Raw genomic sequence first — 70,113 nt, 5'->3', positions numbered from 1 at the left:
TGACACTATAGTGTTCATAGACCTTTTTGATGGATATTAGGAGCACGTTTACTTATTTGCATACATATTACAATAAAATTTGCCCAATTGCTAATAAATTGTATGGGGTTGGCAGGGCATTAGTAAAGAAATTGCAAATAACGAAATTACAAATAACGAAATTACAGTAGTTCGTTCCATTTTTCGCAAAAGGAACTGTTATTGCATTACAATTTAAAATTGTGTAATTGTAACGACCCAAAATCTAAAAGAATCTCTCGTTACTCGTTCCTTTTTCAGCTTCCAGAATGGAGTCTAATTTTTCGTTTGTCTCGTGACAACTAAAGAACCTTAAAGCTCAACAAAAATTGCCATTTTTACTAATTTCATCTAGCATATTTTAATCATAGAAAGTCAGGGTTGAAAATTGCGCTTGCCCCAGCTACTTTGAGGGTGTTCTAGGCCTTTTTGCTTTTTTATTGTTTACATCTTCTCGATCGAATTCCGTTGGACTGAAGATCAGATTCGGTGCTTGAATATGATGCATCAAATTACCAAAACCTCCTCACTTCCACGACTTAAAGGATACATACACTTCTTTCAGAGAAGCTTTACCAATTTCATATAGGGTGTCCACGATGAAATTGCCACACTATGAAATTGCTCTAACTTTTTAACCGTTGGGTAGAATTTAATGAAAATTTGGGTGGATTTTGATCATGGTGCATTGTTTACATCCTGCAAGTTCTAAAGTTCCATCAAAACTTGCGGAAATGGAGTCGAAAGAACAGTTCGAGCGTGATAAAAACTTGCGCATTCAACACGTGAACAAGGATCTCTCACATCGTTCCATTGTCATCGCTAAAACGTTGGGAATCGCGAATTCCACGGTGTCGCGAGTAATTAAGCAGTTCGAGGAACGATTGACTACCAATCGGAAGCCCAGAAGAGAAGGAAAAAGTATTCCGTACTACAGCAAAAATCAAAACCGCGCAGTTGGGGCCTTCAACCAAAACCCAAACGAAATGCCCCCGTTCGGGATGTGGCTAAGAAGCTGCACCTAAGCCTTAGTTTTTTCAGAAGGCCAAAAATAAGGCTGGGCCTCCAACGTTTAAGGTACAAAAGGCCCCTAATAGCGACGAAAAGCAGAACAAGTCCGCCAAAACCCATGCAAGGAAGTTGTACCTAAACATGCTGAAAATTGTTGAATGCTGCATCATGGACGACAAAACGCATGTGAAGGCAGACTTCAAAGAGATCCCTGGCAAGCTGTTTTTCACGGCCAAGGAATAGTTCAGCGTTCCGGAGCATGTCTGCACTCAGAATATGTCCAAATTTGCAAAGAAATTCCTGGTTTGGCAAGCCATCTGCACGTGCGGGAAGCAAAGTGCACCTTCCGTGACCCAGGACACAATGAACGGACAGGTGTACATAGGTGTGGTATCCCGGTGTTGAGCATGCTGCTCATGCTCATACGAATGTATTCTAGTCATGTATAAATACCATACTAGTCAGAAATACAATCAGTTATCAAGTCCATCCAACTCCTTGTGGGTGATGCTCACCCACAAGTATAGAACATGGCGCAGTCGGTTAACCGGCTGTGGCCCTCTGTTCTCCCGTGAAGCTCTCCCCAGTGTGAGGGGATGGAGCGTATGGATCTCCTCAATTACAAAGATTGAGATTGTGACTCGCCCTGTTGGGATCAAACGTGGAGGCAGTGGGCCAAGCTGGGACGACCTCCGTGAAACCCGTGGGACGGCCTCGTAACCCCGTGGGACGGCCTCGTAACACCCGTGGGACGGCCTCGTAACCCCGTGGGACGGCCTTGTACCCCGTGGACGGCCTTGTAACCCATGGGACGGCCTTGTAACCCATGGGACGGCCTTGTAACCCCATGGGACGGCCTTGTAACCCCGTGGGACGGCCTTGTAGCCTTTGGGATGGACCCGTGAGTCCCTTGGGATGGACCCGTGAGTCCCTTGGGATGGACCGGATGAACATGGACCGGAGCAACATGGACCGGAGCAACATGGACCGGAAGCAACATGGACTGGAGCAACATGGACCGCAGCAACATGGACCGGATGGACCCGCAACCCGACGACTCCCCCCTGTGTGAGGGAGATGTGGATCCCGGTGTTGAGCATGCTGCTCATGCTCATACGAATGTATTCTAGTCATGTATAAATACCGTACTAGTCAGAAATACAGTCAGTTATCAAGTCCATCCAACTCCTTGTGGGTGATTCTCACCCACAAGTATAGAACAGCCCATAACCCAACAATCAACTGGCCGGATTTGGCCTCATGCCATTACTCTTCAGCGATACCTCTGCGTGCCCCAATATGCCAACAATGCATGGACACATTTTCTATGTGAAACCGAGCCCCTTACCATCGGGCTGGCAAGGTTAGTGTCCAACAGTGTTGGGAACCTGACCTTTCCGGAGGTGATGTCCGGACACAAGTTATCATTTCCGGTCAAGGACTTGTTAACACCTTATTGTCCTTGGCCCGACATCCCTTCGGAGTATTGGCAGTCACGCACCTTTGTCCGGCTCCCAGCCAAATACCATCAGCGACGGGAGTTGACAAAGGATCTGTTCAATCTGGCCCATCCACTCTACTGCAATAACCAAGATTTTCATCACTTACCTCTACCTACCTGCCTTTGTACTATCTGTAACTCACCTCTTACCTTTTTTCATGTGCATTGAACCAATTCTAGTCATTCTCATTGTGATATCACTTTCTAGTCAACTATTTTATTGCCTTTACCATCCTGACATTTTTCTTGTTTTATTTCTTTGTATGATGTTTATACATCAGATTTTATTTTATAGTTACTTTTATGCCATGACATGACCAAGAGTCGCAATAAAGATTATTATTATTATCATTACTCCAAGGACCTGCTGAAGTGGTATGCGGACAATAAGGTCAATTTTGTGCCAAAAATGTTCAACCTTCTAAACACTCCGGAGGTTCCCCCCATCAAGAAGTCCTGGGCAATTATCAAGCAGCACCTTCTTAAATGACCTAAGGTAGTGAAGACAGTGAAGGAACTGAAGAAAGTATGGGTTTACATGCAAAAAACGATTGATTCACAGGGTGTGCAGAATCTTATGGCAGGATTAAGGCCAAAGTGCGGATATTTGCGTATGGATTGTAAATAAAATTCGAGTAAAATCGTAAAATAAAGTTTAATAGTTATTTTTCAATCTCTGAAAATTTGATGACAATCGGATGAAAATTCAAATTTTGCGAATCAATTTTGTGTGTAGCAATTTCACCGTGGACACCCTTACTGTTTTTCCACCATGACTTTTGTGACATTGTTTCAAACCTTTAACAATCATTATCCCATCCAGGGTCCCAATGTTGACTTCTCAAAGCATTATGATGCAATGTATTTTGAACAATTATACCAAGATTAAATGCCAAGGCTCATTATTGAAAAATGTTGATACGAAATCTTCAAATGTTACGCATTTGCACTGCTTGAGTCAAAAACCTCAATTCTTTGGAGAAGAATGGTCGTGACGGGGTAAACCATAAAATATTGGTAATCTAAATTTTAGTAAAAGGAAGTGCAACGAGTAACGCCATTAAATTTTTTTCGAGTAAAGTTTGTGTAACGAATTAATATTTTTGACCAGAGTAACTGTAACTGTTATTCGTTCCTTTTATTGAGGAACGACTAATGCCCTGGGGGTTGGATAGGTCCATTTCATCAGTTTGAGCTCCGCAATGCACACACAATCATGCACGATTTTCAAAATAGCACAACATATAAATTTCTTAAATTTTCTCATAAGAGCTCAAAATATGGTGCAGTAGAATTCCGATAAAGCTAACCCCGTTTTAATGAGAAAAGCTTATGAAACCAAATCTTCACCATACAAATGTTTTTGAGAGCGACCCCGTTATAAAAAATATTTATGCAAATCTCAGAACCCCATTTTTAAGAAATCTGGTTACCCTGGGGGCAACAAACCGGAGGTTTTACTGCATTGCTTTCATCAAAACATGAGCTAAATATTTCCTGAAACAGACGTTGTCAAGTTGGTGTCCAAGCCTTTCATTTCCGAAGATTTCCTCATCTACCGTTCAAAGGCCGGTTGGTTGAAAAACAGCTTGCTGAAAAAAAAATCTAAAACATTGATGCATTTATCAAGTAACAGTAAAATTAACACATTTTTACGCCTTGAATTGCTCCGCAGTTCCCAGTGGCGGTAAGGAGGTCAGCAAAACAATGCATTCCTTCTTTGATTTATGTACTGGGTTAATCACGAGGGTCCTCGTTAATGCTCTTGTTTTTTAAAGCAAAGTGGCTTGCCAATTTTCGATCTTATTATTCACCTATGCACCTTTCTTCAGACTTAGAAAGTGGAATTTCGTTATAGTGAAAACCTTGCTATAATGAAAACATTGCTGTTTCCCAAAAATTACACTATAAGTGGGTGTTACTGTCCATCATTACTAAGTAAAACTCCTAAATCTGTCTGGTTTTGAAAAGTATGATAATAAGGTCTCAAAGACTTAAAAAATGTCAAACTTGAAATCGTCATTTTTCTATTCATCATTTAAGTGAGACTGACTTGGAACAGCCTTGACATCATTTCAAACTAAACTTTGTGGCTGAATTTTGATACAGATAACTTTCAAAGTGTAGTTGGTTCTCCTTCTCTTGCGTCTCTCTTTCTCATTTAACAATATTGTCTTGGGTTTGTTGATTGGCCATATTTTTTAGTTTTGGTGTAAACAATCAAATCCCTTCCTTTTTCTTATGAATAAGCAATCAAAATCCATCAACTATAGCGGTTGAAGCGAAGACCATGACGCACTAAAATAAAGAAACCATGTATTCACTGTATGATGCACTTTCTAGAGTTCCACTTTGATATGTTGCCTGCAATACATTCAATTCTCTTGGTTTGGAAAAGTGCCTCCATATCTTTTTTTTACTTTTGTTTAAAGAAATTTCTAAATACAAAGAGAATTTTATATTAGCCGGACAATAAGGTGCAAAATACCAACCAAGTTTTACTCTGTTTTTGCCCTGAAGCAATCTTGAAGCAATCTTAATCACATCAAACACGACGCAACCTCCATAAAAGTGAAATAACTGCTTTTTGAAATATCATTTGCACAACATTAGTCAAAAGAGATCTCCGAGCTCTTCAAGTTCAAATTTTTACTTTGATTTCCATTTCAACCTATCAATGATAAATGTATTGTCAAATGGTTGACTAATTTTTTGGATACTTTTTCAATTTTATGTTTCTCTGTGTATGTGGGTGATGAAATCTTTTTTTTTTCAAGTCATTCTACCCGTATACCTGTAACAACTTCAAATACTTACATATGTACATTTTCATTATTTCAATCCAACTAAAGCCATGTTCCCAGTTTGGCAACGTTATAAGCTGCAGGGTACGTAATTGAACCACAATCATGTGACGTCTGCAATAAAAAATAGTTAGCACTCAAAACTGCCAATTTAAAAACTTACTCATGCATGTCACCGACCTTCTTTCCCAATGTGCGACATGTCAGACATCCAAGTGTTGTTCGTCATCACAAAGATTTTTCTCCATATCTCTTGATTTAAGTGGATGCCATTCATTGCTATGACGGTCGAGGAAACGCCTACCGAGAAGTAACATGCAATACAACCGTGAAATGGTGTTCCAAGGTCACAAAGGGTGAGTGAAATCATCAAGTCTCCTGACTCTGTTGTAGGTATACATGATATCTTGAATTATTCATTCCTGTAATTACACAATTTCCCTACGAATTTTCAAATCGAGGGTTACATGTGTTCCAGAGACGGAAGGAGAAAAACCAACCACTGTCCGAGGATGTTATTACTCCATTCCAGAAAACGCAGAGGATTCATGTGAAGAAAAAGATGAGAGCCAAAATTCGAAGGTGGTTTCTTGTTGGTGTCAAGGCAATATTTGTAATAACGCCGATTGTTCAAAACCACTGTTAATTGGGATTTCGTTTCTCGTTGTGAGATTGTTGGTGAGAAATCGTTATGAATGGGGATGTTGCTAAAATGGCCATAGTTGTGATCGGAATCGCTTTTTACATCATGAAATAAACTTGAAAAATAATCATAGTATATTTTTCTTTGTACACTAAACTGCGGCTAGAATACTTTGTAATGTTTGTACACTAAACTACCGTTAGAATATTTTCTAAGGTTTGTACACTAAACTGAGGCTAGACTACTTTTGTAAATGTTTGTAAACTATAGAGGCCTAATTTATTAAAATACATTTGCCCTCTCCCACATTTCTTAATGAAGAACCTACAGTATGTCGGTTTATCAATCAATTTAGCATTTCTAGCACAAGGGCAATGGGCATAAAAAAGAAGCGTGTAAGGAGAAAAACCATAATATGTCGTTGAAAGGGCCTTCTAATGGAGCAAACATTGCAGACGAATAAAAAGTTATGACTTGTTGGTTGGTGCATGAACATTTATCATGCCATCAGTATCCAGCCTTTAAACGCCGCAATGTTTAGTTCATACGTTACAAAACATATCAATTGCTTCTTTCTCCAAAGTTTTTGATCCTGGCTAGAGACCCTGGATGTAGCTATCATATGAATTCAACCTCAAATTCTTTGCAACAAATTGAAAGTCAAACCTTGAGGCACGAGCATTATTGATTTCGGCCTTTACAATGAGCTTCAACGGTCGGTCGAGTTTGTTGCCATTACTACAGAATTTTAGATTTAATAGACGATTACAAAAACCGCACAATTGAGCTCAATTTTCATACATTATCAACCTCAAACCCTTTCTTTAGTTGCTTGCCAGCATTGATATACTCAAAAATGAATTCCAACCTCCTTTTGTTCTGGGCAACCTCTTGGATCACTTTTGGTAAGAGTTTTGTATACCAGTAGCTGAAGAATTACATTGTACGGAACTTAAGATTCGCACTTCTTCAACCTCCAAGGAACTTGTTTGGAATGTTACGTTGGAAACACAAAATCTGTCCGAGAAATTGTGGATTGTGCTCCTGAAGTCTTACAATGTGCCTCAACGAGCACTGGTGAGGGAAAAAACAAAAGGGTTGTAATTTATTTTTATTAATCCTAAAACGTAACACTTTTTTTAAATGCCGATCCTTATTTGTCCCACCAATTCGAAACTTGGGGATGCGGAGGAAATGGAACCGAGGAGGGGTGCCAATTTCTCACCAGAGAAGCCTCTCTGAAAGGCACGGAAATTTGCCATTGTTTTGGTAACCTTTGTAATAAGGCCACATATTTTAAGCATGAGGCCCAAGCCCATGTGTTTGTGACCTTCATGTATTCTCTGTCAAAAATGAATAGTTGATAAATGGCGAATAATGAATCAGAAACTTTATTGAGCACGAATAGGAACTACACTGATGCATTTGATCCCTCTGAGGAGGCGACCGACAAAGGTGATTGTGATGGATGGGTGGGAACACTCAAATCCAGGGATGATCCAAAAGCTTTTCGCAAAGTGAAAAGTAGATCGGGATAATCCGCCAGGTCAAATTGATCGGCTGTGGGATCCTGCTCATCTTCCAGTGGATCCCCGTGGATCAACAAGGGACAAGGTAGGAGTTCTGACATCACGGAGTGGTGAATGATCAAGGTACTGAGTGAGGAAAAGGCCTTGGTGGAGCCCTTGAAGAAAGAATGGAATCGTCATGAATTTTGCACTTCATATGGCATGACAAGGATTAAGCAAGTGAATCGTGATTGATTCAATTGGAGCTTACCTTGATGCGCCAGCCGTGCTGATTAGAGATGATGAGGTAGTGGATCACAGAGCCATTTGGCACCTTTAGGGACAAGGCAAATGAGTCCAGTCGACTCTCTGAGCATCTTACAAGAAAAGAGCCAACTGGTTCCGAAGAAAGGATCTCCATGGAAATTTCCCTGTGAAATAAATCCAAAGATGAGTCCATCATTGTCCATTTCCAATAGGAATGGGGGCATCTTGAATTACCTTGAGAGACCAGGCTGATACCAAGCAGCATGTCTTAAATGGTTACTTGGGTCATTCCCGTACGCGGTGCTGACAAATTGATCGTGGTTGGACATTGGAACGCGGGAATGGCTCTCAAACTCGTTGGTTGGACTATCCGAGAGACCAGAATCGGTATCGGAGACAATAGGAGATAGAAACTCGTCCCCATTGGGCAAATAAACCCCTAATCGTTTCATTCTCTTCAAAACGGACCACAAATTCGGCTTGGATCCAGATTTCCTGCACTTTAGCGATTCCTGCTCTTGGTGAAGGTTATTGATAATACAAGGAAGTGACTTGTTCCTTTGATGACTAATTGGAGGGTTGATTACAGATATCTGAAAACACGATAATAAATCAGTTTGATTCAACTTTTGCCAATTTAAAATGCATAAGGTTGTGTGAGTAAAAAAAAAGAGTTCCGACTTTTAAAAACAGAAGCTTCTATTTTTGGCTCCCAAAATCGAACAGTGAATACAAAACGAGTTTGAGTTATTGCAAATAATCATTCTCACCCCAACGTCGCTTAGTTGTCGTCGACTGGTTCCCGAGACCCTGTGATTATTCATCACTTTGATATTTGAAGTGGCCTTTCTGCCATCAGCCTGGAAAACAAGATAAACAGGAACACCATCAGTATACGTCCATGAAGGTAATAGGAAATGATTCCCGATCAGTACTAATTGGCTCCCACTCCACTACGTATTGCTCTATGCTCACAGGTTCCTTCCCATCGTCAAGATCCATTAGCATATTAGGCAGGTTCAGATAGGGCATCTTTCAATATTTGAACTTCCGTGTACGCTTGGTAAGGAAATAATGCGAGGCCTAGCATTTCTCACTCAGTCAGTCGAACCAAGATAGCAGAAGATCTGAAACGAGTTGGCCAATTCAAATCTGATGGCTCCTTGTAGAGCCGAGAACTGGATTCGGATCTGGCATTGTCATTTTCCGACAATGGCTTGAGGGTCGGCTCGGAGCCACCGGAATTTGCCTTTCAAATTTGTCGCAACCGTCTCGAGTCCTTGACAATATTTAACGACAGGAGCTATTATGCTCACCCATAATTTACCATGTAATCAATCGAGCAAATATTCAAATTTATGTACATTTTTCATGGTCGATTAGTCCAACCGACTAAAAGAGAGCTTCACCTCGTTGATCTCCAAAGCATGTTCAAAAACATGTCGAAATCCGTCTCCACAACCATCTTTCTTGCCACTTGTTATGGACACCAGATGACTGCCCAAGGTATAGTTAAATACGTGGCTGAATATGCAAAAAGGTTTTGTCTTTGATGACTTCACAAAGAGTCGAGAGATCTAAGTGTATCTTTGGAAATTTTGCAAGAGTGTGCAAACGTAATTCACTTTCAAACTCGGTTCTTGAGGCCTTCATTTGCAAAGTTAAGTCAAGAGGAGACTTTTAACTGAAGGATGGAACACAGGCCGAGCTAGGCCACTCTCACTTTTTAATCTTGCTCTTTGAAGGGACCTTGATGGAAGTAAGTACCATTGAATGTATTGCAAGTTTGGATTAAATACATCTTTTTTATCACATTTATAACGATTTCCTTATACTGAATCCAAATAAGAATCTTCAGATAAATCCATCTGAATTTCATGATTAATTTAATTTGAATTTAAATAAATTCAATTAAAATAATGAATGAAATAATCATTCATTATGGTTTTCTTTTAAATCATAATACCATCTCTGTTTGTGGAAAGTATATCTTTTAAGATTGCTTTTTCCAATTTGAAAGATTCATTTTCAATTGCTACAACCAATCCGTCACATTCAGTAAGCGCAATAAGCCTATCAAACTAGATGCTAAGATACTCAAAGTTTTGAAAAGTAGTGGTTATTTAAAACCACTAAGGTTAAAAAACTGGGCGCAACCACGGCATATCCAGATTATTTTCCTTATCAATGCAATAACGTAAAATAAGACAAAGCGATTTATAACAAAAACTACAATTTGCAAGCTTCAACGTAAGATGTGGCAAATGCATCCTGCGCTCAATGGCCAACGGTACACTTCCAAGGGTTCTTTGAAAGGTCGTCGGTAGTTCTTCTCAGTTGGTCGCTGGATCTTCACGGATTCCCTTATTTCTGTACGTCGATGCAAACAATTTCCGATTCTCCATGGCTAAAAATATGTGTGTACTCATCTTGGGGTCCCTCAGATTGAGTGAATAGACGTGTATAATGCGTACATGAACATCCAGGCACCGTGATAGGTGATGCTAGGGCTATGTAGGAAGTCATGTGGCATTCAAACTCTCCCTTTTATGGCCTTTTATTGGGTGATAAACCATCTTCCGTCATCCTTGAGCTTTAATCGCATTTCAGAGCCGTGAAATGTATGCTTTGGAGAATAGTTTTTACCAAAGGTAGCCTCTCCGTGAAATCGATTTTCATCTCCAAGTTAGTCTTCCAACCTTCTCGAGTGGCCAAGGTCTTGACTTAGAGCTCGGATTCAGCCAACCATCATCTCATTTTTCCACAATCAGGCTTCAATTTCAAATTTTTTATCGCTCAAATTCGCGCTCAAGCTCAAACATTCCAAGCCAATTATTTTTACCTACTCTGCGTTATTTGGCCATTTTGGGGCCCAGATTCTCGTTCCCAGCCCTTCATTCAAGCAGTTGGGATGATCAAGCTAATGGCTACCTCAACCAGAATACCCACTCTTCCACCCAGATTAGTCAGGCAAGTCTCGAACATTTCAAGCAGGGCAGGGCGTGAGCCAGGAATTCATCACTCTTGAACATAATTGCAAGCCACCGATTTGGTAGCATCCACCCTAAGGTGGAAACTGGGTGCCGATACCAACCAGACATGTGTAACGAATAAGCATCGGGTTAGGGATGCTGGGTTTTTAGTCACCCTGTGTCAGATCTGGCCGCTTAGATTTCCTATCCCGTTGAACCGAGACTGATCTCGCTTTGGGAAGGGGGGCATTCTAAAAGGTGCTGGATGACCGCTGTCTTGTCCTTGAGTGTTCTGCATTATGACTTTGATCAAATACGTTGATCAAACCATTGCCGTTTTTTATTGGCCTCTCCTTTGCTACAGGGCGCCCTTTTTCGCAGGGTTGGGACACTTGCAAACAGGAGGTGAACTTAGACTTTGTTTTTTGACATTCCAGGAATGTTTGGTTATTCTATTTTTCTCAAAGAGCAGTGCCGCCAAAATGAGGAGTAAAGGACCAAATATTCTGAAACTACCATAAATGTAGGACAAAAGTGGAATCGTTCAAATATGCTTGTCATACTCAACGATTATTTTTTTTATATTACAGGTCCCTCGAGTATTTTGAATTGCGTCCTCCCAATTTGCGGTCAGGATTCGATGCAGAAAAAGGAAAGTTTTGGCAAGAAGCAAGCAGATTGCCTGCTCCAAGCTCAATTCGTTACACTCCAGCAAGGGATGAAGTTATTTTTATGTCGATTTAGAATTGACCATTTCGCTTGGTGTACTCGCGAGCCAACTATCGATTTCATGCCACCGCAGTATCAAACGGCCATGGAAGGAAATGTTCCAATGCAAATAAATCAGCGGTTGAGGATTTTTCTCAGGTCGACAAAAGAGCCCGGAAACGGGCATTCCTTGTGGTCTGAGAGTCGCCCAATTAAAAGCACTAATGCCTTGGGTGTCAACAGAGACACACATATTATCTATCTAGGTAGAGTACTGGCGAATTGGTTCAGGAGTCGTAACAATCTGCTTCCTGAATCTAGGACAATGGCAAACACCATGGAACTGCTGTAGGGCAAGCACTCTTTTATCTTGTATCAAGATGGTTACCAATGATAAATCCGGCAATCTTGAGAAGAACAATCACCGAGGATAATTGACTCCCTTCTGGCCTTGAGCTCCAGGAAAACATCATCAAACTTGTTGTCGAGATTTCTTTTGTCAATGAGCCCATATTTTTTGCCGTCACGTAATTGTTCGCCCGTCTAACCCGTCAATCACGGAGAGAGTAAGAGAGTAATTTCAATGAACGATAATTGCACCTTTTGGCACGTCTGCATGACTTCCAGCCATCTCCTCATTCAAGTTGGTATCAGACTATTCGCCTTATCCCTGAGGATAACTGAGCTGAGGGTACAGCAGTGCATTTGGAAACCATAAGTGGCACACAGCCTTGATTGGAGTTTTGAGGCAAGTTCGTTGGTTTCGTCAGACGAAACGTAGCTGGAGGTATTATTAACAGTCGTCAAATATCTGGTAGTCAACATGTCATTTGGGGCCATTACTCAGGGCATGAAATGACTAGAGACACAGAAGAGTGAAGAAACAACCCAAGCACACTGAAGGTTCATTCATCTTGTGAAAGAGTCTAGATTTGGTGCTTCTGTGAGTTCATCTACAAACTTCTGAATCTCTTTTAAACCGTTTCTTTCAGGAAATTCCACTCATTTTAGTTGATGTGGTACTTTTTTTGGTACTTTTCAAGCATTTTATGTCTTTGATCATATGCTTCTTGTTTTGAATTGATGAATATGACTTTTTTCATCTCAATTCATAGTCCCTTGAGAACAAGGATTCTCTGGTTTGGCGTCTTTTAGTTGCCATAGTAAAATCAATCAAGGTTGGTAACTAACTGATCAATTAAATGCCAAATTTGAAATGACGAAAGTCCGGCCTCATATTTTGAAAGAATGGTAGTAATTGTTAAAAAACCTTCAGCAGACCTTGTGTGCGTCTTGTTTCATTGTTCATCTGTCTACACCCAAGATGAGGTGAAGATCTTTTCTACTCAAGATTTATTTCATCCTTCAGAAATGCATTCCATCATACCTGTAACAGAGAGTAAAAAGCACATAAATAACCCGCACATGTCTCCTGCCCAAAATATATGGCTGGATAACACTTAAACGCCACCAACTGACTGGATGGAATGAGTGCTCAATAATCCCAAGATTTATGACCAATGCACACCCATAGAAATAACAGCATTTCAATCATAATCGTGACTCTGTTGTCAGAGACCTTTTCTTCTACACCCATTGTATTGTAGGCGTGACTGCTCGACCAATAATAAACGTTCTATTTATTCAGGTGTTGGAGAGCCATTTGTAGATCTCGTGTTTCCCAAAACCACGCCTCAAAATTCCATTGTCGAACAAAGAAATATCCTTCAAAAGAGTTTCTTTCCATGGCTCATCTCGAATTTTAATTCTTTTCTTCGCCTGGTACCTGTCAGGTAATCTGGTTTCAGGCCCCGACGAGAGCCTGAAAAGACTGGCCCCCAGCTTTGTCCATTAGCCCCCCAAATCTCGCCAGCATGGCTCATTTCATTTTCTAGGGAAATTTGGTCTAATGTCCTGGAATTCCAGTTTGTTTACTCTCGGCCCATATTTGTACACTATTCTCCGACCCCCCTCGCCAGTTTTATTGGTTGACTAACCTTGAGCACAAGATGAACAACTTCAGAACCTTTAACCTCTACTGTCAGCTCGAGCTTCAGCTGAGTTGGAGGGTAAACTGAGATACTCTTTACTGCATGCTTTTACTTTTGGGTTTGCTCATTTATGCAAACATTCCAAAGGGTCTGAGTACTGGGGGGCTTGAAAGGAGGTGGGAGAAAGTGTTTGCAATGTTGTATGCAAGCGTCTCTTTTGGTACAATGAACCATCATTCATTAGGCAAAACAGTTATGGATGTCCATCAAGCCATAATCGGAACACACAAAAGAGGCTTGAAGATGATCTTTGAACTCGATCCAAAACTGTTTGATCTAGGGTCGGAGATTCTCCTAGATTAATGGGCAAGGTGCTATCGTTATTCAACCAGGATTTCCCTCTTTGCCATTCTTTTTGTGAAGTCTGACGAATTAAAATAAACAACCTCACAACCCTGGATTTTGTTTGGGTGAACCAGCTGACCCCTAGGTCAAGGGATGCCATTAACCTCAACCCTTTGGGCTAAATGTGACAATGATGCGGGATTGCATCTTAAGAGCAGTTGAAAATATTCAACATAAACCACCATTGAGTCTGAAATGTGCGAATCAGAAGAGTGAAAATGAACTGATTAACATTATTAATAACTAGTTTGGCAACGCTGAAACGCCACATGGATGGCGCTGAAATAAAAGCCTGCAGCTAGCCGAATTACATTCTTGGCATTTTTGACAAGCCTCAAGAAACATTGGTGAGGCTGGTTTTCACGTCAGTTTTCTCTCTATGCCTCCACTGATCCATCCAAGACGAGAGAGGTGATGGTGAAAATCATTTTGAGGGGAAAAAGAGAAAATAGATTTCTACTGATATCGAGACGAAGGAAGAAGGCATGCGCGTTTTTCACGTCCATTCGAGTTTACAGGGATTGAATTCGAAATTCCAGGGAGATAAACGACAAGAAGCAAAGAAGCAAGGCAAGGAAGTGGCCATGTGGAGAAAGTGAACAAGCGGAATTGTGATTTCAATGCACAAAATCATTGCTCTTTCTTTTGGTGGCTGGGCGAGAGTGTTGGTGTTAGGAGTGTGAAGAATCAATTGGCATTCCTGAGCGCAATTTGGGAATCTATTTTGTCACATCTTGACCTTTAGCTCTACGATCCCATTGGCTTCAGACAGTTCATCTATCACTAAATCATAAGCTCAGGTATCCTAAACGCCTTTTCCAGCTCTGGAAAGGCTTATCAAACGGCGCAGAGAGTCTTTGGATACCATATATCAGTGCCGAATTCCAAAGCCCATTCCCTGCAATTTACCTGCAATGAAGATGATGATGAAGCGTTTTGATTGAGTTGCTTTGCCTGCTCTCACAAGTGTGTGAGTGATATAAAACCTGGCCCTCGGTGAGCTAGCGAGCAGCTCTCCTAGGCTTTTTTACTGGGGCTACTACAGCCACCCAGCAAACCAACCATCCAACCAACCAACCAACCAACTCAACCACGATTTGACTCAAAACAATACGGCTGTAATTTGTGCTCTCAAAGAATGTGGCGGTTACAACGTGGATGTCTAGACATCTAGAGGACTGCGCACAATCAGGTTGACAACGAAGGGTAAAGCAACATCAGAAATTGACGTATTCATAAAAAAGGTTAACCATACAAGTGAAATATTCCCTTTTTCCAGAGTCCAAAATAATTCTAGATATCCCGAGGAATGCGGCCTCCAAGAGCCTCGTCATCCCCAAATCTGGAAGGAGTGACCCCACAGTTTGAGTTGTAAGACGTCGTTGTCGATTCACTTTTAGACTCTTCATACCATTATGATTGTGTTAATGCCAGGGTGGCCCCCTCTACGAGCCAATTGACTTTGAGATCTGGCCACCCTGAGTTCATCGTTTGGAACTTGAAGAGGGTTCTAATCGCTATTGCCTCATGGATCGTACCTATACGGTTAGGGTATAGGCCGTATACAATCTATTTTAGGTTAGGTGAGCTCCATGGAGACTTGCATTCCGGAGATTGAATTCCAAATAGTGTTGTGGAGGCATTTTTTGCTTTGATGCGAGTTTGAGTCGGTGGATTTGAATTGGATTGAATTACGCTGGCTCCAATCAAAATTTAAATCAGTTCGAGTTTCCAATCCGGACAGGTATTCGATTCCCAAACTGCTCGCATTCCTCGAAGATCGACGCGATAATCTGAAGATACGATCTAATTTTGAGCATTTGAAGACTTTTGGAGGGGTTTGTCAGTGATTGAGATCCATCATAATCCAATTTAGTAGCTCCTTCGCTCTTGCCATTCCCGAGAAGTCGATTCCAAACCACCAATATTTATTTCCATCGGGAACCCAACGCTGAGCAAGACATGATTTACTAGCACTAAAATTAGGAAATGCGGCCCTTTCACTTTCGACAAACCCTTCCGAGCGATTGCGAAACGAGGCAAAGAAGGAAATGAGAGAGGGTTCATATCCAAAAGCTTTTCCTGGGCAAGGTCCTCTTTGTCTGGCATTTCCTTTCCTCTTTGCATGCCCCAAAACCCGTTTCAAGCAATCCCACTCCAACAACTTGGTCATAGATGTATGTACTCATCAAAAATTACAGACAACCTAGTTCATTCACAATTCAATCTTAAAACCCCACTCGATCCTGCAAGTGCTGACATCAAATTCGCATCTCCCTCTTGTCCTTTTCTGACCAACCGCATCTATGTTTTGGGCTTCAAGAGTATGATTTAGGCCCATTATCCTGAGGGTCAAGCCATTCCTTGACCCTGGTCGGAATGTGTGTGGGGCTAAATGGGAATCTCAATTCTTGGAAGATTTCAAGCTCTGCCAAGCAAGACTCAAGGATCTATGTTCTGTGTAGTGAAGAAATGCCGATTTCATGATGACTTGGTGCCCTCCTTTGAATGGAAGGCGACACCCCGTTCAAGCTAGACTGAAGTCACACAAATCCATTCTGCGTGAAAGAGAGGAAAATCCTTTTGTGAGAGCATCCTTTTTACTCCCTATAAAGCAAACAATTTGTCTCAAGGCTTCATGAACGAATGAACAACGAACTTCTCAATTCATTTTCGTCAACAGCACAGAACTAATGTGAAGGGCTGAGCAAGAGTAAAACTTCGTTCTGGCGGCAACGTCAATAAAAACGTAAAATCATCCATGGCAAACACGGAGATAACTGGGAGTGAAGCTAAAGAAACGCCGTCACTCCGGCAGATTTATCACTACCTCCAAGAGGTAAAGGGAAACGTTTTTTAGAGATAGACCTGGGACAATTCGCCCTCAGTCATGGCATGTAGATATATAGCATTTTATCAATTTCTGATCATACGGCTTTTGATGTTATTGTGTACGTACAGTACAACGGCTCATATTGGTCAAGTCTATCTTTAAAAGGAGGGTTGGACATGGCAATTGACGGAGCTAGGCCGCTCAGCGATAATAGTATTTCAGCTAAAATTCGATTCAAGGGATACAACCATACAGTATTAAATAATGATTTCAAAGAAAAGAAATAATTCCATGCTGCACAAAATCCCGGGCTATCTTAATTTAGATGAATTTATTGAAAATTTATAATGGGATAAGGAGCGTAGCGTTTTAGCATTATATAATAATATAATTATGTATGTAATAAAAAGTGTGAGTTCTCCCTCAAAACGACAGTACCTTTTTGCCTGTTTCATTTAATGCATCCGTCAAAGAGCTTTCACAAAATATAAAATCGGCCTAACTCCGTCGATGTCCACTCCTCCAGTTAAAAGTGTCTCTAAATTGGAAAATCGACTCAAAATTTGGATTCTGGGACTTGGCCGAAATAGACGAAAAAAGAATGTGAGATCGAATATTGCCGTCAAGGATGAGCTTTTCTGGTCTATTAATGATCCTAATTGCACAATAATATGCAACAGTTATTAGGTGGCGAGCTTTGAATGGAGATAGTTTAGCGTTGAAAAGGAAAATACATATTTTTTAGGCTCATGTCTGTTTTTGATAACAAATGGACAAATATTGAATTCTGGAGTTCACCCTAAAAGTGGACGGACAGAGAGGGGGTCTGTGTGCAATTGACCTCCTGCCGGGTGTCGAACTCGTGACCGTTTGACAAGTTCAGGTAAGCACTGCACGAGATGAGCAGAAAAAAACGGTTTCTTCCAATACAAAAGTGAATTGATTGGGCTTCAACCTGACTGACTAGAGTCGAGTTCTGTGAATGGAATCCCATTGGCAAGTGTCACCGACATGTCGTAAACTCATTCCAGGATTTTTTTCACTTGCTTTTCCCAACGCAGAAATTCGGCGACAAAGCATATCCAAACCAAGAATGAGTTGTTTCGACCCCAAAATCCGAGCTCTGTTGGAGAACACGAAACAAGTGCGAGGGACTTTGAATGGTTCTTTATTGGGTGTCGAACTGATCGGAGGCTGTGATAACCTGTCCAAGTGATAAGATCATATTTATTGAGGGAGAAAAAGCCAAATTCGAAATCCCGACTAACGAAGAAACGTAGCATGGTTGTATGCACTCGGAATTTGGCACGTTAAGTGCATCTTGTCAACTGTCGTCTCACACATGCCGACTTGTCACACTATCGTCGGTGAAGCCATTGAGAAGAGCAGCAAAAAGAGATGAAACTGGCGTGACATCGGACGCCCTCTGAGCCAGCCAAAAACGAGATAAATCTCATTGGTCCCGTTCTCTAATCATCAGGGATGCCATTTCGTGTCATGGTCAATTTAGTTTAGCATGACCACCGACCAGGATTTGTGAAGTTGCCCCTGGGTTCATATGTAGAGCTCGGATTTTTAATTCAGACGAGGGTGAAGCCGGGCAACAAAGGACGTCCGGATAGGATAGGAAATAGAGAGGTAAGAAGAGTAAGAGGTGTAAAATGGCTTCCCTGTTCATCTTGTCTTGGGAAGAAATTCCAGGGACTCATTTTTGGGGGGCAATTCGGCACCTTTCATAACGGCGGTGTTTTCCCTTTTAAAACTGAGCTGAACCAGAAAATTGATGATTGCATCGTTTCTCTGCAAGGTTTTTTTTTTCAAGCAGAAAACCCAAACCAGTCTCTTCCTTAAAGTCATGCCATGCTTGGGAATAAAAAGCCAAGATCGACCCCATGACAAATCGCACTGACAATCTGGTATTTAACGATCATCCACAACCGGGTGAAAAGTACTAAAAACCCTCACATTCCATTTCAACACCCGACGCGGATGCGTGAGAACCGGAACGAGCTCAATAGGGTATCCTGGATCCTTTTCGCTTCATACGCCATAGCCTCTGATCAATGAGCAAGGATGTGGATTTCTGGATGCAGTTTGATAAATATTATGCATCAAATGATCTGCAGATTCGACTTTGAGTAGCCCAGGAAGAGAAATCTTCTGCTCTTCCCTCTCTGTATATCTCCCTGTGGGATTTGGATTAATGATCATACCTGGAGCCAAGTGTCCCTCTGATGACTGCCATCCACCCATCGAGAGGTTCCAGAGGAGTTAGAGAATTCCAATTCCAATTTTTGGCCTCTTGCAGAGCTGGAATTCCGGCAGCGGCGCGAGTTGAACGTAAACTGCATGATTACAAATGGACTTCTTAACGACGAGGTATGCTTTCCAAAGCCTTATGGCGATTTGGATGTACCAAATGAATAGTAGAACACCAAACCGTGCCACTTCTATTGAGGAGTCGGGGACTATGTCTTGTCCATGCAAAATTATACAAGAAGTCCAACTGACCCGTCAGAGACCATGGTGAGGAAACTTCATTCTATTTCTCAGCACGATCTCCGTACATTCCAATCCCAAATTGACAAAGGAAATATCGATTCGATTGCCCAATAGTTTCGATTTCAAGTGATCTTCCTCCCATGATCGACACACGCCACATGCCCATTCTTCTTCATGAGATAAGTACAACACAAAAAAAACTCAAAAGATCCTGCTCATCAATACAAAAAAAACGAATCCCTCCCAAGATCAGGCTAAAATCCAATTGGACAGCATTAGCAATTTTTCAATCGCCCCAAGGCGTTCTCTTGACCTCCGGGCTCGTAAAATTGGGAAATAAATTAAACTAAGAGAACTCCTCAATGGCCTGCCATTCAACTAACAAGGCTCAGCTAACCCGAAATTTGCCAACTATAGTGCTCTGTGTGAACTCGATTTGCTCGAAGCCCGGTTTTCAAATCAGGCTCTTGCCGCTAACTGGATGGATGAAGAGGGATTTCGAGTCAATGGGGTTCGGTGATGGGCTGATTTCCTGAGTATAAATGGGGATTCCATGACTGGCTTGGGGTCTCTCCCATGTTGCACGGACACCCCATTGAGTGTTAAAACAATTGGACAATTGGAAGGGGCGAGGAGCTGGGTTCTCGCACATTGGCAATGTTCAACAACCTGTCAACGGTCCCATCCCACACGCCATTGCAGAAAACCATTCCAAATGAACAATACCGGCTGATAGACCACAAGCACTGACGAAACTTTCATATGGATTAGATTCGGTGAGTTCATTAGTGTTTGTATTTGCCCTTAAGAGCATTTCACAACTTGCCCTATAACGGCGCAAAATATTGTTTGGAGCATATCAAGTTTCGTAATTGTAAGATTACGTAGAACTGACTTTTCACCAATCTTCCACTCTCCCAAGCTACAATATAAGAGTCACCTGGGCTCTTTTCTGAACTCAACCAAATTCATTTCTTTCAGTGTCAAAGAGGGTGGTGGACTGCAGGGATCTGGGTTGAATTTCATTCGTAACAAAATTACCATTCTCATTTCCAGCCCTGGTGGGAGGTCTTGTACGCACCCTGTTCGTTAACTCGATCGAGGCAAGGTCTGTTAAGGAGGAGACAGTTTTAAATCAAATTCCTTCCACGGATTAAAATGTGCGTCAACTCGTATTAACGTGCCTCGTACACCACCAAGAGTTTACATAACAACACTTTATTCACTCTCCAATGGCAATATAAATTTCTTTCAGATCTAAAAGGATACTCTGGGAATCATCCAATTTGTTTCAATGAGAAGGTAAAAAAAAATCTAATAAAATGGGCCCTATTTCCCAATCTGTGATTGGATATTCGACCATAAAAAGGAGCTGCTATAGCCGGACAAGCGGGGGCTGATTTGATTATGCAAATGCTGAACCCCTATTTGGCCAAAGCCTGTGCAACTACTGGCGACAAAAAGACACTTCAATCACTCGTTAGAAAGTGTGTGACAAAAAGCGGATCTTTTTCAGCGCATATTGAAAGCATTCCATATTGGAGGACATCCATCATTACGGGCTCCAAAACTCATCACAAGCAATCTCTCCCTTTTAGTGGTCGACAAGCTGGACTTGCATGCCAATCTCTCAAAGGCCAATTCTGAGATATGGTAGGTCCGTACGTTCTATAGAGAGACCAGTTGTAATATGGTAATGAATCATTTGAATGATTAATAGGTGAAAACACGTTCGACGACATGCTCAAAATTCGAACTCGAATTGCTTGAATTGAAGAACACATGTTATCCCATTGAATATGCAAAACCCCTAGCCCCTATCTAAAGACACCTGCAAATGGGTTGAGAGTGTATTAGCTAGAGCATTACCTGTACCGTGCCATGGTGGCCACAAGCTGAGCAATTGTATCCAATGGATGCCATGTCGTCATTCTCAAACTTTTGATATCCCACACACATCATGGAAGTCATGACACCTTTATGAAGGTTTTCCTTCAGTTTTTCCATGATTTATGGGTATACACGCAACAAAAACCGCACAAGGTCAACAATAACCACAATGACTTTTGAGTTAGCTCAGTGACCAGCCACAACTTCGTCAAACAAAAGTAAATATTCTCAATGCAAGGACACGCAGGACACTCACTCGATCTTCAACTGAGGACTGTTCTGAGCGATTCCCCAGAGAACTCGCCTCTTCGACTTCTTGGCGGCAACTGCTGAAGATCTGGTGGTGCTAGCCATTTCAGCGCCAAACTCCAAGGGCGCCACGAGAGCCCTTTTCCCGGCCAGCCAAGAATGTGGACATTCTTGAATTTTGAGCACACTCGGGCCGCGAAATGGAAAGCCAAAACAGCCTATTCCAGTCAATCAACTTATCTAGAGATTTAAATATCAGGAATTCTCGATATAGAAATGATAACGCGGGAATTCCAAAGCCGTCAATGTTGACGGATCAGGGCGAAAGTTTTGACTCCTTTTGAGAGAGCTGTTTTATTTTTCCAAAACTTTTCCAAAATTTCCAAAAATCTCGCGTTTCGACGGTGGAATAATCATTTGAATGTTTTCTCAATATCCAACACGTATCGAATGATGCTGTCGTTCTTGGACCGTAAAGCCTGGTAAACATCTTCCACTTGGTCACCCGTGACTAATTTGGTGTCTGGGATAATCTGGTGCTTGGCGCAAAAGTCAATCACTTCCTGCGTCTCTAGCATACTTCCAATTAAAGAGCCGGAAAGGGATTGGCGATTGAACATCAGGGCACCTGCGGGTATCTGAAGTGAACAAAAAAAATGAAACTATTACTTGAAAAGCAACGAGTACATGGCCAGTTTCAAAGGTAGCCAACGTTGACTACAATCTGTTCAAACAAACTAGTAATCTGTCGACGAGTGCCAAGGATGTTTGGAAGCTTGCCGCCCAGGCCACGAGGAAAACAGAACCATAAATGATCTCTTTCATTTGCCAATGTGGGGTGGGAGGCAATCTTTTACTGAAGGAAATAGCTTCGGAAAGAATATCCTTCATTTCGTATTGAACTCGAGAAAATTGCCCTCCTTCTCTTTTGTCTGTCATTGGCCTTTTTTTTATGAAAACGCGTGGATAAGGTGGTCGAACTTACCGAATGTGGCTCTATGGTCACCCCAATCAAAACTAGTTGACCATTAGCATCCAGAAGAGGAAAGTAGTCAATGGCTTGATGGTCCACCGCAGCCGTGTCCAAAATGATGTCCAAACTCTTGGCTGCTTTTTTCATGGCATCCGGGTCCGTGGACACCACAAAGTGATCGGCACCAATCTCCCTGGCCTTTGCCTCCTTGTTAGGCGAGGTCGAGATGGCCGTGACCTCACAATTCATGGCCTTGGCCAATCGGATGCCCATCTGCCCCAACCCACCAATGCCAATGATGCCTACCCTTTGGCCTCCGGCGGTGGCTCCACACCGCTTTAAGGGGCTAAACATGGTGATCCCGGAGCAAAAGATGGGACCAGCAGCCTCCATTGGATAGGAATCCGGGATCTTGACGGCAAAATGCTCATGGATACTTATCTTCTCAGAGTAACCTCCAAAAGTGACGCCAGTGTCAGTGGCCAGTTGTCCATATTGGATGGGGGCGCTGTATGTATGGGTATAACCGGTTTGGCACAATTGCTCATCCCCAAACTTACATTGGGAACACTTCAAGCACGCCTCCACAATACATCCCATGCCCACGCGATCACCGACTTTAAAATTCTTCACATTCTCACCAACCTACGAGACACGGATTTATAACAACTTAAAATGATTTGTATATTCTTCACTTTGGAGGAGGGTCTAACCTTTACAGTAAGTTATGGTGTGCTATATGATTCACAATATTACCTTGGTGACGATGCCGGCCATTTCGTGGCCTGGAACGATGGGATAAACGGCGGGTAAAAGCATTGAAATTTCATCGTTTGCCAAGTGAACGTCGGTGTGGCAAATGCCACAAAACTTGATATCCACCTCGATTTGATCGGGTCCAGTCACACCTCGTTTGATAGTTCCTTCGCCAAATTTGGCATCCTTGGTTTTTTTAACCAAGGCTCGAGTTTGGTAGTATTCCGGCATGGTCTTACCCCTTAGAAACGTGTTTGGAGATGAAAATTGTTGAATGAACTGATAGATGCAAAATGTTTCGTGGGTTTTTTATTACTTGTGAAGGACTTTAACCAATGCGCCTTCTTATTAAAGAAGAATGCGTAGTGTGGACGAACGTACTCGTACATTTTCAGAATGTGTGGACGAACGTACATTTTCACCTTACCTAAAGTAGATTAGGAACCCAAATGAATGGTGAGAATTTTCAAACGATGTTTTGGCTTCATTTGCAGGATGTTGTTTGCAGTTCCCATCGTAATAGTTCACTTCCAACATGAGTACATTAAAATTTATGATTCCAATTGTGTTATTTAGTGCCAATGTAAGATGTACTTTGAGGACAGAAGAAGGCGAGCTTTATGAACTAAAAATTTTATCATGACACATTAATGCACTTTTTTGATGTAACGTTGAATGAAGATGCAGCTAATTGACTGGCTTTCATATGCTTCAAGGAGTGTTTTTGTATATTTCAATCTGGCACATTATTTTGACCATCAGTTTTTTGGGGTTCCGAGTTTGATCAAGTGTTCGTAGTTTTTTGTGAAATGCCCTTTATTTGATGCAACGTAATTGACAACCTGCCTATTACAAACTATCTAAATAACTTGGAACATTGATTTCCGTCCTCTAAACGACATGGCATCAATTGCGAACATTTCCGTACTCTATGTTCACTTGCCTTCAAAAATTTGTGTACTCTCAAAGAGTACTCTTTGACTTGGCTTTCAGAAGTACGCTTGCCTCCTTGCAGTTACGAAAAATGCAGTCAGTACTCTTTGAACCAAAAGAAGATGCAGCCAGTGCTTCCAGATAACTAGCGGAGAAAAAGCGCGAAAATTACCAATAAACGCAAGATCTAAGCTTGATTTGAGATCAAAGTGGGTAGCAAAGTCTCCTGTTTATATATAAATTCTGGCTTTTGACCGTTTTTTTTGACATTCTTCTGACTCAAACCGCCTAATCTAAACCGGTTAGGCTCTCCACCCTTTTTCAAAGATCAATTTTATCTTGATATTTCCATTTTTTTGCAAAATCTATTCAATTCTAAAAGAATGAAGAAAACTGAATTTGATTTGTATAAACTGAGCTGTATCTATATTAATTAGCTTTCAAAGCATACATATGATATCGGATAAACCAATGAATTAGAGTTGGTGGATCTGGCTGGGCCTTGAATTTAGGTTTGCCAAGAATTTTGGTCAAAAACTTATCCAAGTCTGACTTAAATCCTGCTTCAGGACCAAAACCTACTTATTCCCAGCAAACATTCGAGGTAAGCAAATTGGGCAAGGATGGAGCCTGAGAAAAAGATAGGGATGTTTTCGTTCATTGATAGGGTTATTTAGCACGTGTTTTGGGGAATAAAGGAAATTTTCTGGCAACACTAATCCTACCATCAAATACTTGGTTGTTACAAATATGACATATCTACAAAATATAGAATACATTTTTCACGATCATGGACAAATTCAAAACAAGCCTGTTAAGAAATAACCAGAGTTGGGAGCAAAACTTCGGTAATTGGATTGTAAGTGTTAACCATTTTTTGCCACATTCTGAATAAATTACCCAAAACCTAGAGAACGGGGAAACATGTCTTCATGCCTTTTCACTGCTTTCATTTAAACTTCATCAGTAAGAGTTGAATTTAAATTCAGGCATAGTGGGAGGCCTCTTCTACTTTTATTTGTTTCTCCAAACTGCAAACATTTGTCTATTATTTTATTCAAAAGTTATTTCCCATTATTTTTCTGCTATTACGTTTACACAAGTATCTCACCTGGAAAGCGCCTTTTCTCCTGTCTTCCTTCATTGCCTCTTTTTCCAAAGTTTTTCTGCTAGACAAGCAGCAAGGTAGTAACTAGTCCGGCAATTTCAAATAAGCTATTTTCCATTCATGTGACTGATTTGATGTTGACTAAAAGACGATCGTTCAAAATATGATAGGATGGTTCGTTGTCCAAAAATAATCACAGCCTTTGCAGTTTTAAGTAATAAAATATGGGACAAGCAAATTTTTCTTTCGCAACTTTCCCCTAGATAGTTTTGGCAAGCCCTCTAGTTTTGGCTATTCCAACTAGGCCTAGCCAAAACTTGCATTCTGCAAATTGTGCAAATTTTGCAAAAAAACTTGCATATCATCAAGAAAATTGCATGTGCAACTTTTGCAATTTTATCAACAATATTTCATATGTTTCTGTCTTTTTTATGCAATTTCAACCACTTCAACACAAAAATATGAATATTTCTGCAATTTGGGAATTTTTTAGACCAACCTGGTATCAATTTTTGGGAAAAAGTTGTGTGATTTGAAGTTCTCCCCATTTTTTCTAGAACTTTGTTTGACATGAAACTACAAAATAGCTTACAGTTATATTAACAACTGCCTGCTTATTTATTTCATCCATCCATTTTCTGTAGCTTATGTAGGCGTTGATCCAGTAGCAGGATTTAAGTCAGACTTGGACAAGTTTTTGACTAAAATTCCGGATCAACCTTATATTCAAGGATTAACCAGATCAGTAATCTTATCTCTAACATGTAATAAAACAACCTTAAAAACAAAATTGTTGTGCAATGGTTTCACTCACTTTGACATTATCAATATGCTGTTGCAGAACTCACGTATCTTTTTATCAAGCAATGGTAAAATCATGTGTAAAAGATTCTGGTCTAGCTGATTGGTCTGAGAGGCAGCTTGAACAATCCAAGAATCCTTTCCCCATGTTTGTTTCTTTGTTAAAAAGTCAGATGGTAGCTCTCTCACATGGCCTTCCATCTGATGAGAGGTGTCCCAATTGAAGAATATTCCCCCTTCATTGTCGTAGCCAACATTAATTATAAATACTTCACCCTCAGGAATGTCCTGCAAATTTAAGCTGTCAGAGTAGCAACTCTTGCAGCAAATCAAAATGGCTAGCCTGGGATCAAACTAGGAGTCGCAAATTGGAGCTGAATAGCAGATGCTCTACCAATATGTTACCACAGCCAGCCTCTTCTTCCCAGGTATAGTAAGTAGGTTCATATCATGGTGCTGAGAGTTGTTGTGTCTACTTTTCAATGACTATTGCTTGATTTGAAAGACAAAAATGACCTTTACAGCCCCCCAGAAAGAGTCAGTGCCTGTGTTTTGACAATTGTATGCAAGTTAGCTGTTTTGTCTAAAAATCCTGATCAACCTTATATTCAAGGGTTAGCTGGATCCGTCAACTCTAATTTGTTGATCGATCAAATAACATATGAAAATAAAAGTTAAGTAAAATGAATAAAGCTTTTGTCTTGAACTGCTAGAATTCCAATCCCAGTAGCAATAAGGAAGCTCGCAAAAAAAGAATAAAAAAAGAATAGCGACTTCTTTTAATGCAAGTTTTGGCCGGCCCTACTCACCACCAAGATAATCTGTCTCGAATTTTTACATTTGGTTAGTGACCTAGCTCTTCATATTAGTTGCAGTTAGATTTGTTTCTCCAGGACAAAGTTCCAGTATAAAATCGAAAGTCTAATACGATGCATACCATGTAGGTTATGCTTCATCAACATTAGCAATTCCGACAATGTTGAGTCAACATTCTCGGTCCTACTGGCTTTCGAAGTGAAAATCAAACACATTAACGAAAGTTCGAAACCTAGTCCGATTTTTTTTCTTGTCAATTTTCATTTTCACACATGTTCATTAAGCGGTTTCAAAGTGGCGTCATCAATTTCCGAAGCTATCACTATCAGGGCCGGTTTCTTGGAAACTGGCATATCAGCTTAGTCCTTTTTATTCTCCTCTCCCTCCTCTCTTTGCGGACAAATAAACATAGGAATACTAGAATACACTCTAAGATGCTTGACTTTCATTAGGCATTTTTCACTTACCAACTTCCTGCAACTCTATTCTAACACCATAAATATACAATCAACCCCTCTGACAGGCATTTCAAATCCTATTAGGATATAATTACCGAACTTTTGACATCCAAATAGGAATAAACAGAGAGCTATATATTGTATCCTTGCATCATCATTTTTTCCCATGAAATTGTCCTAAAGAAGCTGATAATAAGTTTAGAAAAAGTGATGTTTTTAAATCTAGTTACCAAAAGCTTCTTAAACTGCTTAAACTATTTTGTTGGAAACGATGATTGCCAAAGTGTTGATGTGTTATCAATCAAACAGTAAATAACCTTCCGTAAAAAGGATAATTTACATGTCACACTTATTCGGAATCTTACCCCTAGAGCATTTAAAACGTCTACCAGAAGGTTTAATGGCTTGATAATTGTGTCACAGTACTACGTAGTTTCATTTAATAATCTCTTGATGAAATCAAGCATCTTAGAGCGTATTTTCTCGCTTCTACTTTTATTTGTCCACACCTAGACCAAGCAGAGGGCGCTTCCTCCGCTCAATGAAAAGGACTGTTTAGCCTCACTTATGAACTTCATGCAAAGAAAGCAACCACCATGAAATGAAGTTATTCTTAGGCGTGGACGATCTGAATTCTCGAGAGCAATTAACCGGCTACGAAAAAATCGCTAGATTTTCTTTTCAAGGTGCTAATCAGTGTCAAATCCGCCCTCTATTGATTGACTTTCGAATATCATCTGTGTCTGTCTTTCAAGGTAACTTTTTCCAACGTCTAGTAATCTCACTTTTCCACAGGCAAATACGGCACTTCTTAGAGTTCCAGATCTGAGAAGCTGGTTAAAATTGAGCATGAGGGCTAGATATGGCAAGTGCCATTATAGAGATTGCAACTCCAAAAGAGCAACTAACAAGAATTTCGCATTTATTGGCTTAATCTCGCAGCAAGAAATCAAATGGAGGCATCTTCATTCAAACCATTCACGGACTATTCGTACCACTTCAGGTTTAGCCAAGTCCAAAGGTTTCTTCTCCTCTTTGTTCTCTATAAATTTGTTGGCTCCAGCCTCCACAAGCATCTTGATGACCTCCACCTGCCCATCCTCACACGCCAAATGGAGGGGCGTATTCTTGCACTGATCCTGGGCGTTCAGATCCAGCTGATTTGAGTAATCGAACATGACGTGAAGAACCCTGTTGGTCAAAAGCGACAGTATCTGGTTATTAGAGTTCTAGGAAGAGTAACGTCACTTACGATGAGATATGGGAAATCAGTAATGAGAAATAGTCATAAGCCATTTTTAACCATATAGCGGAAATGATCAAAAATAGCAAATCTTTCAATTCGCTTAAATCAGTAACATTCCCTCGCAACATTCCGGGACGGGATATTGCATTAATAATTAGCATAGCATTCAAAAAGTGCAACTTGCACAAAAATTAAAACAAACGAGGGTTGTCATTAAGCTGGATCTTTTTGTGTCAAAATCACTTGACATTTGTAGAATATCAATGTCTCACAATTCAATTTCCATTCCAATAAGATTATCTAGAAGTGCATCACTTTCAGCTGCTACTTTTAAGTTAATTTTACAAATGTCTGTATTTGAGGAACCTCTGGTATTTACGTGCTGAAGTCGTCATTTGACTTTTTCCGACATTTCCGTCCAGCTGAGCATCAAAGAAATTTGAACAGGGAGCGAATTCCAGTTTGCTCTCTGTTGTTCAGACATTCAACACATCCATAAAACCAATTACAAATAATCAAAAACATATTTGATTTCAATTAAAATATAACCACGAGGGCTTCAATTACCACACCTGTTTCCTTCTAATTGCAACATACTTGCAAATATTACCCAACCATTATTATCTGCCATCAGGTGGCAGATACTTGCAGTAATATCCTAGAACTAGGTTTTTGACAACAATCATCTAACTAAAAATCCGGACCCTCGAGAGGAACAATTGAGTCAGCGTGACTGTAAGAAGATCATCTAATTTAGGCTTAGAATCGTTACTTGAGATGACCGCAACTAGCAGCTCGATGTAAGGGAGAGGCACCAAGTTTGTCTTGTAAATTGATGTCCGCATGCTCGTCTAGGAGTAACTTAACAATCTTGTCTCTGTTCCTGGAACAAGCATATAATAGTCCTGATCGTCCTTGGTCGGTGCAGGCATTGATTTGGGCACCAGCGCCAATGAGAAGTCGAACCACGTCTTCATGTCCAGCTGAGCAGGCGATGATTAAAGGCGTCCATCTAAGAAGAGAGGCAGCAGCTTAAGGATAAAATAATAACCATAATTAGATAAAAGGCAACGCAATAAGCCATTGGGCATTTTTCAAGAAACTTTGAAACCGACCATTGAAGTGTATGTGAAATAAATTTGAGATTAATATTAGCGTTTGCTCTTGAAAAAAATGTTCAAAATTGTAAATCGAGTTTCCGGGTCACTTTGCTGTGACCTTTAATCGGACCAAGAGCTGATTTCACGCAACCTCGAACAATTTGGAGGCCTCTTGTAATATAAAAAAGCAAATGAATATGGTCCTACACGCACTAAACATTGACTGAAGAGGAGCAAAAACGATTTTAAAGAAGCAGGTAAAATCGCAAAATACACAATCTTCGCGTCTAACTGTGTAATAGCTATAGACCGGCGAATTTTTATTTTTTTTTAGCGTTGAGGGTAAATTCCAAACGGTTTTCAAAACTATTTTCCCTCACAGCAGATTCAAATTCTGTAACCACGTGCCGCATAGCCATTAAAGAAGAAACGGTTCAAAATGACTTGATCTTGTTGGGCTTTATATGGAAGCATAGAAGGCTTGTCAGTCACATTATTTCAGTGACATTGGACCAAACATATTTTTGGGGGGCCTGGGTTACTCTTTCTATACAAAAGTTTTTTTTTTCCTTGGAATTAAACGTATCTTGTCTTTTTTTAAATTCCAATTTCCGAAAGGATTTTTCAGCAAAGATTGACGAATATTCTATAGAACCTGACTCAAATAATTTCGGATTGACATTTACGACTGAACGTTTTCCACCATCGAAAGAGCTTTGAAGGCAAGGAGCGTGCTTACAGTAAATTTCAATATAAATCCAGCGGATTCTTGTGCATAAAATTTAGAGGATTTTTAACGAAATAGGACAGCAAATTTGAGCCTAAAAAATGGAAAAGTGTCGAACCGTCCCAAAAAGCATGTTAAGGCAAAAAGACCAAAGAAGCTAACTTTTTTTTACTGGCCTAGTAGTAGGCTACTGTAGCTCAACAAATTCGACAATAGAGGGAAATGTCTACCATAAACCAATAAACATTGGCGGATTAGTTCAATCAGATTGTGAGTACCTAAAATTTTCATATTTAATTCTAGGCATTTTTCATAATTTCTGTTCATCTTTGGGGTAAGTTGCAGTTACTAATTTTTGACCATTGGCCTGTTTTTCATTGACCGGAATTGGAATTCCAGCACTTCAAGACGAAAAATGTATTTATTTTACTAAACTCTCATTTTCCAATATTATTTAATCGACCAACGAATTAGAATTGGCGGATCTGGCTAGCTCTTGAATGTAGGGTTGATCAAAAGATTATATAAGTCTGACTTAAAGCCTGCTACTGGATCAGCACCTACGTTCATACTCCCTACGATTATTTGAGGGGAGCAAATTTAATAATGAATGAGTCCGAGAAAGACAAGAGTTTGACTTCATGGTTTTAACTAGCCTGGATTCTCGAAGGCTTGGAGGATTTAGTAAAGAGGTGCTGCATAAAATTTGCGATGATGACTTAATGATGGAAATCTGGCTTGATAGTCTCGCATCTTCTGTGGAAAACTGCTTATTGACAAATTTGTATTAATTTGGCATTTAATGAACATTCCATCTTCAACTAATGGATTGTCAGGCCATTTTTGCGTCATTGATCATATTTTCTCAGGTAAACACCATCTGATCGATGGACCATCACATGGAAAAGTCATCCGTACTCTCCCAAAGCAATTCCTAAGGCCACCTTTTCCTTCCAAATACATTATACACCATGAACCATTCACCCCTCAACTAGCCATCCAAAGCCTGCAAAACTTTGAAACACACAAAACGATGGAAATTGAGCAAATCTGTTTCTCCAGCCCCTACTTTGACTGTAAACGTTACACAGAGTTTTTAAAACGAGTACATAAGACTTAGTGTTGCCATTTTGTTGCGCCACTGGCTAAGCGCCCCCTGGCCCTTTCAATTGAGCGGCCGCAGGCTTGTGCCGCGGCCAAGGCGCCCCCTGACCCTTGCAACCGAGCTGCCGCAGGCTTGCGCCGCGGCCTAGGCGCCTCCTGACCCTTGCAACCGAGCTGCCGCAGGCTTGCGCCGCGGCCTAGGCGCCCCCTGGCCCTTGCAACCGAAAGGTTAGGTAAGGTCAGGTCAGGTTAGGTCAAGAATGATATCAAAATGGCAACACTAACTTTCTCTATGTTAACAGTTTAAGTGCTTATGTACTCGGTTTAGAAACTCCGTGTAACGTCCATATACTTTGACTCATCGAGCGGATCCACGGGCGAGTTATGCTCCAAGAGCCATCGGACCAACTCGGTTCTTCCCCCAGAAGCCGCCCAATGTAGTAGAATCCGGCCCGATTCATCCGTTTCGGTCAAGGCTCTGGAACAAGCAAGTGACATGAATTCGACGATTCAGGATTGGAGGCTCGATAGACAATCAATTGTATGTACTTGTTGTTCATGATGACCTTGACTTTGACGGCCTCAAAGTCGCCTTCATAGGCCAATTGGTGGAGGCTGTCCGGACTGGTTGAGGCCATACTCATCAAGTGCCTAAGAACTCACTGAACATTTAAGCGAGGGAAATGAGGAAATGACTCGGGATTTTTGAGTTATTAATGCATTGTTGTTGATTTGGATAAACGTTATTCTCCACCGATTAGTTGGCGGTGCTAGTTTTTGAAATCTTAACCTGACCTAATCAAAACTAATCTAACCTTACCTAACTTAACCCAACCTAACCTAACACGATATAAATAACCCTTAAAGTCTCTATCTAAACCTTTTAATTTGTTAATGAAATAAACATATTTGAAAATGAGCACCGCCAACTAATCGGTGGAGAATAACGTTTATCGTTGATTTGTTGATAAACAACAAGTCCAACTCATTTTCTTCGTTTGCTTTGATCTAGAGGTTGGGTGATTTGTACTCAGGAGCTTTGCGTTAGTGAACAGTTTTTTGCCAAATCGATATTTGAGAAAATTTCTATAAAAGTATACTCTCAAATGGATTAATGGTTGCAAACCTATAACCCTGTGTTGGATTAATTGAAATTCCATGGCAGGGTCAATAAATTGGTGCCAGGTGTTTAAATGCTTTTTAAATTTAGCCAATCAAGTTGAGTAGAATGTAGAGTCAAGGTTCAAGGGAGAAAAGCCCTCATTACACTTCATTGATATAAATCTTTTGATGAAGTTAAAATCAGACTGATTGATGTCCAGCTAGTAGACCTGTGTCTATTACTTTATAGACGTAATTAGCTACAATTTTTTATGCATTGGTGTCAAATTTAATTAATAAATATAACTTCATAAATGTCATGAATTCATACACTTTTTACCCGTTTTCAGTTACCATAACAATTGCTTTTTATGATATTTCAATTACAGGTCATTTGCAAATCTTTTGTAAACCCTATTTGAAATGTTCTTGCTGTTTTTCCTTGCAATTTGCCCTCAGGGTTTATCAGAAACTGTTTCGTGATCTAAACGAGATTTATTATGATCATTGGGATCTTCATTTTTTAAAGAAATGTTTTGAAAGTGAGCATTTCATTATCTCTTGTCATGCTCCGTTTCTATATGGAAATGCAAAGAAAATTCCGTTTTTTTTGAATTTAGAAAATATCTTCCAAAGACGCTAGAAATTTGTTCAGAGCACATCCAAAAAACAAGCAGAAAATGGTCAGAAACAAAAGATTTTGTGTGCTAAATGACTAATATCTGATGAGATTGATTTAAAAGTCATTATTTGAAAACGTAGCATGAGTCTAAATGCAAAGACGTAATTGTAAATAAATTTAAAATGAACGCAGGTGTGCCGTCAAGTATTGATTGAATGATTGAATTGAAAGTCTGAGACAGTGAGATAAAAGAATTAAATAACACAGAATATAATGTCACCAGATTGCTTAAATTGATCAAATGTGTTAGTGAATTGACCAAAAGAACAGTTTCATGAGGTCGCTTTCAAATATGGATGTGAATAAATTCAATCAATAGCCAAATTGGTGTGGGAGATGGAAGTATTTTAATGTCAGCCATGAACTTGAAGATAAAACGTCTTGGTCCTGACAGGAGCAGGGTTCACAATTCTCAGCAAATTCCAATTTACTTTGTTTTGAATGCTCCATAATAAAGTAAGCTTGACCACTCTTTCCCAAAAATAAATGTTAAAGTGCTATTGTAGTTCATTTTAATGATAATTGTGATTTTAGCAAAGCCCGACTTTTCTTCCTTGTGCTAGAACGTGTTAATTGTTAACACATAAAACAATCACATCACAAAATTAAGTCTGACACATAAGCTACATGCCAAAAGGTCCTTTCAACGGATAAAAGCTTTCGTAACAATATGAAAAAGCATAATGAAAATAGAAATTAATGGTGGAAAAAAACTAGAGCTAGAGAAGCATCTTTTTTAAAGTGAATTTTGATCAATGGACGAACCAAAGTATATTCACGAAACCTTTGATTAGAAAAACCGAATGGTTGAATCACAATAAGCTTTCAAAATCAGGATTGCTAGAAAGCTAGGAAAGTCAAATCACTAGCCGTCTCGAACGTAAGGTAAAAGGTTATGTTTGACCAAAAAGGCAACCCTGGATTGATCGAAGACAAATCAGGGTTCCTTTTTGTGACTAACTATCGGGTTTCTGACCTTCCACTACCAATGTCATGTGCGATTGAAAATGTAAATTGGTAGCTCTAGTCTCAACCTTCCTTGATTATTTATTTGATTCCATCAGTAATGATTTGAATGATTTGGGCGCCCAGGGTGGCCGAGCTCAAATCTAATTCCTACAAAGTAAATATTTTAGACAAAATTTGATTTCCAATTGTGGCAAACTATGGCCCTTTGATAAACTAACCCTGCTCAAAAAGATGAAATATTATTATAACTGCCTCGATAATTTTTTTTTTCACTTCAAGAAAAGTAAAAAAAAAATCAATTTAGGAAAAGACGAAACAGTAAGGAACAGAACTTGCAAAACTAAAAGTTTGTTATGAAAGCTTAAGGCTCGTTTGCTATGTTATTTTTGTTGTGCATGCATGCGTTTGAAAACTGCAGGACTGCTGTTTTATTTTTGTTGAACTTGCCAAAATGCCACGCTATTCCAATAAACGTTGCCAAGGTTAAAACCTGATTATTTGGTTTAGATTTTGTTCCAATCAGCGTCCATCCATCATGGTCTCTGTTTGAATGTGGATGTAGCTGCAAAATAGGTGCAATCATAGACATTGAAGTAGCCCTACTACTGAAGGCGGGAATTCAAATATTTTTGAACCAGGCAGTACAGGTTTTTTTTAGTTGTACTTAATTAAAGCCATAATGATGAAGAAAGTTGAATTTGATATAAGTGCTAAAAATTTCAATAATCTGACTTGAAGTTGAAAAATCCACACAAAAGAAGAAAAAATGAAAAGGGAAGCAGTTGTTCTTCCAAAAGACCCAATAACTGTTTTTAATGTAAAAAGAATTCAAGAGTTGAGAGAGAGTCAAACAAGTGGAAAAGGTTGCCAAAATAGCAAAAGAATTGGGAGAGTTGAAAATGTTGTCCGAATATTTTTCGGCCATAAAGACCATAAATATGATCTTTTATGCTTTCTTTTTTAGGTCTAGTCATCACATAGCGGCCTCGTTTCGACGATAGTCATGTCCAACCTCCTGTTAATCATACTTCTGAAAAATCTGAAGCGATTACAAGCATATCAGTTTCCTGCTTCATGTATTTACATTAACTGCCACATGAACAATACCAGATTACCATCCACGAGCATGGAGGCATCCTCAGGAGCTAGGTTCGGCTGGCCAGCCGCTACAAATCCAACCCACATGGTTCAATGGAGGAGGACCAATAACCAATCTCAGCCATTATTGTTTTTGAGTGGTCAATTTAACATAAATATAAATACGCACTGCTACATTCAACACCAAGAGTCATTCTGGTCATGGGAGTTCCTCTTTTTGAGCGTTTTTGTGCTTATGGTGGGATTACATATTTGATTTACTCACAATGCTGGGGCCATTGAGATCTGCCTTTGGATGGGAACTGTCTTTATTGTTCTTTACTAACTACTGGGGCGTGTGGCTAGATAAAAGAGAGCATCATGGACGGGCCATTTGACGTGAGGTGCTCAATACCCTGACAAGTCGGACCAGCATTCTTGGCTCCCCAATAACCTCGCTCAGCCTCCTTTGGATTCCGGCAGACGGAGTTTCTGGTCACCCTGAAGTCCCAGTCTCCCATCAAAATAAAAGGTGTAAATCGAAGCGGGTAGAACTCTCCTCCTCCTCCTCCTCCTCCTCCTCCTCCCCTTCCTCTTGTTGAATGGACCCCGCCCACAGTTCGCCTTCGGCCTACAACCACCGAATCCTATGGGAACACAGTTGGGATGCCCCGTCATCGAGCCCGCCCGAGCCACGCCCACCCGCACCCGCATCCACTCACCCGCATTTTGAATCCGACGACAGTGGCGATCGAGCGCTTTTAGCCGGGGATTGGTCGCCCATGGCTTCGCCGCAACGGGCTCGGGCCCGTCGACGGGTGCGGCCTAAAATTAGCACCGCTTTTGATACTAGTTCGAGCCCATCCAGCCCGCTCGCCCGTTCACCTATCGCCGATGCGGCTTCGAACTTGAATTCCCCGCCCAGACCCACCGAATCACCCGCACCCCGCCCCATTTATAATGGGGGACTAGACCTATTTTCCGCCCTCCGAACCCTAGACGCATCATCGACTATTTCGGTCCCAATCAGTCCCACCACCACCCCTCGGCCCCGCCCCCGCCGCACCCCTTCCCCTATCCTTACCGCCACCCCGCCCTCTCCTTCAGTCGACCCCTTGTNGTGAAAGCCCCCACCCCTGATCGGAAAAAGCGGCCGCGCACCCGCCAATCACGCGTTTTTTCCCGGGGCTCGCCCGCATCCATCACCGACAGTAGTTCCCCCGTAACGCCCTTAAAAAAGGCCAGTTCGGTCTTTGACTCAGCCGAGTTCCTAGAGACGGAACGGCGAGCCTTGGTGGGCAGCCGAGGATGGGCGGGTAATTCCACCACCGACAAGAATATGCGGAAAAAGTATCAACGCTTCTTCAAGAAACTGCAAGAGCCGGCAGCCCCCCGCCCACCCGGCAGTCCGGCGGCCCCTCGGCCACGAGCGCGAGGGCGCGCTCAGCCCGTGGATAACGCGCAGCCGTCGGTGGCCACGTTTTTTCGCGTGCCTTCGGATTCGGACGAGGAGCTGGCGCTCGCACCCGCCGCGCCCGCTCCCGCAGATTCCGATGATGGCTGGCCCACAATAGGTCTGTTGATATTAGAACGAAGTTAAGGTGCTTAAATGACTGTTAGGTGGATGCCTCCTCTTGACATTGGCCTGGGATGACCACACGGTGCTTAGAATGCTGTTAAGAAACTGATATGTATATTTTATCAAGACTTTTAGAAATGAGTTTAGATGTTAGTAAATCGAAAAGAACACTATCTGCTTTCCAAGAAAAGCCAACTGCCAATCAAACACGGAGAAAATTCCGCTTAAATCATACTTACCGACGCATGTGATCCAACGCACCGTATCGTTTTGGTTTTTTTTTCACGGGCTTTTCTAACCGCTATTGGAAATGTAATCCCCATTAGTATTAAAATGAAAGGTTATAATTCGTCTATTTGTTACCTTTCCATTATTGAATGATATTTGGTCCCCCAACGAATTTGAGTTGGCAGACCAATCGTAATTATCATATCTTATAGCTCTTGCCTTCACACACCTTTCTAGCTAAAATTAGGAGCACACTCATTTAAAATCTGAATACAAATTAAAACATGGTGAGTGTCAATCCACTACAGAATTAGATGGAATTAAATGTTCTTTTTCATCCGCTGGAATGCCCCCCCGTTACCTGGATCTTAAGTTCATAGACAATTCATACAGGTTAATCTATGTTAATTGTCCGGGCTTTTCAGTTTGAATACAACGGGGCATTTTGAATATAAAACCGATGGAAAAGGACTACATTTGTTTCCAGCTAAGTCGAGCAATTAAATAGATCATATTCTAATTTGAATTCAGTTTTTTTTACCAAGTGTGCTCCAAATTTCCATCCAAAGCAAGAAATAGGCCTATACAAATTGAACCAAACCTGGCAAGAGGATGATGCTTTGAAGAAAATATTCGTTCAAACAATTGTGTCTCTTTAGATGAACTTATGAAGACCTCAGACGACGACAAGCCGGAAGATCCCGCCCATGTCCAGAGGCTCTTGGCCCAAGCCCGTGAAAATATCCAAAGATACGAGGAACGGGAACAAGAGCGGGAAAAAGCTCGTGAAGAAAAGGAACGCGCCGAGAGCTTGGCCCAAACGCGGCAAGCTGTGATTGACGTAATCCTTGTCTGGGACGAGATTTTTACTCAGGTTAAAAAAATCATCGTCTCTCTTCTTTAGAAAGAAAATATTGCTTTTCGAGAGCGTTTGGACGTCGAATTAGATGAGGATCGGACTCGCCAAGCCATCCGTGGGAATTTTCAATACCTTCAGGACGTGTGGGATGGAAAGGTGGAGTCCAAGCGGTATCAAATATTCAAAAAAGGTGGTCCTCCGGCGCACGCATTGATGTTCCAAATGATCACGGATCCATTCTCTGACCGACATTTGGATTGGATCATGGCTGAAATCCAGGTATTTTTTTCCATCGCAAGGGATTTTCGGAATGTCAGACGCACATTTGATGAAAAAGATTGAGATTGGTAGATGTCTGATGTCTGATGTGTGAACGTGGAGATATGGGAACCTGAGGTGCATGGTTTACAGGAAAATTAAGACCCACACTTTTATTTATCTTCACAATTATTGATGAAAGATAAAATGCACATTCCTCAACCACTGCGACCTCCCCAATCCTCAAAAACTATCGTGATTTTTTTTCCCCTGAAAGATTCTCGGGTTAGTAGCCGATACAAGTGAGTGAAATTCCCTATAAGTCATGGTGCATTATAATTTGTAAGGTATTTGGTCGGGCAAACTGTTTGAATTAGCCGCTCTAGGGCATCCTTGAATGTAAGGCTGGTCTGGGATCGTTAACAAAAAACGACCTAAGTCACGTTTAAAACTTAACAATGGGTCATCTAATGCATAGAATCGTTAAAGAGAGCACGGCATTAAGTTGTACGTGTAAAGCTGGCGCCCGATTTAAGATGTTAGGCCCCTCACAATCTTTTTATCCCGCGCGACAAATTTGAGCCAGACTTCAATGAATCAATCACGTCAAAATAACTTCTTATGGTTTTTGTGAGGAAGAAGACTGTTGAGATGGATATGCGCATTTCTCTCAATACCTGATAAGCTTTTTTGACCACCGTGGTGAGACGGGTGAGACGAGACGAGAGGAGACGACCGTGTCCAAGACTCCAGCTACTGCCTTGCATTAGCCAGAGGAGCACTGCTTCATGGTTACCGTTTCAGGTGCAATAGAAAGCCACAACAGAACCCTTTTTACCCTTCTTTGTTTCCTTTTCAATGGCATAGCTACTAGAAACTAGACTAACAAAAGCATCAGGGTTAGGTACAAAATGGTGAAAATATCCACAGAAATAAAAGGAAAGAGTCTTCTTCATTCAGACTGACATCTCTAGATGTGAAGATTACCACGATTGCGTGTGCATCGTGAGCAAGCTAGGCAGACCAGTTTTCAGAGCTGATGAGTGACATTTATTGAGGCTGTTAGTGTGTGGATTTTATAAGGCTTGTGAAGTGATGGAATGGCAGTAACAAATGGAGTAAAATGAAATTTTTGGATGTCAATCATAACCAACTCATATCAATATCTAACTAAATTTTCAATATTTTGACAATTGATGTTACCAAATTCAAAAAGACGTCATGTTGGGTGAAGCGCTGACACCAGAACACTATCTTGGCCAACTCAGAGAATAACGTTTGCTCATACAAGCCAGCAACAATGAATCAAAATCTTGTTATTCCATGGTACAGGTTAGCATGACATATTATCTGTATTTTTTCTCCATCCAGATAATCATTTCAGTTGTTGTTTCTCCCTTCACTTCACATGGAGAATTGTAGAAACGCTCTTTTAATCGACTGGAGTAGGACTGTTCAATAGTTACTGATGATTACTGATGATGGCAATAGAAAGTCGCAATAAACTCGTTATGACTTCTCTTTATTTTATTTTCTATAAGTTCCAACTAATTCTTCTGAAAAGAGAGTCAAAGAATAGCACCAAATTTGATTTTCCCATTTTTTTTTGTATTTAATCAAGTCCCCAAATTTTTTCGGTGCACACTGGTAATGTCGGCTTTGTTGCAGAAAAAATGGATGCCCAATGAACGTCTCCACGCCATTCACAACGATTTTGTGTGGAAGGTGATCTTGGCCGAGGCGTTGATCAAGATCTACGCCGACATGTTCGATTTGTCCAAAGAAGAGGCCGAACTTCGAATCAATCAAACTCCGTTGAGACCCGAACACGGTGGTTCAAATTTTATCACCTAGTTCCCTTTCACAAAAAAGGACCCCAAAAGCCAGTGTTTGTGTCTCTCTTGTCAGTTTTGAGCTCTTAAGATGAATAAATTTAAATCTATTTTAGGATTTATTGCGTGGTTCCAGTGTTTAACTTCAATAGGTAACATCATTTTCATGAATTTTTGTAACACACATATATATATGTATATATATATTTATACTCGGGGACGAGACTTCTTGAGCGATTACAGGAGGAAGTGCTTCTAAAAGTCTTGAGAGGGTGCAAGAAGTGGAATCCTGATCAAGCGAGCATTATAAGCAGGTCCAACTGAACTGGTATGGTTTATGCACAACCGAACAGCCTAAAAACGCGGCTTTTCATTTTATCTGAGATAGAAAAGCAACTTGTGCTAGAACCAATCAATTTCAATTAGACACGGCTCTGGTATGGCAATTGTTACATGAGAATGCCCCTAACATCTAGAAAAATGCAATTCATTATTTGTGGTCTTGAAACGTGATAGTTTATTGACCAGCATGAATTCTCCACCATTGATATCCCATCTATTTTTTTGAGAGACATTGTGGCAATTGCTCGGTATCCGATATCTCGAAATAGCCTTGAGATATTGAGCAGATGAGATTGTCTAATGATTATTTCAAAACAGTTTCGCTCATGGTGACAATGGTAAAATGGTGACAAAAATGATTTTGTTTAGATCTAGGGTTGTTTTTCTGTTACAGAGGAACAAATTATCCCCCCTAATCAATGCAAATTTGTAAAAGAAATACATAACTTTCAAGTATCACTCAGGACATGCTATGACAGATAAGCTGATTGGAGACCTTGATTACTAATTCCAATTGATTAATAATCCAATGTTTGAAAGTAAGGGGCACTCAATATGCCAATTTCCTTTTATGAAAACCGTTTCTCATGGATAGAATATTGACTCTCTACAACGCAAAGGAAATAAACCGCAATTGTTGGAAACTTTATTCCATAACTCCCTATTTACGAGTGACTGGAATGTAAGTTTCCTATCACTAGTAAAGAGAAAAATTTCGACGAATCAAACTTTGGCCTCTAATTGTTTAGAGTAAAGATTCTTCCTTGGAAACATGTTATCGCGAAAGAAAACTGTGTGTTCAATGGTAGTCATTCTCTTTGCTTGAAGTTTATTCAAGTTTGGATTTCAAAATTTCATTACATGGTCAACACTCCAAACTTCCTTGCCTTTTTATGCCTTCTTGTTTGAAACTGGTTAGCATGAAAATGCGAACTCTTTCAAGGTGTCTTTATTCAAGCCTCATTTTTATAAACTTCATGCAAAGAAAGCAACTGCCATTGAATAAATAGCTATTCCATGAGCTCAAATCTAGCTTTGATGGTAGCAAAGTCCTTAAGGGTAATAAATTGTCTAACGGTCAAAATGCTTAGAAAAGGGAGTGTGTGTGCGTGTGTTTTAGGGTTCATAAACACGGGTAAAGGTACGCATGCAAAACAAGCTAGTTTGGGTATCAATTGGTCGATCCGGATTTGTCGTCATCTTTGGAAGTTTGAGCAAGGTTTTTCAAACTGATGCTGATCTCATTCTCCTCTTCTATGGTGGTCATGGTGAAGGTGGTTTCGGCCAATTCTGGAGATTTGGAGAAACGTCGAGAATGGTGTTTATCATTCGCACTCAATCTGAAACATAGAGCACACATATCATAGCCTGAATCAAAATTGTTATTGATTTGATTGAATATAGTTATTCAAATTTGATATGATACCATATTGGTAAACTTTTCAGAAAAAGCTTTATCTCCACGAACCCGAGTACTAATATATGAACGTGAAATAAATCGTGGAAGAACTTGGATGGCCTTACAGCCTTTGCATCAGGACCCTCAGAAAAAAGGTGCTTACCTGCGAAGCAACCCTGGTTTAGGATGTGACGCCTGAGGTTGAGATCCCTCCGAATTTGACCTCCTAAAATTGTCTCGCGTCATTTGCAAACGGGATTTGCCATTGGCAACACCAGAGGGCGCTTGGGTGCTACTTTCCTGTTCGGTAGAGGTCGCAAATGGAGCCACATTCTCGTCCTCATCGTCTCCCCCATCCATTGGAACGCGGACATAGCCTTGAATGGCCCGGATTCTAGCATGGAAATAAAACATGAAACATAATATTCTGCTATAAAATATATTAGGCGATGAAAAGTACCGGCTATCTATGCTCTTGGGGGATTGTTGATTCGTTAGGGATCGATCGGACTCTGGAGTTATGGCCTCGTTCTCTTTTCCGGAGGGCGAGGAGACTTTGCCCTCCTGAGCTGTACTGGCCCAAGATTTAATAGAGGAGCTTGACGCTGAGGCTGGCAATGGGCGTGGTTTCGGGCGGGCTTTTCCCGCCGATGAGAGCGAGTGTGCCTGGAATATACAATGCTAAATTGAGCCACGATTCTTTTTTCAATGACATGCCAAAACTAAATCCGAGGCAAGACCGGGTTTCACGCTTTCTTCTTTTGGTGGTTTGGAGATTTAAAAAGTTTTTTTTTAACTGTAGTGATTTCGTGTCTTGTCGTCAGAATGATCACTGTACAGACATTTTTCATTATCTTCATTTAAAAAGAGAGACTAGAAGTTTATTCGATTTGAAGTGTAAATATATAGATTTATGCAAGTTGTGTTTTGATTGTTTCAGTTCTGGATTCTTTGATTTAGTAACAGTAAAATAATGACGATTGTAAAGCATTGTTCAAATTACGGATCATCACTCTTGTGTCATTCGATTTTTTCTATACATTTGAAACTTTCGGGATTCAGATGATATGCAAGGAAATCATCACTTTATGAATGAAGAAAACAAGCAAGATTTTGAAGCCCTCATGACCTTTTGATTTCAATAACTCTAAATCACTCAAAACACGAGCAAACTGAAAACAAAACCGCCCTGGTCACTGCAAGCCAAGCATTGCTTATTGGATTTCATGAAGCCTCAACCATTTACCATCCTTCACCTCAAACCCTCTCAAACCCTCTCAAACAACAGAAAACAAAGCAAACTGAATTGAATTCGTGCCAAGTGTAAGGCGATATCCGATGTTGTTGGCTCATGTGTCTCCTTGATGGTCGTTTCTTGCGGACCAGCATTCAATTGAGCCCCATTTGTCAGGCTGTTTGCGTGCCACGAGTGGTGTCGCGAATGTCCTCGACAAAACCCATTGCTGCTCAAGATGGTCCCAGGAGGCCTCCAAATTGAGTGGGATGGATCCACATTCAGACAAAACTGACTCAGTGAGCTCTGCATACACATAAATACCAGAACCTCGTATCGGTTATCTGTTCCAGGCTCTAACACTCAATCAAGTTCAGAGAGACGAACGGACCATGTCATACTGGACCAGTTCCATTTTGAAGCAAAGTATGATCGCCTTAACCATGAACCACTGGAATATGGACAGGGGTGCTAGGGTCCAGAATTGATATTTGGGAAATTAGAGAACCAAGGGCGTTTCCTTTCAAATGTGATGGACCGCATGTTACCACAATTACGAATTTTAATTTTCACCATGATCGAACAATTGCATCTAAAGTTATGCGCTCTCAAAGTGCAGTACATAACAGGGCACACAATGAATGAACTAGCCCTCTTCTTGTTATTGATCACCAGAAGAGGGCAAGCTAATTTATTTCATGTAGCGTTATGTTATGAGCTTTGAGGAAGCCAAGTTTTGACAAACAATTTAAATGCCAAAAAAATTGTAGTGATCTGAGGTCAAACTCCTTTGAAGAAAAGTTAAGGGTATGCGCCGACTCAATTATCTTGGCACTAGCATCCCCGTCCATGTTACAGTGGTTCATGTCCTAAACAAAGCTCTTTGTCCAACAAGTAGGTAAGAATACAAATACTCACCCTTAGTGGTTTACTGAATGTATTGCTGTCGATGAGCTTCCCTGCTTGGAAGTTTGAGAGTGATCCAATCGAGAACCACGAAGAATTTGACTGATTTGACTTGACACTCGAATTGGACTTGATCGACGAATTCGATTTGACCGACCTTCCCGATCCAAAACTTGACGTGCTCATCGATGATACACCTATAAAAGCAAAGATACAGCCAATTCAAATAAACTTATTGTGCACCAATGCATATTCTGGACATGCATTTTGTAACCAGTTCGACAACCATGTCGCATCTGCCTTCCTGATAAAAAGCCTAAAAATCATCATTCGAAAGGGATACCTTTAGAGGTGCTCTCTAATTTTCCTCCCTAAGCTTTTATCCTTGGCCTTAACTTTGCACTTGAAAACCCCCAAAATATCACTCTTTGTTCCCATTACAAAAGATGCTGGGCTCCATTAAAATTTCCTTGAAATTATAAGAAAACAATCTAGTTTGTAGGTAATAGAAGTAATGGTTTTCTAGGTTAAAAAGGAGAAAAACCTGCATTTTCAAAAATGTCTTTAAAAGTATTTTGATCTTAAGACGTTCAACTATGTGTAAAAAGAAACATATTTTTTCAAATCTATCCTCTCTTTTTTATTTTTACTAACCCGAGGACATGGAGTAGTTGGAGGCCGAATGAGGCATCCCATTGTTCTGCTGAAGTGAATATCCGGATACGGACTTTGGGAACTTGGGGGCACCCGTCAACGCATTGTGAACCGGGTGATCCTGTCCACTCCCATATTTAGAGTTGTTTTTGACGCGCAGGATCTTGGCATTACAAATGAGACATCGAAGTGGGAGATCACGATTCGCCACGGCGTCCTGGATGTTCTGAACGAAGCAAAGACGGCATTGGCATTGATGGCCACAAGGGGCCACTTGCATCACCGATCGTGCCTGACAGCAGACCACACACTGAAAGAGAAGACACAGACAGGAAATTGAGATTCAAGGCGTGAACTAGTCGGTCCATGAGGTCGGAATCTTCTTTTAGAAAGTACGAGAAAGAGACCGGTAATAATTTGGGACGCCTATACTCCTGGAACGCTCAAATCGAGATCAAGTTCATTTCGATGTATTGTATTGAGTCCAAATCAAGCTTAGGTTTAAGTGACCTTAAGTGAAAAGTTCCGAGAAGGGAGGCTTTTTATTCTCGCAACCTAGTCATTCAACAAGTTAGAACTACTGATGGGATCAAATAAATAATAATGAATATAAATAAATAAAAGGCTGCGACTAGAGCTACCAATTTACATTTTCAGTGGCATGTGGCATCGCCAGCGAAATATTCGAAACCCATTAGTTAGTCACAAAACGCAACCCTGATTTTTCTTCGATCAAACCAGGGTTGTCTCTTTGGTCAAACCCAACTTTTTACGTTACGTTGGAAACGGTTGATCCTTTGAAGTTCGTAGCTTTCTAGCAATCCTGATTTTGTAAATTTATTTGATCCCATCACTAATTAGAACTGAAGTGGTAATAATTTCCAAATGGAAGAAATTGCCGAATTGATGTCAGAACCACTAAAAATGTCAAATACTCGTATTTATGAGCACTTTTTAGAAATACTTATTTACTTGTGTGGTTGGAGAGTACTTTTGAAACCAATGGAAGGACATTGGAGGTCGGTATAATAGTTACAACGTGCTAAGTGGAAACGTTGGACAGGGAGTATGATTTATTACCTCTTCCTCGGGATTGTCGGCTTTTTCGATATCGTCTCGGGACATGGAATGGACCAGGCGATCCTGTAAGAAAAACACAGACAACAACCTGAGATAGGAGAAACGAAAGGAAACAAACAATTCAGCGTTCAACATGATCATTTCCCACCTCAGCCATTATCCCAATGCCATTATAACTGGTGGTAGTTTGAGAAATTCCCCATTGGCCTCAAAATTGTGCGTAGAAACCTCTCACTCTCTGTCAGACAATGTTTGCTCTCCTCTCCATTTCCCTCTTCTCAACCCAAAAAGAGTGATGAGCTTGTCTGGATGCAAAGCTTTCCAATTTTGGTCTCGCAGAAAATCTGTAATCGGAGCCCAATATTTTCGAGTCGTTCCCAGGGATTTGTTGGTTGGAAACTGGAGATCTAACTTTGAGAACACAACGAGACGACTTTTTTTTTTCAAGAGGAGTTCCAAATTGGTTTTGGGGGGAATTTTAGGAACCAACAAACCCAAGCCAAATACCAAATTTGGTTCAAATCCAAGCGCAGAAACCACAACAGACACTAACTTATTTAAAGTGCTTTCCATTTGAGAGTGAAAACTAGCTTCCTTTTAAAGGATCTAATATTAATTTCGAGTTCTGTTTTGATTTGAAAACAAAAATATGACACTTAAGGAACGAACAATGGAACAAAAACTGAATAACCGCACTTTCAGTCCTAAAAGGTCCCGCCATTGATTTTTGCTGAACTTGTCAAAACAAGAATTACTTTTTGTGCCAAGTTTGTCTTCCCAGGCTGTCAGGTGTTGGAACGAGTTTGGAACCGGGAATAAAGTGCTTCCATGAACTTCCATTTGACATGATGGGAACTGGCTTTGATCCACGTTTGATTAGATTTTAGCCTCAAAAGGCTTGTGAAGCAGTTTTTTATTCTCCGAAACACAAGTCAAGGTTTATAGCATGTAGATGATTGATTCACCTTGTCAGTCCCAGGATTTATTCCCCGAAATTTAGACGAGAGAAATGGCCCCCCATTGGTGACAAAATGAAAAAAGTTTTCTTTTGTTGAAGAAAATGTTCCGATGTTATGCCAAGTTCGTTACACTGGTGGAAAATTTCAGTCCGAGCGAGGAGAAGGAGGGAAATGGATCAAAGTTTTGGCTCGTCTGGCCAAAAAGTTGGCCAATTTTGAGGGCGAAAACCCCCAGGAGACTTTAGAGGAGCTAACTAATCATGGAAGAGTAACTGCCTGGGGCCTGGAAATGGTGAATATTTTCGGATATTCGCCGTCCCAAGATCGAAACGATAGCATTAAAGAGCTTCGGATCCACCGGGCACTTGGCCATTTCATTTAATGAAGAGAGCGCTTCAAATTGAATGCTAGAGCAAAAGAATATTATACCCTCTCACCTAACAACAGAGGATAGATAAATGTTACTTCTGTCTAAATAATCTGTTTTCTATTCTATAGGTAACCATCAGGCTGATTTTGTCCACAAATGTCGAGAAATGGAGATATATTCATCTTGTATTTCTACAATTTTTGTCAAAATGAGATCTTATCTTTACTAACTTATTAATCCGCACGACTCTTGCAGACGTCACAATCCATGGAGATAAAAACTTGGGATCACTAGCACAAAAACAGCCACCCTGACAATATTTTGAAAAATGCTCGGCAAAGACATCCGCTTAAAACAACCAAACAAATATATACCCCTATTTTTCACACTACCTCGGTAAGAAAATTCATGGTATTTCGACGTAGGGGTCAGAATTGAACCCTTGTCTTTGGAAATGATGCTTCATAATCATTTCAAGATGGGAGATAAACGCGGTAGAAAAAAGTGGTTTTAAGCTCAAAAATCAAAAAGCCCAAAAATGCTATTGTTCGAGCCGTTTCAGAGGACATTGGTTCAAAAGAGTTGTATGAGACTATCCATAATTAAAGAAGTCCTCGTCTCGTCCACCTGACCAGATTTCCATTGGAAGATAAGCGTAGGATATCGATTTGGGCCAAATGGTCTCCCAGGAAAAAGTTCGCCCATCCACCCATGAAATCTAAAGTCAACAAAAAGCTCTTTTTGGCACATCCAACGTTGGTGAAGATTTAAGAGCCTGAGCGACCCCCCGACTTTGATAACTTTGACGACATTAGCGAAGGTTATTGGCCTGATTGCTTCGATTCTGGGAGGGTCCCTTTGACTCTCTTCAAGTCAACCATCAAAGGATGCCCCCACAGATCAAATCTGAAAGGTTTCGTCAACATGAATGTTTTACGAGGGCCATCCATCCATCCTTTAAGGGGGAAGAGGTAGTGAACGAAAAAGGGTCATAAAAGCATGGTGAGATGGGGAAAGTTTTGATTACAAGAGCTAGTGATGGGTGAGAGTTTGTTGGTTTTCTTGGAACGACGACGACTACGACCTCTCCCATAGGAAGAAATGCTCTCACCAAGGAGCAAAAAATCCAGAGTCCATTAGCGATCCTTTTCTCAAGAACGATATTGTCGTTCCATTGGATACACTTGAAAAGATCACTCGCCTTGAAGGAAGGGGGGGTTCCAGGGAATTCCAAGTGGATGAGCAATGAGTGGGCATGTACTTTTATGATGATTAGGCCATGCACAGTGAGAGAGAGAGAGAAAGATATTACTACATGTTGGGCCACAATGCACATTTATCATGACCTCTGACATTTCGCCCCAGCGCCGTTTGAAGCATTTCGGGATCTCAAGTGGAACACGGAATATTCCCCTGGATCCACGAAGGCAGTCAGCTCGTTGTTAATGTTCGAGGGTCCACGGTCTGTTTGCTTGCCAATAATGGTCTTTTTGGGGTCTTGGAACCAGGCGCCTGTGGCTGTTCCTTCATCCGGAACCGGCATTATCTCTGCTGAATAGCCAACTCATTGGAAAAGAACGGAATGCAACCAGTTCCATTTTCCAAGCCCCTGATTTCTCTTCATAGCTCATTTGAGGGGGGTGGGGGGAGGCATCGGCCATAATTTCATGATTCTCCAGTAGGATGTTCCAAATTGGTCCCACTTCCAACGGGTAAAGCACCTCAAAAAACACACTAATGGCCCTTTTATCATCGGTTAAGTGAAAGGTGAGGCTATAAAGCCTTGGAATGGGCGTTAGTACATAACGCTCCAATTCCAGAACTTCCAGAGGGATAGAGCAAAGTTCTATTGAATGACAGAACATCTGTGTCTTTTGATACCGCACAGACAAAGACGAGCAAATGGAACGATATTTAGTTCTGTCAAAGGTGGAAGAACAGTAATTCGACCCAGGCCATTTGAAGGCCGTGTTCTCAAGCGTGGTCCATTTTCTTGGGATCAATCCCCACCAGCTGCCACCATCAGACTTGTAATTGGATCCTTGTAGCTATCATTGGGGGCCTTGTCCTTGATAAGCCCATCCAAACGGTGTATACACCTATCTAATTCCAGCATTGTTTCCGATCAAAAAATCTGATGACTTGGGAACAACAATGAACAAGGGGGGGATGTTGTTCCATTTTCCTGCATGTACTAGCACTGTTTCGTGAGATGAGTTACAATGGCCAAGGGCAGTGAAGACACCCTCTTGAATAAAGAGCACCATTTCTTGGTGCAACCCATGTATTTAGTATTCTTGGCCCGTGCTCCGTTTACCCTTTGAGACTGCAGATGCCTTCAAGGTCTTCACAGGGTTCCCACTCATTGAAATATTTTAATCTACATTTGTAAATTTTACAGCGTGTCAAATCTCCTGCCATTGAACGTGTCACCTCAATTATGAGAAAAAATGAATAGTTATTGATATTTCAGCAACCCTGGCGTTAGCCCCCAAAAATTTTACACTCTCTCTTAAGGCATTCCGGGTCACTTGACGTGTTGTTCCATTACTTGGCATGATCTTAAATATGACCCTCCCGACTCAGTTTCTAACTCAACATGTACTTCAAGGCAATATTCTGGTGGGCACGATATAGATGTCCGAGATAAAAAAAAAAAGAAAGTGAGGGATGTTCTCTCTGTCGTTCTTATTTCTGTTTTTTTTGGATCCGTAAGGCTCACTCACTCATTCTCGTTGTGATGTTCAATTTCCAGAGCAATGAGCTCAATACACTTTTTGCTTCCCCTTCTTTTCGTTGTTGGAACAAAATCTCAAGTCATTTATTTTCTCCCGGTCTTTCCAGTTACACACATCCATCCTTGGAGGTCTCCGAAAATAGATTTTCTTGTCCCTGGCATTTCTTTCTCTTCCAGTTTCCTCAATGCCATGTTGTCATAAAACGGCCTTTCCGAGCCTTCATAGAGAGAGAGAGAGAAGGCCGGCCTTTGTGAGTCAAGCACTCAATTGGAACCAGTAGTAGTCCTGCATTGGAGCTCTGGCCTTTGTTGCAAGACCCATGTCTTCTGAGCATCTCTCTATTCAAGGATTGCATTGCGGGAACCCCTCAAAAGTCAAAACCAGCCTTGGGAGAGCTTTGTAGGCGAACACTACAAAAATCAATCACACAATCAAAGAAAAGATGCTGTCCAATATGGAGACAAGTGTTTCTGGGTGAAGGTGAGTATTGACTTGGCCTTGGTAGTATTGGGCTATGAGGATGAATGGGCAAAATATAACCCAGCAAGGGCGTTTCGTGAGGGACTGGGAACCTCACATCACCCGAAAGGTCCCGTCAATCTCCTCCTCAATCCCGGTAGGGTTTACTGCTCTTCAGTCAGTGTCCTCCTTCATTTGAGTTTGCACATGACTTACTCATACATGAGCACACATACACATACACACACACACATGTCTATTCGTATTTGCAATTAATCGACTTTTTTTTTCATGTCATTCCTTTTACCTTTTTGACATTCTTCTTGTTTTACCATTTTGTATAATGTATATACATCAGATTTTATTTTATAGTTACTTTTACGCCATGACATGACCAAGAGTCGCAATAAAGATTATTATTATCATAGGTTATTATTATTATTTTACAAAGACGAATGGATGAGAGACAAAAGAGGCCAAATTTCGAGGTGATAATCTTTTTCCAGGGCATATCATGCATGTATTAACTGAAGTCATGTAAGATTTTAGTTCCAGTTCAAATTACGCCTATTACCTCTTTTTTGATCCAGTAGTACAAATGGCGCTGTACGGACATGCAAAGCAATCATTTAGAATCTCTTTTACTTCATTTCTTTCTAAATAATCTTTTTGGACATTATGTGATGCACTTCGTGGGGTTTTATAAAGGTCACTTATAAATACAGGAAAGCGGGTTATTGAAGTTCTTTTCATGACAATGAGTAGAAATAATCCAAGCATATTTTTTGATGAAGTGTTAAAATTAGAGATTTAAATACTTCACACATTTTTGAAGACTTTTCAAATATAGTTCACGTATTACAATCAAAGTCTCTCCATCTCTTAAGCTGCTTTAAATCTAGTTTGAAGCCGTATCAAAGCTGAAATCAAAACTCACTCGCTCCTTTATAAAATAATACATATAAACAAAAATTTAAATTCAAGGCAAGTTAATCGAAAATCACGATCCGTAAAAAGGCTAATCTCTGCCTACAACTCTCACTCCATTGGGTGTACGTACTGTACTATGTACGTAGTTCAACGTTTCCATTTGTCCGTTTCAAGTTCATAAACACATGAATCAGTCCAAACTTTGCAAGCCTTTAAAGGCCAAACCCAAACCCAAGCCATCCAAAAGCCTGGTACGAGAAATGAAAAAATGCTTTTCCCTTTACATCCGCATCATTGTGATGGTTTCTGGCCCATTTAGAAGGCAAAAAGGGAAGGAGGCTCGCAACTCTTGTACATACATGTACGTACGTAAACAGAGCTCCACGTTCAAGAGTACTAGCGGCGACTCTTTTCCTGGCTGCCTGTCTTGTGATGAATAATTGACAGCGGACCTCCCTCTGAATTACCAACTACTCCATAACCATGGTCCAACCAAGGCCTGGCTTTGTATGTCCTTCACTGTGTACCGAGATTTCGAGCTGAAATATAGATGTGTGGGAGAACAAACAGTGTCCCTGGAAAGGATTTCCGGGATTCCCGAAAAGTGAATGGAGATTGGGTGGAGGTGGTGGTTTGAAACCCGGCAGAAAGCTTGTCATGACAGTGGAAGAAAGCAGCCTCATTACGAGAAGGACGGCATGGAGGCTGTGAAGAAACTTTTCATATCCCCCAGGGAAATTTTGTGAAATGAAACCGCCACACAACTTCAATTGCACAACGGAGAAACAGCCACATTCGGAATGTGAAGGAGGCATCACGTGGCTAATATTACAATATTTGGGTCTGTAGTCCAAGATGGGTCCATGAATAATTCATGGGGCACACTGAAACAAAGGCCACTCTCTAGTTGGATCAGCTCGTAAGGCTTTTGGACAGACGGATGTCCATTCGTGTCAGCATTCATCCCTGGGCATCAAGCCATCATCCTTATCATGTGCTACTTTAGGCTGCTAAACCATGCCATTAGAATTGGAAATGAAGCCTCATATCGCGTCTCACATCATTCTGGGGGCTTTCAGATCCATAGCAGATCAAGATTGTTGAGTCCTCTTTCCCACAAGTAATGAGATTTGAGTGCGTTCAAAAGGTTGAGGTAATCTGGTTGGTGAAGGGCCCCGAGATCCACGATAAAGATCAGGTTCCACCATTGAGAGGCAATTGTCTCAAAAGCCTTAGAGGCCAATTTCACGACCTCAAACATGCAATGGTTGTGGAGGCTCGACCTCCGAATAATGTTGTATAGTGTACTTGAGAAAGGAGGGTTCCAGAGTAATTGCTTGTTCTTTGGAATCCCTCCCAAAGCTCCAAGAGGTGATTTATGTTGTGGGAATATGATTACTGAAGAGAACTAATCAGTTCCTTTGGACCACTTACTTGGCCAAGGCACGTGGAATATTCAACTGGTAACGGGAAAATATCCGCTCAGCATGCAAGACGGTTTCCGCGGCAAACTTTGAAAGAAACGAAGAAACTAATTTGATTGATACTTGTCATGGCATGATCGCTATGTTCAATTGTTCCCCTTTCCCCATGGCCGTGGAACCTAAGGCACCTTTTTATAGTCCAAGGCCAGATTTATGGAACTTTTCCGTCTCTCGTCATGTTCCAATCCTTTGGGAAACAAGTCAGTCTGGTCACAAATATGGCGCTTATTCCGGAAACAATGTCCTAGGATTTACATGGATAATTCAGGCAAATGTGAACATAACCATGCAAAGCAGTCCTTTTGGATGACTACAAGTCACTGAAAATGTTTGTTTTTGACAAAGGTTGCCTTGTCACCAACACAGCATTCGGCCAAATTCGAGCTGCCAATGGGGAAACCCGCATGGTTTCGTGAGTGTATATTTTGAAATGCGACTGGGTAAAATCATAGATTTCTAGACACTGGATGTCGGACGACCGACCGCTCGGTTGGCAAAACAGTACAATAAACCGGTTTTGATCAATTCCCAGGAGACCATCCGTTGTACTGTTTTACGAGCCGAGTGGTCGGTCGTCCGACATCCAGTGTCTAGAAATCTATGGTAAAATTTAGTACTGTCGCATTTCAAAATTTGTGTTCACGAAACCACGTGGGGGTACCCCATTGTGCTGCGTACTTGAAATAGCCATTTGCAGGACATTTTTAAGACTTTTTCACTTTAATCAAATAAGTGATTCTTTAATGCTTTAGGACCTCAGGGTGAAACAAATATCTTGACACATGCAAAACGTCCTCTTTTTCCTATATGACGGGCATGACAAAAATATGACAAAGACAGCTAAAAAGCCAATCTAGATTTTCTTCTGCCTGAAAACAAGAGATTGGTAATCTGTAAAAAACAAGAGCCAGTCTCTTTTCACCAGTGAAAAAGCCTCGAATACTTACATGCCATATCATACAGTATAGTTTTCTAGTCATCTAAATGTTTGGAAATCTGCATGGCCTGGAAGACCTCGTTTTTTCTCAGATCGTGGCAATCATCTGGATGTTCCATGTTCAGAGGACTGAATCGGGTTCTCTCAAGAGTGAAGACATGTAGCATCATTTATAGCATGCCAAGAAGCCGTGTCACATTGATGGGGAATTCAGATGGGAACCCTCTAGGGAGCCCACACGAATAGACATTCAAGCGCTTAATTTGCATTGGCATTTGGAACCACCCCGGGAAACTTTCGGCACTTTTCGGGCCTCCTCACCATCCCAAAATTGTAGGCTTGCCTTTGAACGGAGAGACATTACCATTACTTCCAATTTGGAACAAGCCATATCTTGGAGCAAATCCCATGTCTGGTCTGCTTCATGAAGATAAGGATGAAAGGAGGAGGAGGAGGGTTTTTGCCAGGGACCCAAACTCTAAGCCAACCCATTAAACTTGTTTCGAGCTACGTCCCAAATATCCCCGTTCCAAGCATACATGTGTTCCAACCACCTCGGTCAAAACGACCCATTTGGACCTAGTTATAAAACGGGGCTCATTCGAGCTTGGATTAAAAAATCACAGGGACGGAAGAAGGGCATAAGGGGCTGTGGATATGGTGGATGATGCGATTACAATCCGCAACTTGCATTTGATTAGAGTATTGCCAATTTTAATTGGCAGCTTTTCAGAAACGCATTTAAAATGCAAGAATGAGCCAAAGCAAAAAATAAGTTTATGCACAACTCACAAAATATGAAGGCATTAATGAAAATAAATTCAGTTTCATTACTATGGTTAATCATTTTTGGCCCTTTGAAATTTAATACGCCAATGTTTAAGTTGATGATTGAACCACCATGAAGAAACCTTATAATATTTTCCCTCTTTTGATGTCCATTTGTGTGGCTTTTTAAAATAGGACTCTTTTATTATATTTCACTTTTATTTCACAATTAAAGCCTGTTTACTAACTAGATTAAGTAAATAAAACTATGTATCGCAGTTCCCTAAGATTTCACCATAAATTTTGAATTTATTTCCACATTAGGAAATGGAACTCTAGGCTCCATTTCAAGGTTAAATGATCGGCTTAAAACTTTACATACTATTGTTGAGGACTAGAGAGCGTTATATGATGGGGATAAACTGAACCTTGCCAAAACGAACTTCTGAATGCCATGAACAAAGGCAGCAGTGTATTGAAAAATGACGAGGATATATCACAGAGCTCCTGCAGTTTCCTCTAAGATCAAAAGATGGCGCTACAGGCTATTTCTGATAAGTAAAACTAACGCCATCTACCTCAATCAACTCCTCGTTTGCTTTAGTAACCTTAATGCTTCTATGCATCCATTTTTGGCCATCTCTTATCATGAAGGCACAAAACTTTCCTGTCTCTGACACAGTGTTTCTAAATGAAGTTAAGCAAAAGAGCGAAATGGCAGGTGCTCGGAGAAGCATCGCTTGATTTTGATCCGATGGGTTATTGGCCTTCTGATGAATGGCCCCTTCATTCGATCAATGTCACACGCGGTTTGGATTCGAGTCACGTAAGTGGTGCATTTCAGCAATAACCGGCCTCTCAGATTGAGGATCGAGGATTGACGCATGGCCTTCAGCTTGCAGGAAGCACAAATACACACACACACACAGAGAGATACATTGGCAATTTTGTTGAGCAGCCTTTACGACCCTCTTACATGACTTATGAGGCCATTTTTTGGAACACTTCCCACCAAAGGGCCGTCATTGAACTCGGAATGTGAGAGCATGTTCCACCCAAAAACTTGCAATGAAGGAGAAGCATTCTCAAAACTTCCAGAGCACTTTTATTAAACTTCTTGGATAGTCCGACATAGATCCATTCTCCTCGGTCATCTGGGCAAAAAGTGTTGTGCAATCCAAAGGCTTTCTACTCTAAATGCTTTTGAAGAGCAAGTTTCCAGGACCATCAAATGGATGAAACACTCCCTTATTATGAACTTTTCTCGTGTCCAGAGTTTAGTGGGCATTTTCAATTTAGCTGAATTGCTTCAGTTTGAATCAAATTGCAATTCATTTGATTTCAAACCAGAAGTGATAATTTTGATATCGTGAGATAGATATGCTTTCGTGCCTTCGAAGCACTTGAACTAGATATTCGATTTCAGATCGACATTGTAAGTCTCTCCCTCTAGTAGAAATTCATTACCGATAAAATATGGGTGTTAAATCTTATAATATGGCTCGTTCGTTAATGTGTTTTCCGAATTTTGCAAAAGTGTTACATTTTTATTACCCGTCAGGCCAAGATAGCCATTCACTCATCTTTCAATTCAATATTCCTTTTGATGTTTTGAAAATTGCTGCTTGGTGTACCGTTTTTTGAACGGCATTGTGTGAATTCGGAAGCTAAGTTTTCGCTTAACGACACCCATCTCTGCCAATAACGAACATCCAACTTCACGCGTTTGAGAGTGCAAGTGCGAGTTTTAAAATTTAGGTGCAACATTATTCTTACTTAAAAAATATCTGCTTGGTGTAAAAGATGTTTTACCCTCTTTTCCTTCTAACATAAAAATCAAAATTGAAACTTCAAGAAGGCCATGTGCCTTGCTTTCAACATCAAACTTTATTTCAAAAGGCACTCCACAATCCCCAAAAAATGTTTCTTCAAAACAGCCAAAATTTCACACGCTCGCTAACGTGGCTTTGTTGGCCTACGCTCAAAGGAATGGTTTAATATTCTCTTTAGGTCTTCTTTAAGCAAGGAAAATGTCCCAGGATATCTGGAATGAAGCCTGAGGAAACAAACCGGCCTGGCAAAGGCCGAGAGGTTCCCTTTTCTTTGATACGCTTGCATCCGTTCCTTTGAAGACCAAGGGAATCAAGCATTGGACCAAAAATTGACTGAGTGAGTGAGTGAGAGAAGGATGAAGAAGAGTATGGAGGATGAAAGGGATTTAGCTCTGACGTCGCTTTCATTACAACTCAAATGTGGAGAAGAAAGAGGGTGAGCCTTTGAACGAAGGCCAAGATGAATTTGCGGCTTAAGGTCAACAAAAGCTTATGAGGCTTCCACCGGCGGTCTAAAGAGCATTAAAAGGGCTCTCGCTTCACCATAATGGAAGCTAAGTGAGATAGGCTAAAACAATTTTAGAATGGAGACACGCTTAGAAACATGGTTCCTAAACATTCCTAAGACTGACCGAGCCTTTCCCTTTTGTGACACCATCTCGTGTTGACACTTGTCCCCTGTACTTTCAGTTCATAATTGAATAATTGGAGACCCTAATTAGAAAAAGTTTAGCACCTCTCCTACTAACGACTGGGCAATAGATCTTGGTTGTGAGCATGAATCAATACATTGAACTTTGATGCGGATAGTTTGATTGCCTTGCTTTTTCCTTGTCAAAGATCTACCAAAGAGGAAGTCCATTAAGAAGTGGTAAGCTTATTGGTCAACTTGCACAACCAGATTTTCTTTCCTCACCAGAGTTACTCGAGGATGTTGTGAATGGAAAGCTAGATCATCAATCTCAAAGAGTAATGGCGGTATTCTCCATTGATTGGCCATCCTGCGAGATTTGGGATGCTGTATGTAAAGAAACTTCCAAGTATCAATGGACTCACGATCTTATTATTCAAGCGGTTGATCTCCTCTTGAGTGGCCTCCTGCCGCCTTCGCTCCGGATCATCTGTCTGCAATTTCTCATATTTCTTGGATTTCCGTCCCAGGAACGGGGCAAGAATGGAGAAGGCTCCAGGTGCCATGATTGGGGTTGCCTTGTATTCTAAATATGTCTCTGTCTTTCTCACACACAAGGCTTTTTCAAAGACTGGGCATCACATACTCTCTCACAGGCACTCCCAAATCAAATGTCACGACATTCCACAAGATCTCTCAATCGATCACCGGCTCTTCCTGGCCTGATTTGTCAGTTCCAGAGATGCTCACGTTCAAAGCATGACTATGCAATCAGCTGATATGTTCCTGTTCTGATGCATCCCGAAACATACAGACCGTTTTGTTCCCGAGCCTGAAGGACAATACCGAGCGGTGCTCGAGAACTTTGAGGTCCAAGCCCGAGCCTAACTGGTCTCGGCAAGCCAGCAGTCCGAGATAAATAGTGGACTGAGCGTAAACGAGGGGCTTTTAAGCTTCAAGCCTCAAGCCTCCATCCAGCTTCCAGCCAAAAGCGGCCACGAAGGAGTGAGAGAGATGCTTGGAATCAACTGATGCTGGAGGAAGAGAGCGAGGGCGCAAACGAGAGCGAGGAGAATCTTGGAATCCCAAGGCGGAACAATTTCTTCGCCTACAAAGCGTGCCTTTGAAACATGACAATGAGGCGGTGGATGGCGGCCGCGAGGGTTGGAAATTTGGAGGAACGTTGAAGGACCAGGAGAAGCCTTCTCTTCCTGCTCCTCCTCTTCTTCACCGCCAGGGATGTACGACATCAAGATGGAACATGGAACTGGATGTGGAGTGACCAGATTTTCAGACTGAAATTGAATTCAAAGCTCCAATATTTCCGAGAAGTTTAAACCCTGTCCCATACTAGCACCCAGCTTACGGCAAAATAGGGCTTGCCAGGGCCCTTGGCCTTCTCTTGGAGAACAACAACTTTAAGGCCAGACAGGTTATCAAGAAAATGATTTAGGAACCAATTGCCTTGTGCATTGTGCATGGAATGGAACAAGACTTTCCCATGACGTTTAAAGGCCAGGCTACTGTTCACCTGGATAAGACAGACAAAGGCCGCTTTTCTCGTGCAGGAACGAACTGGAAGGTGGAGCAACGAGATAGGATTGTTTTTCCGTTCCATTATGTTCCACGATAAACTTTCATTAATCACGCAAGCCGGGATTTGATCGAGCAAAAACCACAAGACCACTGACAGATTCAGATCCCATCAGATTACAATACTGAAAATGAGTACCATTATTCCTTTCCTTTTATTGAGGTAATGTGCTCTTCTTGAATGGTGGATCTAAATTTCAAGGAGAAGTGTTCTCAATTTTTCATTATATATACGTAGAGGGAAGGCTTAGAAAATTGGATTTGTTTTTCCAAGTGGACAAGATCCTTTGGGACAATCTGCTGTAAGAGGCTTTGTGTTTTTTGGACCTGTCAATATTGTTTTGCAAAGTAGAACAAACTTTTAGTTTCATGGAACGAAAAGTCACCTTGGTCCAATCGACAACTGTGCATTCTTTTTGGGCGTGTACTTAGTACCCTCCCTGGTCACCTCATTTTCGCGCCAAATTGCTTGCCAATCTTTGTTCGAAAATCACTTCTAGTCTGATCAGATTTCTCATGATGGGAATTAACAACACATTGAATAGTTAAACAACAAATGCAGGGTGTTAACTTGTTAAAACATGAAGGGCCATCTTTGGTGCCTTCTGCAGATTTGCTTATTAAATAACATGGAACTATTTTTTATTCCAATTGACTATTGAAAAACGTAGTGCCATGTCATGATCCAATTTGAGCCCGAAGGAGATTGTTAACCCTTCGATAATTCGGCCACCTGAACAAGAGAAAATTCCATGTCAGAAAATGCAAAGTAAGTGCATCTTTGAGGTCAGAGTCTCAGGAAGGTGGGCGGGGCACTTGATGTCCATCCTAAAACCATTCCAAAAGTGCAAAACGAAATGCAAGAAAAAAGAATCCCTTAATAATAGTCCTGCCTGAGGACGGATATCTGGGATTCCTGGAGTTGTCTTCAGGTAGCAATGAATGTCCAAGGCTTACCAATCTGTTTTAGGTTAACATTGAATCAGTTATCAAATGGCCCTAGGTTTTTCGATAGTCCCTTATAATGAAACTTTAGAGTCAAAATAATCAAACAAATCTTTGAGGCGGGGGAATCATTTTAGGAGGCCACCAAAAGTAGTTCTTAATATCTTTTTACCCTGTAGCTACATGAGCACACAGAATGTATGTTCATGTTCAATTCAGACTGCAAAGCCTTGGATGATATTTGAGCCTTCCACCTCTTTACAAAAGACAATGTGAAAGTGCCTTCCTGGTTCTCCAAGTTTCGGTGGGTACAAAAATAGCCTAAGTCTCCTTGAAAATTCCTGCGGGAAGAAGGCTCCAAAAAAGTCTTGGCTACATATCCGGCATCTCATCGCTAATGTTGGATGTTCCATCATATTTGCAGATGAAACCTGGAACCAAAATCTTCAATTTCAACAACATTCCACTCTTGTGCATCTGAGATCAAGGCTAGTCTGGATCGGTTCAGATCAATAAAGAAATGAATCGTCAATATCGAAAAGGTCAGGGAACCAAAGTCGTCTGGAGGATCAAAAGTGTTCCAGATGCCCATGCATGACATATCTGAGCGTGACATTGCAGTGGACTGGTGGCACTGGTCCCTGGTTCCTCCCAATCCCCAGCCTCCTTAGCAATGTAAACAGACAGAGCGTGGCTGGTTCTCCAGAGGATTATCTCGAGGGATCTAGCAGACGACTCAAGGACTTCGTCCTCTCCTCCCTCTTTTCTGCCAGTCCTTCAGGCCTTCCCCAGGTATTAAGTGGGACTAAACTCAACCTTCGCTTCGCCTCATCCTCCAATATTTGACTTTATTACAATGGGACGGGGAAACGGAGTTACGAAATTGGCTTCGAGCTCCCTTTTACCCTTCAGTGGTTCTTCTGTTCCTTCTCCTCTCTATCCCTCTCAGTCCTTCTCTCTCTTTCTGCAAAGGTCGTTTTCCTTCTCCCGTCAATCCACTCCTCATAACGAACGAGCTTGGCTTTGCCCGGGGACCAAGAAAAGGATGCGATGCGCAACTTTACCACCGTACTGCTCTTGGCTCTCGTGTCCCAGGGAAAACGGACGAAGGCCAGTGAGAAGGCCTCATTTCATTGCCTTCTCGGGGGCCGGAAGGATGTGAACGGGGAACGAGATTGAGTCTGCTTTTGGGTGTTCAAGTCCATGAATTTGAAACGACCAATACACGCCTGGGAGCGTATTTATAGTATGCATTGCCGACTCAGCCTTGGCCTTAAGGAAATATGTATGAAGTGGTTGCGGAGAACATGAGTGATGGAGGAATAAATCGATAAGTGCAATTTCTGCCCTTCTTGCCCAGGTAGTGAGAAAAACAAGGAGGAGGAGAGAGAGAGAGAGAGAATAGAAGAAGGAACCTTCATTTGTAAATACGAAAACATCTTTGGGAAAGTGAATGATTCACGGGATGATTAAAAGCAAAATCTAATAGAGATCTCTAATCACTTGGCACTATTTTAGGTGGAGGTAATTATATCACACATAGAGCTGACAATTTTTATTTTAATTACTCAAGCAAGCAGATGTCGGACTTTGAATTAAGACTTTAGCTCAAATTATAACGCCCACAAATCTCAATATTTTTGGCTTCATTTACTGGAGCAGGAAAAGATTTTGATTAGAAACTCTGGCAGAACAGGGAAGATGATTGGACAAATCATAAGGTCATCGGAAAATTTTGGCAACCTGAAAGTTTCAATTCATGAAACTTTCAAACTTGGTATCATTAGACTTAGTCATCCAAGATTTAATTAAAACAGTATTGAGCGACAAAATTTGACAACCAAATGGTGAAAAAGTGATACAAACCTTGAGGTCGACTTTCAATACTGATGCTAATTGAAACATTTCTGTGTTAATTTCCAAACTGTTAGCAAAAGTTCTCAGAAATATGGCTGGAGAGCATTTATTAATCCTTTCAAACTACTGAAAACAAACGAAAGCTCATTACTATCATCATTTCATCATCTTTATCATTTGTCAATCCACATACGATATGCCGCAAGAACTTTAAATTTCAAAAAAAATATGGATATGCCGCAAGAACTTTAAATTAAAAAAAAATATGGATATGCCGCAAGAACTTTAAATTCAAAAAAAATATGGATATGCCGCAAGAACTTTAAATTCAAAAAAATGACGGATATGGTGCAAACACTTTAAATCTTGAAAGTTACGGATATGCCACATAAACTTCAAATTTAATTAGGTACGTCTGCAGCTCATTCACTTTTTACCTCAATGTTTTCATTCTAGTTTTTGTCACAGCCTTAGGCGACCACACTTTTCAACGGGTCCTTTTCAATCTATCATTGGAATGTAGGTTGTAAATAAGACTGCAAAACGTTGTGGTTTAATTATCTTATAGATTCTGATTCCCATGAGAATGCCACTTGGAGTCCGTAGGACAAGTGAACATCTGATTTCCCCTTTATTGAGCTGGGAAACGTGAATCAAAATTCCATTGTGTCGACCAAATGGAGGCCGACTTCTCACTATACGAGTACTATTTCAGATGTAGACCACAGAGCTGCCAAAGGATTGGGTGGACTCGAAGAAAATGGGCTGGCATACAATTTATAGCTGACAAGTTGGTTCGAACTATGCAAGTTTTGTGATGATGTAGTGGAAGTATCGCCCACCAGTCCCACCACAGCCCAAGAGAAACGTTCATAAATCTTGGTGTGGTTTTCCCACTTCCCGTCGCCTTCTAGTGTACGTATTCCACTCAAAGGGTGTTTGTCATCAATTAGGAATGAGGAAGCACTACCACGACCACGACGTTGAGGCTTAAAGAACATCTCTCATGGGATTCATTACCTTAATGATGGTTCCATGGAACAATCCTTGAGCTTGAGGGAACAAGAAAGCGAAAGACCGATGATCTTGGAACAGGCAATTGACTCCGAATTAAACGACACTAACGATCCACTTTCTCGGCGAACGAAGGACGTTCGCACCCTCTTCTCTCAAATCAGAAGTTGGAAAATTGGAACGTCGGATTGCAATTATCGCTTGACACATTTCGAGGGGCAACAGTTATGTGATAGACCTGGATCAGAATATGGTATATATTTAAGATATGCGAATATAATGTGATCCTTTTCAGGGCAGCATTGTGTTCAATATTTTCTTCGTTATCTTGCGTTTCTTTGTTGCAACCATTAAGCCATTCTCATAAAATTGAAAAAGATATTTGAATTAGGAACTTTTTCATCTACCATTTTTTTTGTTGTTGCAAGAGGGTTGTCAATTGATTTTTCGCTTTTAACACGTTTATTTTAGACCTGTCTTATTTGGCAACATTCAGTGAACTTCAAGAAATCATGGTAGTGCAATTTTAATTTCATATTATCTCTTGGAGAATGACATCTTCTGGTGTCGCGATTTTTATTCGAGTTGTGGCCATTAGATTGACAAGATGTGTAAAATAATGACTTTTCGGCGTCGAGTGAAAAAAATACGGTGATTATCTTTTAAGTTGAGCAAATGTCAAGGCCAGGAGTTTGAACCTCGACCGGCCAGGTATGGGAACCATAACACCGGGTCCGCCGTAATTCAGGTTTCTTTATCCAAATAAAAGTGCACTCCTCTGCACTTCGTTTTAGCCCACTTTGAGGTTTCTGAAAGGAAGCATTCCCTTTTGGCGCGATATTTGAATGTGGGCAGCGAATTGTTGAACGAACTATGACCAAGGTAAGCCCTAGTTTTTTCCAAGAGGTTCGAGGTTGCCACGAGCGCCATCTACCTACATTTTTTTGAAATTGTATGGCAAGCTTAGATATTCTGCCTGACCGATCGAGGCCTACTGAGCAGAACAGCGACAAGACCAGGTTGGTTGAGGCGACCAACCCAGACTGGTACATATTCAATAAAGCTCGATAAGGAGTACAATATGTCCGAGACTACAACCAGGATGCTCATAAAAGGTCGAGAAGAAGATTGGGCTCTGGCTCAAGAAGTTTCCGAGGAGTTTCGGCGGATCCGGTTTGATTCATTTTCTCTAATGAACATTTTCATGGCCTGGTTTTAAAATGGTTGCCCCGACTCTAAGGAAACATCGGGGAGGAGAACTTAGGACCTCATATCTTAATAGAAATATATCCAAATGCCCTTGATACGTGCTTCTCCTAGCTTAATCGTATCCCTAATTTGCAATGATATACCGGTATCTGTTTGTAACTCTGAATTTGTTTTTATTAGTTCTGTAATGTCATGCATATGGTATCATGTAGGATTCCAAGATAATAGAGTTTTTAATGTAGGAGATAATCATAACAAGACATTGATTTATTGTGATGAATTTATTCTGCAGCTTGGGAATTTTAAACCAAACAAAGAAATCCAAACGTAATTCTGTTCCAGTTGATACGAACTCGAGATGATTTTCAAGTTATCAATTGAACTAACCATGGGCGTTGAAAATTGCTGCTTCGCTATTTCTAAGGTCTTTTTTTAAAATCTAAATGTGACTTAACCAAACATTTGGCATTTTAACTTTTAGTCGAGCTGACCGGCTTCCGACTTTGGTAGTCTGGGAAAGTGCTTTCCCCTAACTCGATCGAGTTTAATACTTCTGCTATTAAATACTTTGTATGACTAAGGGGTTCTTTACACTCGGATGGAAAACCAAGATTGAATCCGGTTTGAGGATTGAAGTGGAAATAGTGCTGGGGTAAGTCTGTTAAGAGACTTGAGTTCAGCAAAGGGTTCCAGTCTTTCACTGTACTCAAGTCTAACAAAGAGACTCATGCTGCAAGAAACTCGCCCCATCACTACTCCTCCTTCAATCCTCAAACCAGATTCAATCTTGGTTTTCAATCCTAGTGTAAAGCCGCTCTAACAATTCCATGGATGGATGGAGCTACCACGCCATTCACCTTTAGTCATTCTGCAAACTCACTGACCTTTTAATTTTGAGGCCATAATATGAGCATTTGAGGAACCTCAAAAGTCATTAATGGGACTAAGTTGTATGCTAGAACATGTGTGCTTTTGCCAAACATGAGCAGTCGGTCCAATCAAGACAAGGCTAAAGCAAACACATTTCTGAGGTTTCTGAAATGAGATAAATCATGGCTTTGGGTGGGCCATTGGGCGAATTTGGCAGATTTGGATATCATGAGCACAATGTGTCCAAAACTTGACAAAAAATAAGTATGAGAGTCCATAAGTAAAAACAAGGTGTCCAAAAGAAGTTAACCAGCCATATGAGGGATCTTTTACTAGGGAAGTTGACGTCAAAGGAGCTTGGCCGATTTTCCGTTCTGTCAAATCTCTTTGAGACAGAAGCATGAATGGAAACAGGTATGGTATTTTCATTTGAGACCAAAGTGCGAACCTTTTATGATTTTGATAATCGCCTAATCCTAAAGCTCTAAACTGTTTACTACCAAGTGTGCTTTAAGTTGACAAGTGGGCAATGTAGAGTAATTTACCGCAATGCACGGCCCCAATCACTTCTGGAAGGACTAGCACTCAATTATGATGTTCTTGTCGGACATGGCGGCCCGTTTGCCATTCACGGCCATGATGAGGCACTACATCTTCAAGTGGAAGACTCTGCAGGTCTTCTTCCTGATATGCGTCCAAATGAATAAATCCAAGGGATTCAGGTTCAGGGATTAGGGTGGCCAAAATTTCTTTGGCCAGAATCTGTTGGAGCTCAACTTTGACTCCAGATACTTTGTAGTGGCGTCAAAAGCATAACAGGGAGCTCTAACTTACTCCCACGCCCGGTTCCTGGCGCTGCAGTGGCTCTTAGGGATATTGATAACTTTTACACCAAGAATCCGGCAATATTGGACGCCATCCAGCTTGCACTTGTTCCAAATTAGTGGAAGTCAGAGCCCATGATGCTCCGTGTCATTGGCACCTGCTAGAATGCTCTTGAGCCCAGTCCCAGGTCCTTGATGAGGCATGTTTGAGCTTAAGCCAAATATGTGGCGTGGTGACCGGACAACTCGACCCAGGACAACTCGACCCAGGACAATAACTAAACAACATGTTGGCCAAAAAACATGATTATGGAACAAAACTGAAGCTTAATGAGTCAACATTCGAAGTGCATGCAAAGGTGTCAGCAGCATCAGTAAGGCATTAAATAAAAATTAAGTTTGATTAAAACATCATCAAACTTGATTTTCACACCTTGATTGATATAAACATAACTTGCTTTTAAAGATCAAATGATGAATTGATCGTGTAAATCCTTTCAAATTTTGACATGTTTTACTTCACAGTTCCAATTTTGCTCCATAAGTATGAGCTATGCGTAAGCCAACATGTTGGGCCTAATATCTGTAATGGTTCGAGTTGTCCACTTGGTCGTGTTGTCCTGGAACCATGTGCCGTTCCTACAGTTTTTCGAGCCATCACCATAGAAGCAAGCTATTCTCGTCCGAGAATAGCTCTTTGGCTCTTTGATTTGATCAAGTCGAGCATCTTTTGAGACCTTTGGACCCTTTTTTCTATTCCAATTTGGGTAAAAATTGACACCTGCTAGACTGCTCTTGAGCCCAGTCCCAGGTCCTTGGCCATGATCCTTTACATCATGTAGGGCGGCACATCTATGTCACTCCGTTGCAAGGCCTCAAGGGAGATAAAAAGTAGTTTAGTTGGTTAACACGCGACCGAGCTATGCTTGGGTTCATAGGTTCCATCCTAGGTTCCCTCCACCCACCCATGCACAATGGATCATCGCCTCAAATAGCACACCCAGAATGGGATAAGACAAATCATACATTGAACCTATTGTAAAAAATTGATCCAATGAGAATAAAATCTCACAATAAAGGTGAAAAGAAAAACTTTTGCTTGGGCTTCCACTTAGCCTAGAGCGTCAAAAACAAATAGATTTGGGCCTGCTGGATCTAGGGCAATGTTTCTTGATCCGCAATTTTTTTTTTTTTTTTGGGGGGGGGCATTTTTTTTCCATCCGTACGTTCAAACACAACGGAAGATTTAAGTAGATATGCCACGAAACTCCGGCAATCGATTTTTTCAAATATGTTTCAAATCACGTAGCTATAAGGTCTTAAAAACGTATCCAAGGACTTATGGCACGCCTGGTAGTTTTACTAGAAACTTTTAATTAGAAATTTCAGAAGGCACAAAAGGTGGCCCTTAATTTTCTTCTATCCTGAACAATACATTTCATATGATGACTTGATGGCTTTTGGACTTAATCTTTTTATAAATACCAAAGAACGCGTATGATGAAAGCATCGATATTCATCTCGCATTCAATGTGCTTTCATCTTTAATGCATTGATCTATTTGATAATCTCTTGTTAAGATTAAATACATTAATTGGCATTGATGGGGAACTGAAGTTTTATTTTACTTCTTCTATGAACTATGCCGTAAGTTTTTGGTAGCCAATTGCTTTAGATTCTCGCACAATAATGGTATTGATTTCTTTTTTGGGTTAATTTTTTACGGGCTCTTCTAACCGCTAAAGGGAATGTAATCCCCAATACTTTAAGAATGAAGGTTATAGTTTGTCCATGTATTACCTTTTCGTCTTGATATGATGTTTGTTCTACCAACGAATTTGAGTCGGCAGGCCGAGCTAGTTTTTGAACGTAAGGTTGATCAGGAACACCTGAAAAATTGTCTAAGTCTGACTTGAAGGATGCTATCGGATCTGCAACGCTATTATCTATGAGTGGAGTATTCAAAGGCGTTGACCGAAAGGCCATAGAGCTAAATTTCATTCCGTTTAAGGTCATGTTATTCTCAGTAACCCAACAGTAGATTTTTTTTGCGGACTCCCTTGTCGCTACTGGGAACGGGATTCCCAGCATTTCAAGACGACAGATTATTGGTCAGATATACTAAACTTTTATTTTGATATATTATTTGATCGACCAACGAATTGGAGTTGGCAGATCTGGCTAGGCCTTGACTATAAGGTTGATCAGGATTTTTAGTCAAAAACTTGTCCAAGTGTGACTTAAATCCTGCTACTGGATCAACACCTACATAAGCCCTACGAATATTTGAGGGAAGCAAATTGAACAATGATGAAACCCGAGAAAGAAGTGTGTTGGACTTCATTGTTTTAACTAGCCTGGATTCTCGAGGGCTTAAGGGTGCTCTCAAAACGCACATTAAGCCTCTACGGTCACCACAAATGACACTAAAACCTGGGTGAGGGCAAAGCTCATGAATGCTTTTAAAAACGTACAGGATAAGATACCTTTCGTACCTTCTCTGAATACTGCACACTCCCAACCTTTCAAGCCTCTCCCAGTACGAGAGCTCTCTCATACCTTCTATATTTCTGGTAAAACAACCCAAGAGTAACTTTGGTCCATGACCTTTACCAGACAACCGGTATTCTGACCATTGCTACCGCAAACCAATGTTGTATCATCTGCATAGGAAGACCTACTGATATCGCTACTACTAAGCTTCTGAAGCTGAGCAATGAAGATAATGGAAAGGAGAGGACCCAAAATGGAGCCCTGAGGAACACCCGACTTGACATCATATGTATGTCACTTAGCGCTCCCTAATCCTTAACTAATTGTTTCCTACCACAAATGAAACCTCTTAGCCAATTGAGAAGCTTGCCTTGGATCCCAATCTCATGGAGCCTGTTAACTAAAAGGCCATGATCTACCTTGTCAAAGGCCTTGGCAAAGTCGAGATAAACTACATCGACTGATTCATGGCTCTCCCGTCTCTCAATAACCTGCTCTAGGTATATGCTCAATCAGTTGGGTAAACGTGCTAAAATTTGCTCGAAACCCATGCTGGCTAATAGGAAGGACTTCATGGATATCAAAAAATTCTAAAAGTTCGAGTGTCATGATTTTACCTCCGCAATATTCGAAGTGAGAGAAATTGGTTTATAATTACTGGGGAACGACTTATCTCCCCATTTTAAAGATCGGAACAACATGAGCCAGCTTCAGAGAAGAGGGAAACTTGCCCTGATCCAAGATGCAACGCATCAAGTACAAGAAAACTGGAGCAATAATCTTTGAGCATCTCATCATAAACTGAAATGTCACCCCATCAGGGCCAGGAGAGCTCGAGAGTCTTCAGTCCCTGATGGCCTCTAAAGCATCTTGATCTGTGACTACAAGATCTTTCAATAACTCAATTTGACTATCCTTGGCAATCTCAACAGGCACACCTTTATCCAATGTTTTTCCACCTTTTCAAAACTAACTAATTTTCATATTCTCACATATACTTTTTGGATTTTCCCAAGTTAAAGAAAATGTTTTGACCGAGCAAGCTACTTAATTCTCCGAGGTCTACTCAACACTTTCAACTTCAATCGCAAAATAACCGCAGTTGCCATAACCTTATTGATTTTCGTCAAGGCTCATTTTTGTAAATGGAATGCAAAGCATGTAAGGACCATTGAATAAAAAATAACTTTTCTCTTTGGGCCATTGGGTTGACAAATGGCCGACATTAGAAAAGGTTCGAAGTGCCTTTGGCTAACCAACCAAAAATATGAATATGTATTATGTCCTTTTCCGTGCACTACGCGATGAAAATTTTGCTAAGGCTGTGATGCATCTGTTACAAATTATGAAGCCCCAGAGGTAGTGTTTCAACTTTACTCAAGGTCAAGAAAAACAACCGATTTCTCTCAAAGAAATCAGATGTTCTCATATTCCGACAAAAAATTATTTGTCTTCACAAAACTTTATGTACAGCTTATTATTGTCTATTTGACAATCGCGTTTTCATGTCACGTATGAAACACATGAGCTGAAAGTATTTCCGCTATTTTTTTTAAATCAGGAATGGCACAATTCTTACAAGCTTCCAGGCCATTTCCGCAAAATTATTTAACATCAAAGCAAAATAAGTTTGGCTTGAGAAGTACAAGAAATCGCTCTGTTTCATTTCAAACCGTTGCCTTTAGAACCCTAGCAAACCACGGCAAGTTCTCGATTGGTTTAGTGACCTGTGTGTTGAAATCTATCCGAGTTTGGCGTAATAAATGTATCTTATAGTATTCTGCACATACATTTGAAAACTTTAGCCACCTTCAACTGGATATGCTCATCGAACTTTCCATTATTTTGGAGGACTACACCTAGATCTTTCATAGATGAGACCTGCTCAATATCTTTACCTCCATTATCTACGAGTGGAGTATATAAAGGAATTTAATTCCGTTCACGGCCATATTACTCTTAGTAACCCAAGAATAGATTATTTCTAGGTCCTTTGCAAGGCTAGGGGAATCTTGACCATTCCTACCAGAAATTAACTTTGTATCGTCAGCATACGTCAGCAGAACAATTTTGTTAATAAAAGTAAGTTTTTCAAGTTTCATAAAAGTAATGGTAAGTAATTTTTTGCAAAATTAACCTCCGCCTCATGATCATGTACCCACAAAATCATGAAAACACGTCAAGATGTACCTAATTTTTAAAGGAAAAATTCATTATTCAAACAAAAGTAAGTTCCAATATTTGAAATATAATTTTTCTTAAAAAAAAAATGCAATGATAAAACAGCCATTTCAGATTGATGGAAAACATAAGTAGGTGGTTGGTAATATGTTTGCAATCTATTTCATACCTATGTGCACTTGTTTTCAAAAGGATTTGAGAAAAGAAATAAGGTCGCACAATTACACATTTTTCCTTAAAATTGACCATAATTCTTAAAAATTATCATGGTTTTTCACAAATAATAGCATTTTGTGCTGAAATGGCTGAAATTGCATAATGAATTGCAGAAAAAGTGTCAAATATTGCTGTTAAACTTGCAAAATTTGCAGATGCAATAAATTTGTAGAAAAGGCAATACTGTGTTTTAGTTAATGAACTGAGATTTTACTTTTTCACAAAATCTTTATCATTTGCAAAATGCAGAAAGTTTTTTGCAAAATTTGCGCAAAATCC

General features: G+C 40.8%; 6 protein-coding genes and 1 long non-coding RNA gene across 12 annotated transcripts in view; 3 read left to right on the top strand and 4 right to left on the bottom strand.

Moving 5' to 3' along the window:
* LOC131882563 (uncharacterized) overlaps positions 1-6,300 on the top strand; it is a 9,269-nt gene extending 2,969 nt beyond the window's left edge. For both annotated transcript variants that reach the window (XM_059229753.1, XM_059229752.1), the window contains 2 exons: positions 5,598-5,690; positions 5,813-6,300. In XM_059229753.1, coding sequence (XP_059085736.1) covers positions 5,598-5,690; positions 5,813-6,045 — 326 coding nt within the window. In that variant the 3' untranslated portion in view covers positions 6,046-6,300. The remainder of the gene's footprint in view (positions 1-5,597; positions 5,691-5,812) is intronic.
* Positions 6,301-7,352: 1,052 nt separating this feature from the next.
* On the bottom strand, positions 7,353-21,378 carry LOC131882097 (tensin-1-like). Of its 4 annotated transcripts, XM_059229140.1 has the most exons (6): positions 21,033-21,169; positions 12,714-12,819; positions 8,523-8,612; positions 7,987-8,345; positions 7,757-7,916; positions 7,353-7,661 (listed from the first exon to the last, which is right to left on the bottom strand). In XM_059229140.1, the coding sequence occupies exons 2-6, from the start codon at positions 12,732-12,734 to the stop codon at positions 7,389-7,391; spliced, it is 903 nt and encodes a 300-aa protein (XP_059085123.1). In that variant the 5' UTR covers positions 12,735-12,819; positions 21,033-21,169; the 3' UTR covers positions 7,353-7,388. The 4 variants fall into 4 exon arrangements, with proteins under 4 accessions (XP_059085123.1, XP_059085121.1, XP_059085124.1 ...); XM_059229138.1 differs by lacking the exon at positions 12,714-12,819 and having other exon boundaries at positions 21,033-21,378; XM_059229141.1 differs by lacking the exons at positions 12,714-12,819; positions 21,033-21,169 and adding an exon at positions 10,900-11,303.
* LOC131882099 (uncharacterized) lies at positions 14,157-17,646 on the top strand. Its single transcript, XR_009373447.1, has 3 exons — positions 14,157-15,034; positions 15,108-15,199; positions 17,407-17,646. It is a non-coding gene; the product is annotated as an uncharacterized LOC131882099 (long non-coding RNA).
* Positions 21,379-21,625: 247 nt separating the features above from the next.
* LOC131882096 (uncharacterized) lies at positions 21,626-23,362 on the bottom strand. Its single transcript, XM_059229137.1, has 3 exons — positions 23,032-23,362; positions 22,288-22,920; positions 21,626-21,940 (listed from the first exon to the last, which is right to left on the bottom strand). Exons 1-3 carry the CDS (start codon positions 23,260-23,262, stop codon positions 21,716-21,718), a joined length of 1,089 nt encoding a protein of 362 aa, XP_059085120.1. The 5' UTR covers positions 23,263-23,362; the 3' UTR covers positions 21,626-21,715.
* A 4,690-nt stretch (positions 23,363-28,052) lies between these two features.
* LOC131882591 (26S proteasome non-ATPase regulatory subunit 10-like) lies at positions 28,053-32,091 on the bottom strand. Of its 2 annotated transcripts, none has more exons than XM_059229788.1 (4): positions 31,874-32,091; positions 31,677-31,802; positions 29,166-29,424; positions 28,053-28,338 (listed from the first exon to the last, which is right to left on the bottom strand). In XM_059229788.1, the coding sequence occupies exons 2-4, from the start codon at positions 31,783-31,785 to the stop codon at positions 28,113-28,115; spliced, it is 594 nt and encodes a 197-aa protein (XP_059085771.1). In that variant the 5' UTR covers positions 31,786-31,802; positions 31,874-32,091; the 3' UTR covers positions 28,053-28,112. The 2 variants fall into 2 exon arrangements, with proteins under 2 accessions (XP_059085771.1, XP_059085770.1); XM_059229787.1 differs by having other exon boundaries at positions 29,166-29,405; positions 31,874-32,088.
* Positions 32,092-36,482: 4,391 nt separating this feature from the next.
* Positions 36,483-40,027, top strand: LOC131882589 (uncharacterized). The gene is made up of 4 exons (XM_059229786.1): positions 36,483-36,727; positions 37,620-37,801; positions 37,865-38,098; positions 39,746-40,027. Exons 1-4 carry the CDS (start codon positions 36,493-36,495, stop codon positions 39,929-39,931), a joined length of 837 nt encoding a protein of 278 aa, XP_059085769.1. The 5' UTR covers positions 36,483-36,492; the 3' UTR covers positions 39,932-40,027.
* LOC131882587 (uncharacterized) lies at positions 40,016-57,614 on the bottom strand. Its single transcript, XM_059229779.1, has 7 exons — positions 57,058-57,614; positions 45,525-45,587; positions 44,445-44,754; positions 43,803-43,987; positions 42,111-42,316; positions 41,814-42,044; positions 40,016-41,591 (listed from the first exon to the last, which is right to left on the bottom strand). Exons 1-7 carry the CDS (start codon positions 57,196-57,198, stop codon positions 41,423-41,425), a joined length of 1,305 nt encoding a protein of 434 aa, XP_059085762.1. The 5' UTR covers positions 57,199-57,614; the 3' UTR covers positions 40,016-41,422.
* Between the last annotated feature and the right edge of the window lie 12,499 nt (positions 57,615-70,113).

The sequence above is a fragment of the Tigriopus californicus genome, chromosome 6 (assembly GCF_007210705.1).
Source record: "Tigriopus californicus strain San Diego chromosome 6, Tcal_SD_v2.1, whole genome shotgun sequence".
Lineage (NCBI taxonomy): Eukaryota > Metazoa > Arthropoda > Copepoda > Harpacticoida > Harpacticidae > Tigriopus > Tigriopus californicus.
Note: the sequence above shows the minus strand (reverse complement) of the source record. Positions and strands in the feature narration are given on the sequence as shown.

Bases quoted from the DNA above. Each gene is read 5' to 3' on its own strand.
- LOC131882097 (XM_059229138.1), bottom strand. From the start codon at position 21,170: ATGGAAAAACTGAAGGAAAACCTTCATAAAGGTGTCATGACTTCCATG. The intron at 8,613-21,032 runs GTAATGCTCTAG...CTTGTTTTCCAG, and splicing joins GCCACCATGGCACGGTACAG to GCTGATGGCAGAAAGGCCAC. The intron at 7,662-7,756 runs GTAAGCTCCAAT...TCTTTCTTCAAG, and splicing joins AGCACGGCTGGCGCATCAAG to GGCTCCACCAAGGCCTTTTC.
- LOC131882096 (XM_059229137.1), bottom strand. From the start codon at position 23,262: ATGCCGGAATACTACCAAACTCGAGCCTTGGTTAAAAAAACCAAGGAT. The intron at 22,921-23,031 runs GTAATATTGTGA...CGTGTCTCGTAG, and splicing joins TGGCCGGCATCGTCACCAAG to GTTGGTGAGAATGTGAAGAA. The intron at 21,941-22,287 runs GTAAGTTCGACC...TGTTCACTTCAG, and splicing joins TGACCATAGAGCCACATTCG to ATACCCGCAGGTGCCCTGAT.
- LOC131882591 (XM_059229787.1), bottom strand. From the start codon at position 31,968: ATGAGTATGGCCTCAACCAGTCCGGACAGCCTCCACCAATTGGCCTAT. The intron at 31,803-31,873 runs GTACATACAATT...TGCTTGTTCCAG, and splicing joins AAGGTCATCATGAACAACAA to AGCCTTGACCGAAACGGATG. The intron at 29,406-31,676 runs GTATATGGACGT...CTCTCTTCTTAG, and splicing joins GATCCGCTCGATGAGTCAAA to ATGGACGCCTTTAATCATCG.
- LOC131882589 (XM_059229786.1), top strand. From the start codon at position 36,493: ATGCGGAAAAAGTATCAACGCTTCTTCAAGAAACTGCAAGAGCCGGCA. The intron at 36,728-37,619 runs GTCTGTTGATAT...GTGTCTCTTTAG, and splicing joins TGATGGCTGGCCCACAATAG to ATGAACTTATGAAGACCTCA. The intron at 37,802-37,864 runs GTAATCCTTGTC...TCTCTTCTTTAG, and splicing joins CGCGGCAAGCTGTGATTGAC to AAAGAAAATATTGCTTTTCG.
- LOC131882587 (XM_059229779.1), bottom strand. From the start codon at position 57,198: ATGGCACCTGGAGCCTTCTCCATTCTTGCCCCGTTCCTGGGACGGAAA. The intron at 44,755-45,524 runs GTAATAAATCAT...CTTCTCTTTCAG, and splicing joins CCGACAATCCCGAGGAAGAG to TGTGTGGTCTGCTGTCAGGC. The intron at 41,592-41,813 runs GTAAGCACCTTT...TCTATGTTTCAG, and splicing joins AAACCAGGGTTGCTTCGCAG to ATTGAGTGCGAATGATAAAC.